This window comes from Perognathus longimembris, chromosome 13 (genome assembly GCF_023159225.1).
Source record: "Perognathus longimembris pacificus isolate PPM17 chromosome 13, ASM2315922v1, whole genome shotgun sequence".
Classification (NCBI taxonomy): domain Eukaryota; kingdom Metazoa; phylum Chordata; class Mammalia; order Rodentia; family Heteromyidae; genus Perognathus; species Perognathus longimembris.
In genome coordinates, this window is record NC_063173.1 from 51901327 (window position 1) to 51973415 (window position 72089).

At 37.6% G+C, this 72089-nt stretch overlaps 2 protein-coding genes across 2 annotated transcripts; both read left to right on the top strand.

Moving 5' to 3' along the window:
* Nucleotides 1-4250: 4250 nt before the first annotated feature.
* On the top strand, nt 4251-40254 carry LOC125362121 (fatty acid desaturase 2-like protein FADS2B). Its single transcript, XM_048360785.1, has 12 exons — nt 4251-4571; nt 13718-13828; nt 16681-16878; nt 17342-17443; nt 25344-25469; nt 28511-28571; nt 30267-30343; nt 30499-30596; nt 31950-32046; nt 36664-36743; nt 38036-38161; nt 40206-40254. Exons 1-12 carry the CDS (start codon nt 4251-4253, stop codon nt 40252-40254), a joined length of 1446 nt encoding a protein of 481 aa, XP_048216742.1.
* A 29134-nt stretch (nt 40255-69388) lies between these two features.
* On the top strand, nt 69389-70321 carry LOC125362571 (putative olfactory receptor 5AK3). The gene has a single exon (XM_048361391.1). The coding sequence runs from the start codon at nt 69389-69391 to the stop codon at nt 70319-70321; it is 933 nt and encodes a 310-aa protein (XP_048217348.1).
* Nucleotides 70322-72089: the final 1768 nt, after the last annotated feature.

Here is a 72089-nt window from a genome sequence, read left to right on the forward strand (position 1 = left end):
AGGATCATATTATAGAGATAGGCCTGAAAGACAACTCCATGAGACTCTTATCTCCAATTAATCAACAACAAAATAGAACCAGAGATGTAGAGCAAGTGGTAGAATACTTGTTAAATAGGCTCAAAGCCCTATAGTCTATCCTCAGTAAAACACACACACACACACACACACACACACACACACACACACACACACACACACGAAAGAAAGTAGAAATGGGGACTGTATGAGAAAAGCCACGGGACCAGAAGGAAGAATGTGAGGGGTAAGGGATAATGGTGAGTTGAATATAATCAAATGTATGCATGCCTGAAATGGCTTAATGAAGCCCATTGTTTTGTACAATTAATATGTGCTAAAGGAGGAAGAGACCAAGGACACAGAAAAGGGAGGATCTTGAATGAGATTCAAAATGGCAAGGTTGAATTCTTCCAGAAAAATCCAGCCCTTGTGAGTGAGAGAAGGAAAAAATATCGACCTGTTTCTATAGTCTGTGATTGACAGTTGATACTTTTTTCCTGATTTTATTCCCTTCATTACATTTACTTCTGATACACGTTTGTCCCTTATTTTTCCCCTGCCCATTGACTATCTACTATTGAACTTCCTTTAGAAAAACCAAATTATTGTAAAGACTCAGCATTTAACAGTAATTTCTTGTCAGTTGCTGTCATGGAACTATATGCTAGCTCAGAGATTACCAGAGCTAGCTAACTTGTGGAGATTGGAGAATTCCCACTGCTACTGGGAGTATAAATTTGTACAATCATTGTTGAAAACAGTCTGAGTGTTCCTCAAATAACTAAAAATAGAACTACTGAAGAATGTCCAAAAAATATATTTATTACAGTATCACCCTTACATTCACAATAAGCCAGAAGTAGAATCAACCAAGGTGTTTCACCACAAATTAATGAATAAATAAAATGTGATACACATATACACATGGGAATATTATACAACCCTATAAAAGAACAAAATTTTCTGTTTGAGGCTACATGGACAAAACTAGAAGACATTATGTTAAGTGAAACGAGACAAGAATGCAAAGGCAAACACTGAATGCTCTCACTTAGATGAGTAAATTAAAGATTAATCTCATAGACGTAAAAAGAAGACTGATTAGAGACTCCAGAGAGTAATGGGAAAAATGGATGGCTAACAGATAAAAGGATGAAACTGAATAAGAAAAATAACCTTTACTGACTTCTATTGTGAGTAGTACAGTAACTAAAGTTCTCTAAAATTACTTGTTTAGTTTTCAATATATCTATAGAGAATTCTCCCATCATAGAGAAGTGTTTGTAGTGATAGATATGCACATTATAGACCTGTATTGAAGTAACAAGCCATACCTCATAAACATATGTAATTGTTATGTAAATTTAAGAAGAATACTATTAGCTAATACTTACAGATAACTTCTAAATGTTATCGTAAGCACTGCAAATGAATTAATGTGGTTAATTGTCACCAAGGAAAATCTACATGGCATTTGTGCTAGTAGCTTTACAAGGACAGACCGAGGAGCTGAGAGGTTAGGGAGCTTGTCCAAATTCATAATTCTAGAAGTGTTAGTCCTGATTTTTGAACCCCACACATCTAGCTCTCCACAAAGAAAGTGGAAGCATAGGTAAGAGAAAGGGTTTTTTGAAGTTATCTTTATTACTTTTACAAAGGAGTTGCCACGCTTCTTTCAGTTTTGCTTTTAGTAGATCTCTGTAGAGAAAAAGGAACATTTTTGTCCATTTCTCATTTCGTTTATCTAGCACAGAAACAGAAAGCAATAGATTCTTGGGAAATCCTTAGTAAATTACTAAAGGAGGAGGCTGCAAATAACTTCTGTAATAACTCTGAACCATTTCAGGCTGACAGGCTGCGAGGCCAGCATTCTGAAAGCCTAACTCCTCTGGTTCAAGGATAGGGCAGGAGACTCCTAAGCCACTGGTCTTTGAGTCATGGTAACCCCTGTTCTAAGGTTCTGCTGAATGATGAAATCAAAAAGACTCAGTTGTTTCTAAAGATGGTGGAAATGCCGGGAGCCTCCATGCCAGCCCACAGAAGCCATTCAAAATGCACTCAATGAATGGATTTGTAAATGAAGGACAGGATGACTCACTCTCAACTGATAGATGTCAGTCCCAGAAAGAGCTCTTGTAAGATTATTGTGTCAGGATCTTATTCTTAAAAGAAATTCTGGATTAAGTATACTTTTCATGTTTGTCATCATAACCAGCTTGAGTATTAGTCCATCTGCATTAAGGCACTTACTTAACTGTCCCCAGTGAAGAATGAGAATGTTGTCAGGAAGCTAGGGACAGTACTGAGAAGGACCAACTCTTTATATATCTGGGATAGGCTCCTATAGGTTTTAGAAAGACCTGAACACAGTATATACATATATATGTGTGTTTGTGTGTACATATATACATATGCATATACACATATATCTACACACACATATAGGCACGTATATATATCACGTCTGTGCATATACATACGTATGTAGATACATATGTATGGATATATACATACAAATATATCCATGCATTTGTATGCATATATAGTTAGGACACACACACATATATTACTAACTTAGAGAAAATTTAAGAAGTACCTTAAACGTAGTTTTTAAACTTAATTTTGAATAGTTCAGCCATTGCTAACATTTTGACCTACTTTCTTCTCATCAGATGCCATTGATTTAATACAATCCACTGAATAACATATCCCCTGCCATGCAACATTCTACCAAAATCTTCTTTGAAAATATCTACACAATATTAAATGTACTCACCATCCAGGGAGCCTTCTTCCTCATAACTGAACAGTTAGGCAATTTTTGTTGTGGAAGGGAATTTGGTAAAAATACATATTTTATAAGTAATAGTGGGCTAAATCACTTCCTACAGAGAGTTTAGATTTAATTTTAAAGACGTAGTTCATCACATAGATCCCAATCATAAAAACGTTTGTATTTTTTCAAAGTTAGAATTCCCATTGTCTTCCTCACTTACCACTTATAAAATCTCTGCTTCTACTTTGTTTCTAAACCATAAAGCCATGTTATAATGTCTACTCTCTAGATGTGGGGAAACAAAGTCAAGAGCTTAGAATATGGAATGAGAACATATGGGTTCCCTTGTCGCTTTACTTCTCACTCACAGATTGAGAAGCTGGAATCTTACCTGAGGCATTCAGCTGTGTTTTCTCACCTGGAAAATGGAATACTGGAAGACTGATGGGAGGATTAGAAGAGATAAAGCATGTGACAAAGACTTAGTAAACCATCATGAGTTCTATCTAGCACATGTCAGTTGCTATTACCATTATATATGTTGACAGTGAAAAGGGATGGCTTGTGTTGATTCTCTTAAAATACAATGACGCTTTTATAAAAGAAATGCATATGTATCTATCACCCGATCTGGAAGGAATTGTTCTATCTTTAATAATCATAGAAGTAATAAGCATTGTAGACTAGATTGACAATGTTCATCAAGGGGAAGATTTTTCTAAAAACTGAAGAAGGCAAGGGGGGTTGGGGGAGAGAAGGAAGGAGAAAAATGAGGAAAGGGATAACAAGAATGACAAGAAATGTATGTGTATTCACTACCTTAAGTATGTAATTGTAACCCCTCTGTACATCATCTTGACAGTAAAAATATAAAACAAAAACAAAAACAAAAAAACACTTTTGAAATCCCTAGACTTGCTGTCAGAAGAATATTTCCCAAGTCCACCAAGCATCCTGTGTCATCCTGGAGATTTTGAAAGTTTTCTCTCAGAAGTTGAACTTGCCACATTCAATGTCTCTTCATAAGCACTTCAGGGAACAAACTGACCCAACCCAACCTTGATGAGCACAGTGCAGAGCCGCCTCCTCCTGGGGGCAGAGCTTACCATTCAGCTGGTCTGTGATTGGTCCAGACTCTTCACTGAGGGACATTTAATGATGAAGGAGGATGCTGCCAGGAGACCAGCCAGCCTGGAGAGACCTGAAGATTGAAAACAATGCACTGCCTTCCTCAGAGCAGGAGAGGTTAGTGACAGACCAGAATAGGGACCGGTGGGAAATTTGTTTCACTATCAGGTTTGTGACGAATCACCTGGACTAAAGAGTTTTTTTTCTGCTCAGGCATTGTACTTCAGTGTGGTATGAAGGGGCAGACAAGCAGTCATTTTATGGGCCAGTTAGAGCAATAGAAATCTCAGGAGTCAATCTAGATCATCCCTGGGATCCTGTGACCATGAAGCTTGAAGAAAAACATGAGGACAATGGGAGCTTTGTAGGAATGAGTCAGCCATACCTAGCTGAGATGCATCAGGCAAATGGGAAACCAAGAGCAAATGGGAAAGCTGAGAGCTACATAAAGCCAGAGACAAATGGCAACAGCAATGGGCACAGCAGGAGTCTCAACACTTACACCTGGCAGGAGATCCAGAAACACAATCAGGAGGCCGACCAATGGCTGGTGATCAACCGCAAGGTCTACAATGTTACTAAGTGGGCAGAGAGGCATCCAGGCGGGCACAAAGTCCTCAACCACTATGCTGGGGAAGATGCCACGGTAAGGACCTCCAGGCTTTCTCTCAGCCTCTTTCTCTCTTGTCCCCTCCCTCCCTTCCTCCCACCCTCCCTTCCTCCCACCCTCCCTCCCTCCCTCCCTCCCTCCCTCCCTCTCTCTCTCTCTTTCTCTCTCTCTCTCTCTCCCCACACCCTCCCCTTTTCTGTCTCTGCCAGCTTCTACATGGCTTAGTTCTTGGCTCTCTTCCCAAAAGCATTCGGGTACGTGCTCAGCTTCACCATCACTCATCTCCTCCCTCCCAAACCAATTTTTCAGGATTCCTATCTAAACAAGTCTAGTTAACATGCACACCCAGTTTGGAGCATATTCAGATGTTGAGAGTGGATACGGCTGGTGCATTCTGGGTTTGGTTCTGTTCTTGGTGTTGGTTTTGATTTGAATGGAAATGCAGTCACACTGTCTAATGAGAAGAAAGTCACACATAGATGAAGAAAATCTTGGAAAGGGAATACTCATGTAGAAATTTCTGACTCTTGTAATTGTAATCCCTATCCAGGGGGCATGACTCTTGTTAATAATGATGTTTTTAAAAAATGATTACCTGGAATTTGAGAGTCTGCAGAACTCTTCTGCACCTGGTAACTCATTTGGTAAGCCAGAAATGATGCAACCCACTTCTCTGGACATATTCAAATGTGATACCTTGCTTAAACCTCCCCTAAAGAAGCTGAAGATCATTTCCATATGACAGATGAGAAAGCTGATACTCAAAGTGGTGACCAATGTGTCACAAATCCAGCAATTGATAATGACAAATTTTATTCTTTTTTGTGTGCTAAGAATATAAATGCATATATATATATGCATATATGTCTAAACACATATGTACATATCTATGAATATGCTGGTGACAAACTTGAGTCTGAATTGATCAAGAAAATATTATATATACAGAGTGGGATTTTGCTCATCCAATAGAAAAACATGATACTGCATCATTTGCAAAGAAATAAGAGGATGGGGGGAGGGGCGGGCAATTGTGTTAATTGAAATAAGCCAGGCCCAGAGAAACAACATTTGCATGTTTTCTTTCATATGTGGAAGCTAGAATTCATTTATAAATACATAAGTAAACACATTGGGTGGTGTGCAAGTGTATATGAATGTATTAACTGAAATGTGGTAGATTTGGGTGAAAACAAAAATAGTGTAATCCCTTAGAAAGGCAAAATCAAAATTCAGCAAAATAAACATAGGTATACCAGAGAAAACATTTACCCTTTATCTTTCTGAGCTTAGCCTGACTTACTCCACTCAATATGATTTTTTCCAAAACCAACTGTTTCTCTGAAAATTGTGTCTTTACATAATTTCATTCTTCCAAATGGATGAATAAAATTCCTTTGTGCGCATTTGTACATACATATGTACGTGTGTGTGTTTACATATTTACATTTACACATATTTACATACATATATTTGCATATTTGTACATTTATATTTTCATATGTTTATATATAGACATGTATATATGTGTGCTTGTGTGAGTATGTAGATTATATTTTGTTGATCCACTTGCTAGTTATGGACCATTTCCATAACATTACTACAGTGAATATTTCAATAGTGTGGTTATGAACATATACAAGTGCCTTTATTATGTCTTATGCCTTTATTATATTCTTTTAGATAAATGCCCAAGGATCACTGATTCATAGCATAGTTCTATGTTTAAGTTTTTGACAAACTTCCACGCTGACTTCCTTAGTGTTTACAATAACTTGACATTCCAACAAATAACACACAAGGTCCCTCATACCTTTGCTAGCATTTGTTGTTGGTGCTTTTGATGATTGACATTCTGACTGGAGTGAGATGAAATCTCAATATTATTTTAATTTGCATATGGCCGGGAATGTAGAGCATTTGGGGGGTATTTATTGATCATTTGAATTTCATCTGATAAGTATCTGTTAGCTCCTTTGCCATTTATTGATTGGCTTACTGATTCCTTGGGATTTTCTTTAAAGCCCTCGTATATTCTAATTATTAGATCTTCATCAGATGTGTAGCTGGAAAAAAGCTCCTGCTCTGTACGGTGTCTTTTTAGTTTAGTGTAAATACATCCTTTGCTGTGTAGAATCTTTTTAGCTTGATGCAATCCTATTCGTCAGCCCTCTCTCCTTGTTTGTTGTCATACATGAGTTTACTCAGGAAATTCCTGCTTATAGTACTTCAAAAGGCTATGTATTTCCAATGCATGGAAAATTTTCATTTTCCACACATTGTATAGATAAAGAAATAGAGGTCTAAAGAAACAAAACAATAAGCTCAAGGCTAGAATGTTAGTATGACAGGGAAAAAATCGAAACCTAGGCTTTCTGCTGCTATTGTTGTACCTGTTGATTACACACACACACACACACACACACACACACACACACACACACACACACAACTTTTCCAGCTAGGCTTCCAGGAAAAGGACTGACAATATCACTTGACTAAGCAACTGTCTAAAAGGAGGGTGTTCTAGTAAGAAAATTTATAAATAAATGGTAGATTTACAAATAACTGTTAGATTTATAAAGCACAGAATACTGAATCTTCAATGCCATCAGCATCTGTTTCCACAAATGTTAGTTTTTCAGAGTGATCTCCCCTGACCCACCACTTTGCCATCTGCATTCTCTCATCTGGACGCACCTTGCTACATCCCCTGTTCTTCTGTCAGAATAATAATTTTTAAAATAAAGTTAACCTTTTCTTGGGAAAAGGAGCTTGTAGCAAGGTATGAAAGTATCCTGGATGTTGGAATGATACATGTCTAGAAATCCAGAGATCAGAGGTAGAGCAAAGAGGAGGAACATATCTGTATAAATAACAGGCAATTAACAATTATAAAAATGATTTGAAAGAGAAACGCTGATCTTTTTTTCTCCTGTCCCCTCATTCCTACAATTTAAGGACATCACAGATTAACACATCACAAATTTAGCTCAAAGATGTGCTAGCAAAGAAAGACATGAGCTTACAACCATGTTGAAAATCTCTGACATTATAAGCATGAATGTCAGCTATACAGAAAGTGTAGGTAGAAAAACTGCATTCCAATGTTAGTCTGGGGGGGGGGGGAGGGAGTGCGAGACCATATCTGAAAAATTAACCTAACTCACAAAAGCAAGAAAGAAACAAAACATCTACAAACATAGATCAAATTATGGAGTGCTTGCATAGCAAGAACACGTCGTCTCTGAATTCAAATCCCTGTACCAATAAAAACCTAGATAAAATAATAATGAGAAGGAAATAAGCCAGAAGGAAATAAGCCTCCAGTAGCCAGACAACAAATCTATAATTTGCCAATGATCATTATCTCTCAGAAGCCAAGGTATCATTATGCTTCTACTTCCTCCTCTAAACAATGAGGAAAATGATTAGTGTAATACCAGCAAATCCTTAGGAACAAAAAGTCATGCCACCCTAAAATACATACGTGTCAAGGAAGAAAATCGCATGCATGGTCAACTATGTATCACAGATTGTAGGAAAATAAATCTAAAGCTGTTCAGAGGAAAGATTTTTTTTTCCCAAGGAAAGTTGGTTCCAGATTACTAGGAACTTCCAGAAGGAGCCTCTGGTTACTCAGAGGGCTAGAAACTTGAGCCTCAGAACAAGTTTCTCACACCTAGGAAAGTCACTGAAATACTCGGAGAATCAACTTCATGATCTGCTAGGGAGGAATGGAATTACCATGGATTATAGTGAGTAGCATGTATACTTCATTACTATCTGATAGGACACCAGACATTAAATAAGTTTGTTGCATGGTAGCCATGAATGTTCATACCGCTAGAAGCCACAGCTCCCTAAAAAATGTGATTGTTAATTTATGCTAATTTATCACCCACTTAGATACTCTGATTATATTGTACACTCTCTAATTGGAACAGAATGGTATATGATGGGAAATGCGTTGTGTATCCTAGCTAAGAAGGGTGGAACATCAGTCAGAGCACCTGAAAGTGAACATTCTCCCTCTAACTTAAGGGCACTGAGTGCAAGTCTGTATATGCCAGCCCCGTACCTATGTCTGCAGCTGCCCAGTTCCTTCTACTCACACAGGAACTCTTCTCTAGGCCTCATAGAAAGAGGATAACGATCCCTTCCTACCTGCTCTAGCTGTCCCATGGGGTTATTAACCCTTCCCTTCATATGTTCTAAAATGCTTGCTGCATCCAGTAGGGTCTGATGCTTAAAGGCACAAGTTTTGGAATAAAACAGGTCTAGTAGGACCTCTGGACGCTGCACTTAGTAGTACAATCCAGCCTTCACACTTACTAGGCTGGTCCATAGAAAACTGTTCAAGCTTTTGGAATCTCTTTACCTCTAAAGGGAAAAACAACACCTTAACCCTAGTGTCATTGTAAACATCTGTGGAGCTGAAATGAAGTGCTGTTTATGGTGCTTGGCATAGATTAAATACTCAATAAGTGACGGCGACTTTGTGATTTTTGTTAATACTTCTTTCTTCCTGAGATGGACTTGAATGTTCTCTAGAGAACTCTACTTTCTCTAAGAAAATAAACATTAACTTTGCACATAATCTGCTGTTAACATATAAATGATTTCAGTGCTCTCTTTCAAATGATACAATTTTAAGCTAATGTTACAATACTAATTACTAGAGTTTTGGCCTAGGTCGTTTCACTAGTGTGAGCTCACCCAGGAAAAGCCAGATACAGCTTCTAAGTGCAACAGGGAGAATCAATTATAAAGATTGTCACATAATGACAACATAATTGACAGTGCTGCAATCTTTAAAATGATGATCACAAAGTACTTTAATAACAGGACACCCATGTGAATAAATAGCTATATATAAATTTTATATAAGGCAACATTGTTATAGGCTCCACCAAAAAATAAATGCTAGCTTGCATTCACAGATACGTTTGGCACAAAGACAGGAAATTTATGATCTTGTGCGCAGGGCAGCCTGCTTCTCCTCTCTCGACAACATCCCCCATAAAAGTCACAGAAAAATATTCTCGTGCCCTGGGAGTACCAGATAGATAAGACAAGGAAGGAATGATGCAAGCTTAGCATCTTCAACTATCTTGAAGATTCCTGTGTAGAAAAATGTAGCATAGTGTTTAACTCCAAAAGAGAATTCACTGCATGTGGCTTGTTCATTGCATGACCAGTCCCAACAAATGCAAGGCTGGGACAGAAGAAGCAAAGGAAACAGAGGTGGAGTGCACTATGATTCATGTAGTGAGTAATAGCAAACTCTTCCTCTGAAATATTAAGAGCCTTACTCTAGCCATTACCCTTGGAGCACAAAAGATCTGGAAGGAAAGCCAAAAAGGAATTACCCAATGGTGTGGGAATAGAAACCTCATCTTTGGCTGCATATAAAATATTCTTGTGAACTTTTGTTAGCAGTACTAGGGTATGAACTCAGAACCTCCTGTTCGATAGGCAGGTGCTTTACCACTTGAGCCACAGTCTCAGTTTATATGCCTTTTTAAGTAAATAAGGAAAAACCTATATTTTAGTTATTATTCATGTCATACATTCTCTCTGTTAGTACTTTTTAATGTATGTTTGTTTCTTCATACACTTCTGTGTGGAAATTGCAACTACTATCAGTGGAATTAAGTAATCATACTGGTAATCGTGTGCAATTACTTGGTGGTGTGTCGAATTCCAAAGCCTGTGATTTTAGCCACTAGGCTAGGTCATGGATAGGTTTGAGAATGAGTGAATAAATGAATGAAGGAATTAGTAAATCCATGTGATGGATTTGGTAACATTAACTACATTGAGAAAACAAGGCTGAGGCTTTGGGAATTGCAAAAGTGCCTAGTCCATCATTGCCCTCCAAGCAGCTTAGTCTGGATGGCAAAGGGCATATATTTTGTGGTTTTAGCTCCCTAGGCACAAGGTCTGACAATTGGAATATCTGGAGGATTTCAGGTCACACTTGCCCTCTTGGCTGGGCATCTCCCTGCAAGGAACAGCTTGTGTAATAGTGCTTAAATTATAAAAGCAGTGTTTGGCCTCAGGCCTCCTGACTTACATGTGTTTTTCTTTCACTAGGGATTATATTGCTATTATAGTAAAGCATATCATTTCCCTGTTAATAATAGCAAAAAATGCAGCATTTCCAAAGTGTTTGTGAAAGAAGCATAAGAATCACATCTTTCTTGTATTGATTGATCCGTTTCTAGCTGAATGGCAATATAAACTTGTGATTAAGTTCAGAAGGGGAGATGGTGATGGAGAAGAGAATTAGGAGGCTAGCAAGTGAAAAAGGAGAGAAGTGAGAGTAGTAAAATGTCATAAAATAGAGATGTGGGGGCAGTCAAAAAGCACATAGGCATTTAACACTGGCATCCATGAAATGCAATGCTTCAATAATGCAATTCTGTACATAAAGAAGTGCTCTCTCCATGTATCCGTGCAACTTTTATTCGTCAGACATGTGTTCATCACATAATATATAATGGGCACTGTAGTCGGTATTAGCCACACATTGATCTGTCTGTAACAATTAGTAGTTCTGGTCTTCAGAAAACTCACAAATCATAAAGTAGCCAGTATACGCTTTCATTGTAACCTACTACAACAAGCTCTAGGAACAAAGTGTCATAAGCAATTATGAATAACTTTAGGTAGAGGAGGAAAATTGGAATGTAGGTTTTAAAGGGCAAAGAGGAGCTTAGACATGTGGAAGAAGGAATCAAGTGAAGTGAATACATGAAGAGATACAGACTAGTTATTACATGTAAAAGATACAGAAGAAAGTCAGGCTGAAGGAGAGTGGAAGACATAGGCAAATGTCTATATAGACATACCAAAACCCTTGGCACAATTAACTGATGCTACCAAAGAATAGTAAACCTAAGATGGAGAAACAACATTACTCTCTTTCCAGTAGATGCAAACTGATTTTTAGCATCCTTTGAAAATGATCTTTCATTGATCTTAGAAAAACAATTATAATATCAAGAATGGAGTAGATGCTTATGACTCCATTGTTTTTGGCCCACATGGTTCTGAGTTTCAATCCTGGTTCTGCTATTGATGGGAGAATAGGAGAGCAAAACTTGGTATCTCTTCCTATGTAACAGAAGTTAGAGCTATAAGTTGGCCCACAGAACATCTTTCACACAGGACGCATGGGTTAATGCTAGCTCTCTCCCTTTCTCCTTCATTTTACTCACCCTCCTTCCTTCAGCAGGAATACACTTGCCCAAGAATGTAAGTAACTGAACCTGTTCTTGCAGGCTTTCTTCAGCAGATTTCACAACTTATTATCTGGGTTCTATTAGAAAATTGTTGAATTTTCTAAAACTTCTTCATTGTATTGCCCTGTTGATGCTCCACAAAGCAGATTAATACTTACTATTCTGGAAAACTCTATACCTCACTGGTATTTGTCATCACAGTGTGGAACTTCCTGGGGATCAGGAGAAACAATGAACTAAGAGTAGTATCATCAGCACATTGTAAACTGTAATTGCAATAGATTACATTTGTTTTTGCCTTGACATTGATCTTTCAATATCCCATCATTCTATCCTTCTCTGAAACAGCAAAGCAGGTGTAAGTTTTGTCAGGATGTATCATCTGGAGAGACATTCATCATTCTCTTGATCACTGACTCATTCTTTTCCTGGTCAGAACTAAATTGTAGCCCCATAGAATGCGGAATTTTTTTTAACATCTTTGAGATACTATAACACATCGTTTCCCAAGGAGAATGTAAGAAGTATACAGACTGAACAGTAGAGCCTGAAGTGGTTCTAGAAGACAAAGCCTGAAGTTCTTTTTTTTTAAGTCCTAGTTACATCTTTACATCTACAGATCCTTAGGTGAAAAGAATCCTAAGAGTTGATATTGCATCCTTTTCATTACTGTAACCATTGTATAAGCCCTTATTACAAGTAGGCATATATATACATATATATATATTTCTTGAATTTATTTAAAGTGGCTGCACCATTTGAAGATGTTGGATTTATTGTATTCACTGACATCTTCAGGACTGACTCTTCATTAGCATTAAAGGATAGGAAGAGCATTTCTGAATTCTTGTACTAAATGCTAGATAGATATTTAGTTATATCTCTAGAATTTTTAAGCAACCACAAGTGTTAATATCTATCATAAGCTTAGTACATGCCAGTCCACATTCCAACTTAATCCATTTGATCTTCATGATTACCCTATCAATTGAACAGCTACAATCACTTTCATTTAGGGATGTGAATACAGAACATCACACACAAGTCAACAGACTTGTCCAAGGTTACAGAGTTAGTAAGTAGCAACCTGAAAATTTAAGTGTTGGAAAACTGCATCCAAGGTTTAGTCTAGCTTCTATCTCTTTCAGAGTCTTCCTCCCCACCCCCACCCCCCAAAAGCCATGCAAATACTTGTGGAAAGAGAGTCTCTTACTTCCTCACAAAAGAGGACGTAAGATCCCCACTGCTCCTTCATGCACTATGGAGAGGGTAGATAATGTTGACAGGAAGTGGTAGCATTTTGTATAACATTGTAAAAGTCTTTCTATAACTTAATAAAGAGTGTACTACTTGAGACAACCAAGATGTCAAGGACTGAGCTCTCATGACTTCTCATGTCTTTGCTTTTAGCCACTGTCATCAAATTTCATCTGTCTTTCTCTGGAAAGAACTAATCAGGAAGTCTCATTCTCCTGCATCTTAACCAACCATGTAAAGGAGGCCCATTTTAGGAGATTTAATTATCATCATCAGTCTTAGTTTCTTGTGGCTCAGACAGTATAGACCACTGCCATGTGAAAATTTATGAGGACAAGATTCATCTAAATCAAGAAACTGTGCTCTGATGCTCAGTAAAATAAGCAGTGATGCTCTATTAAGTCTCCAGGAGACCCTGGCCATCTTGGTTGTGCCTCAAGAAACACCATTTAGGCTAGATGGGTCTCTTGCATTATTTTTTTATATGAGGGTCCCAAGTGTAGTTTTTGTTCATTAAGTCAAAGTTTCCACATGGAAGAATTAGAAGCAAACACTCTGTGCTGGGTTTTGTGCTGATCGCCAAGTTGGGCACAGGACAAGTAAGAAGAGGTAGAATGGTGTATAAGCAAACATGCTTTCTGTTGAAAACTTCCAACAAGTATCTCTGATTTCCAGGATGCTTTTACAGCCATGCACCTGGACCAGGACATCGTGAAGCGGTACCTGAAGCCACTGCTCATTGGAGAGCTTGCCCCAGGAGAACCCAGCCTGGAGAGAAACAAAAATGTAAGTAAAGGAACACAAAGGGAAGAATGATGGAGAAGGGGAACATTTCAAGGTCTATTACTATTGGAGGGGGGTGAGGGTGAGAAAGGAAATGGCATGCCTGTGTAGTACCACCAAACAGTACAGTAACCAGAGTTACATTTCATGACAGGTATCTTGATTACCTGGGTAACGTATCACTAGAAGGGCAATATGTAAAACATGCATATAATGGACATAGGGATAATTCATGCGCTGAATAGGAGGGAGGGTGAATAGGAGAATGGCAAGAAGGTTCCATCCTGAGACTCAAACAATGCACCATTTAAAACTGAAGAATTGCTTACTTCTGGAATATTCTACATAGTATTTTCAGAGGAGGGGTGATGGGGAGTAACTGAAAGACAGGGAAAGATAAGGTAGGAATAATCTGAATAGATTCTGCATATCTCTAAGCAATGTCATTTTTTTAGATCCTCAGAACACTTATATTACTGTTAAATGGAATTCACTAAGAGTGTAATTCTTAGCACTATACACTCAATAGTCATTCTGTGTCTCTAAGCACCTGTTTTATGTCAGGAAATTTACACATATTTCTTATTTCAGTGACTGCCTATAATTATGTGTTTGCTGTCTATGTCTACATTCCTTGTTACAATGTTTAGCACTCTTCAAAAGTAATTCTATGTCTCTAAGAAGCTCCTTTGTGTAAGGAAACTTACGCATATTTTTATTTCAGTTATTGCTTGTAATTATGTGTTTGCTGTCTGTGTTTCTCTTCCTTGCTACAGTGGATTTCATGAGAAGGGATGTGTTTATTTTCCTTTTCCCAATCTCCTTTGTGTCTGCCTGCACAAGACCAGACATGTACTAAGAAGCCCATAAAGCAATGCTGAATGAAAGCTTTAAATATGTCCCAACTCTTGCCTATTTTGTATGTGGGGAAACTGCCACATGTGGAGAATAAATGGCCTTCTAGAAATCCTACAGCTGGTGTAACAAAGAACGGGAATTCTAAATTACTCTCTGGCCCCAACTTCTGCAGTATTCTCAAGAATACATGCCATTCTCTCCTTAATATTTTCAGCCTATAAGATAATGTCATCTAAAGGATAGGGTTTCTACAAGACTAAATATTTATTCAGATGGTTTTATATAAAGCTTACAGGGACTATCCTTAATTGTAAATAGTTTAAATTTGTGATTTTTTTTAATGTGTGTGTAGATGTGGTACTGGCGCTTGACCTCAAGGTCTTGTGCTCTCCTCTGAACTTTTTCACTCAAGACTAGAGCTCTACTACTGGAGTCATACCTCCACTTCTGAATTTTGGGTGGCTAAGTAGATAAGAATTTCAAGCACCTTCCTGCCTGTGCTAGCTTCCAACTGTGATCCTCAGATCTCAGCCTTCTGAGTAGCTGGGCTTATAAATGGGGAAGCTGACCCCAGATTGGTGAGAAGAGATGGTACTAACTTAGCCAATACCTCCTAAAGACTTCATATAAGGAAAAGACAAATCTCAATAATGGCTGAGAGCTATAAGGTAATCATTATGTAAAACAATGCTCACCTCTGAGCAGTAAAGTCGGCCATAAATTTTCTTTAGGAAGTCTATGCAGGTCTTCCTACATAGAAAACTATGACACTGAGTGTCAGGAGTTGTAGGTTGAGATCTCGTATTGGTCCCGACTAATGATTATTTCAATCCAGTCACTCTTCTGGACTTTGATGACTCCTACTCCAATCAATCGATTGGAAAAGGTAATCAGCCTGGGGGCAACCTGAGAGGTGACTGATTGATATTAGTTATTCAATTTATAGATGTATGGACACTAGAATTGTAAGGTTGGTAGAGTACTGGAAGATGATCCCATACAGATTCTGGGCCAGTAATAGTTCCTTTAAAAGTTGTACCATTATCAGAAGATGGTTATTTCTCAGGAAGTAGAGACAGGAGGATCATATTCAATGCCAGCCCAGAAAGAAAGAAAACAAGTTAATTGGATCCTATGTCTAAAACAAGCCAAGCATGATGTCACCTTCGTGTGATCCCAGCTACATGGTGAAACAGAGAGAATATTATTCCAGTTCTAGACCCAGCCAGGGCAAAGTTAATTGGAGAGTCTTTCTGAAAAATTAAAACCCAAAAGGACTACAGGAATAGCTCAAATAGTAGAGTATTTTCCTACCAATTGCATGAGGCCTTGAGTTCTGTCCCTAGTAAAGAAAAATAAAAAATTAAGGTGACATCACTGTATTTTCAAATGAGATTTTTGGCATCTAGATTTATTTTCATAGTTGTTTGTTGTTTTTATTTGAAATTTCTCTCCTTTCTTCCATCTGCACAAACTTGATTTTTTTTTCAAATTCCAGTCACTTTCTCAACTGTTTTGGTTATAAATCCATTATAGCATCAAACCAGGTGGTATCTCTTTCAAACTCTTGCACATTTTCCCAGGGTGATATGGCAAGTATAATCTTGCAAAACAATATGTATCATACATAATCACGAATTACACACTCATACAATAGCATATATGACAATGGAAACCTTAACCTGTTCCTGAAAATCTGATGAAAAGCAGTTCTCATAAAGTTCATCCTTAGAGCTCATGTAAGTAAAATTAGGTTATTGTGTGTTCACCTCTTTCCATAAAAGAGTTCCTTGGACACATTCAAGGGCTAAAAAGAAGAAAGGCATCTTGTAAAGTTCACTAAATAACTATGGGAATATTCTCAAAATATAGATTCATACCCACAACCAAGTTCACCATTAGTAATTAATAAGAAGGCATTGTTACTTCTTTATATTCTCTTTTCCCTGTGGGGGTAGGAAAACTAATTCTTCTTCCCTTTAACATGTATTTTACAGCCACAGTTGGTGGAAGATTTCCAAAAACTGCGTAGGACACTGGAAAATATGAACATGTTCAATGGCAACCTGGCCTTCTTCTTCCTCCACTTTGCCCAGATCCTGGCTTTGGAAGTCCTAGCATGGCTAACCCTCTGTCACTTTGGTAGTGGCTGGACTGTCACAATATTCATTTCCTTCCTCCTCACAGTGTCTCAGGTAAGCTAGCATTCTAATTCTACGCAGTAGCCTGGGTGAGAAGCATGGAGACATTTCTTCCCTTTATAGATTGGTGTCAGCAACTGCTTGACACATCTTGACAGGCTATCATCAAGGTTAAACATTTATCCACATGTCACTAAGCTTCACTAAGCCCCAATTCTATCATCCATAGACTAAGAACAACATTGAATATTTTAAAAATAGCTTAAAAAGTAAGCTAATACATAAACTAATATATAACATATAATATATAAACTACCTAGCATATCAGACACCTACTAAAGGTTTAATACGTGACAGCTGCTATTTGCTCTTCATCTTGCTTTGGCCCCTCCTCCCCCCAAAATTTCAGTTACTAAACTCTTGTCCTTGGTCCCATAACATTCCTCTTGATCTTTCATGCATTAACTCACCAACATTTGATTCCCGATTTCTCTCACCTCGTTTTTTTCTCTCACAGGCTCAGAGTTCATTTTTGCAGCATGACATAGGACATCTTTCCCTATTTAAGAAGTCCAAGTGGAACCATCTGATGCACAAAATCGTGATGTGTCACCTCAAGGTACAGGATATCAGAGGGGGAGATGGGGATTCATCATTGCCATTCCCAAAAACAGGGTTTCCATGCCTAATTATGTATGCATACCAGCAAAAAAAAGGTTATCACCTCCCCCAAATATAAGTGTTATAATTATATAGCTTATGCATACTAATATGTAACATAACATCATACGTAGGTGATAAATTACAATTTTAATTTTTCATTAGGAAACTTTGTTTTTATTTAAGAAACACATATATTCATTAATCTGATAACAGATTATGTGGCACAATCTATGGCCTCTCATTGTCCTAAAAAAATAAATCTCACTGAAGGACACTTGTGCCTTTAAATTAAAAATCCTGCTGGCTGTTAGTGGCTCACATCTGTAATCCTAGTTGAGGAATTGAGATCTAAAGACTGAGACTTGAAGCCAGCCCAGGAAGAAACATCTATGATATTGCTATCTCCAATTAACCGTCAAAAATATAGAAGTGGAGATGTCGTTCAAGTGGGAGAGCAAAAAATCCTGGTGAGACTAAAAGCCGTGAGTTTAAGCCCCAGTAATGGCATGTAAAATAAAAGATTATCTATCATATATCACATATATATGTAGTTATCATATATTATATAATGTTTACAACAGCCCCATACATCAGTTATACCTATCTATCTATTGAGACAGAGGAAGAGAGAGAGATACTGTAAATGCATGAATAAAAATATTCACTTAGATGGGTGCCGGTGGCTCATGCCTGTAATCCTAGCTACTCAGGAGGCTGAGATCTGAATATTGCAGTTCAAATCCACCCAAGGGAATAAAGTCCATGAGAATCTTATCTCCAACAAATTATCCTTCCCCCAATAAATCCAGAAGTAGAGATTTGGTTCAAGTGGTAGGTTGCTGGCTTTGGGCAAAAATGCTCAGGGACAATACCCAGGCCCTGATCTCAAGCTACAGAACCAGCACACACACACACACACACACACACACACACACACACACACACAATATTTATATATTATATATATTTATATACACATATTATATATTAAATATAGTTATGTTAGAAGAAACATGATTTTTTTTGCTGGAAACCAGAGGGAATCTAGCAGGTCTAACTGATTCTGGAAAAGTATCACTAAGAAACAAAAGGAAAAGATGAAGGAGACCAGGTAAAAGTGAAGAGAAAGGGAAAGAGTGGTTAGTGAAAGCCTGGTTGGTTGCAAAACCCAAACCTATGGACAAATCAAGAGGATGACAGCTGGCCTCACCTCCCTAGTATAAGCTCCATAGAGCAGCTCCTCTATGCAGCACCTAACAGCTTGCAGGGCACACAGTCGGCCTTCAAATAAGCATTCGTTGAATGAATGATTGAAGAAACAACTGGAATGAGACGACAGTGCATCACTGTTCAGCATGACTTTTAGCCTTGGCTCTGAAATTACTCACAATATCTTCTTCCTCCTCCTCCTCCTCCTCCTCCTCCTCCTCCTCCTCCTCCTCCTCCTCCTCCTCCTCCTCCTCCTCCTCCTCCTCTTCTTCCTCCTCCTTCTCTTCCTCCTGCTCCTCTTCCTCCTCTTCCTCTTCCTCCTCTTCTTTAAGTACTTATACAATGAAGTTTCAATTCTGCCTGTCAATTTGTTAACGCATACACCTTCATCAATGTGATAGCATGCCTGTCTCTGTTCTTAAGTGTTCCCGTCTACAATATTAGCAGTGAGTCAAGATCTCTGCTCTGCTCCAGCTTTCCAGGATTTGTAGGCACTAATGTCTCCCATTTCCCCCACTAAACTAAATCCTTCAACCCTTGTAAGGAAAAATTCAGGGGGCACTAACTCAGAGCCTATGTGTTCTACTTTCACATAGTGATCCCTTGGTATTTTTTTAAACCTATTTTCCAGTTTACCAGCTGGCAGCCCCTTAGAAGCAGCCAGCTACTAAGGCGTCAAGGAGAATATTAGAGCCACAGATGGGAGAGAGCAATAGCCCTGGACAGCAAATGAAAGGGGAGGGCAGGTGGGAGATCACATTAGATGAAAACTTTCACCTTCAGCTATCATCTCCTGCAATTCTCACAAGGTGGGGGTTCTAGCACCCCTACTTCACAGTTGAGATGGATCTTCAAAGGGCTTAACTATTTAAACCGATGTCAACGCATTGGTAAGTACCCAAAATTGATAGCAGAGAGTTACATTGTACAGACTTCTAGGCAGTGTTTCTCAATTCTGTTTATCAGTTGGAGAATTATGTTTTAAAATGTTTATCCAGGCACAGCTGGCTCATATGTGTAATTCCCAGTACTCAGGAGGTTTGAGGACTGCTTTGAGGCCACCCTGAGCAAAAGCCAAAAAAATATGGGAACAGTTGAATGAATAAGCTGAGCCTGATGGTACATGCCTGTAATCTCCACACTGTGGGAAGCCAGGGTGGCAGAATCGTTGTATGGGCTCTATCCACTCAAACATGGAAGACCTTATCTGAAAATTGTAACTTAAAAAAAATCAAAGTATACAAAGATGGGAGGTATGGCTTAAGGGGCAGATTGGCAGTCTAGCAAACTCAAAGCACTGAGTTCAAACTCTGGTATTGTTTCCCCTCCCACCCTCCAAACACCATCTGCACGTTTTCAGATGTTCTAGTAAAATCCATTTGTGGGAAGGTCTATCAGCCCAATTTTGAGAGCCTCCCCCACCCCGCCCCAGTGATTCTAAACTGAAGCCAGGATGAAATACTACTGACCCAATGTCAGAGCTGCCTTCCATGCAAACTCGGATATTGATTAACTAGGACCACTTTGGACAAGATACTAAAGGTATATGAAGTTCACGTTCTGCCATGGTAAAATCTGAGTAGATGATGGCTTCAATATGGAGGGCTAGATTAAGGATTATATAAAGCTTCCCTATGCCAGATAATAGTACCTGAAAATGCTCAGCCATTGCTAGTTGTTGCTAATATTAGGGAAAATCTTCTCATAAAACAGTAACCCAGACTCATTAAGGAAAATATCATCATGTTATTATTAAGATAGGAAAGTAGACCTCAAATCTCAGACAATCTCACTGATTTGCAAAGAATCACCCCCTTCTTACCTTCCATCTAGCAGAGTATATTTTTCTTACTCTATAAATAAAGTAAAAAAAATCAGAGAGTTGGATTTTCAGTATTAAAGACATGACTGCCCCTCAAAATGGTCAGGAGGAGTAATAAATTGCCATTTGATGTGAGAAGTTGTATTGAATCATAAGATTCCAGTAGCATGCAATGCCAGCATCTATCCACCTATGCTAATATCCCTGGCGGGTGTTTCGGAATTCACTTAGAAATACCACAGAGTAAACACAGAGTTATTTTCTTGTCATTGTAAGACTCAGGTAAGAAAACTGGCGCAATTCCATTTGCTGTTTGAAGGAGCCTGAGAAAGGTGAAACTCGCCTGCCCCTCGGGTCATTGACAGTGGATTTGGTGCCAGTGTGTACAAAATTTTCCATCAGCCCCACCCTTGCTGGCACCTTTTAACATCCAGTGCTTTCTCACTGGTTCAAATGGATACACCACAGTTTTTTAGATCTTGTGTTCCCAGAAACCATTGGACACATGTTGAAATGACTATCACTGATGAACGTGTCAACAGAATGAGAAAATGGGAATGTACCCCAAAATCAAGCCAGGGTGAATTATGTTGGTCTTTATCCAGGCAGAGCTGGTGAATTCTGAACAAGATGAGTATAGGCCTTAATGACACGTAGACGAGAAAACCACCTGCGGCAAGGAAAGGTGGGCGGGAAAGAGGTGACAAAGAAAATTATGAACAGTAACATCCCCTCCTAGCATTTGCATCCCAATTTTTAATTTCAAAACTTGATCTTCAATTCCACCTCCCAATCCCAGGAAAGGAAGAGACACTGTTTATACACTTTAGGACTTCTCATTCTCACCTTCTATGCAAAGTTAAGTGTCTTCTGGTCTTTGTAGTATAGGCACAATAAAAGGATCCTCTAAAAGAAAGTCATAAAATGGCTATATATAGTTGGATTTTCATGAAATACAGGGGGGAGAGGTCCTTACTCTGATAATACAAAATTCAAAATGTTCCAAAATCCACAAGTTTTTGAGCTCTGACATGATGCCACAAGCAGAAAATTCCACACTATAAAACCTTGTTCCATTAATTTTTGTTTTAATTTGGTCAGGTGTCACTGGCTCATGCCTGTAATCGTAGCTATTCAGGAGGCTGAGATCTGATGATGGCCACTCAAAGCCAGCCTAGACAGGAAAGTACATGAGACTCTGGTCTCCAATGAACCACCAAAAATATAGAAGTGGCGCTGTGGCTCAAGTGGTAGAGCACCAGCCTTGAGCACAAAGGCACAGGAACAGTGCCCCAGCCCTGAGTTCAAATCCCAAGACCAACATAAAAATAAACAAATAATTTTTGTTTGTTTATCTACCTATTAGTTTATTTTTTTTCTGTGGTCCTGAAGCTGGAACTCTGGGCCTGGACACTGTCCCTGAGCTTCTTTTACTTAAGGCTGGTGTTCTGGCACTGTAGTCACAGTGCCACTTCTTGCTCTTTGATTAGTTTATTGGGGATAAGAGTCTCACAGCCTTTCTTGCCCTTCAAATAACAATCCTCAGATCTCAGCCTCTTGAGTAGCTAGGATTACAGATGTGAGCCACCAGCACCCAGCATGATTTTAAATTTTTAAATTATCCTTAAGTAGTTGTAGAAAGAGAATTCAATTTAACACAGCAGTTTGTGTGAGTACAATGCAACTTGATCCATGTTGCCCCTTTCCTCATGCTCTTCTCTCCCTTCATTTACCTGTTTCCATTTTCCCATATTCACATTGAATATTATTACAACATTCCTTCTCTTCCCTCCTTTCTCTATGAAAATAACTTTTTAAATGTGACATAAATTACCTCCAGACTATATGGATGAGGCACAGATGAAAGATAATGGATTTCATATTTAAGTTTGGGTCTTATCTCTAACATATCTCATTGTATATATGCAACTATTTCAAAATCCTAAACACTGTACAATCCAAAATACTTCTAATCCCAAGCATTTCAAAACGAGAGCTGGCGCCAGAGTGGACCTCTTGAGATGTATCTTTCAGTCCTTGCCAGTAGGCACATTTTGAAAGCAATACAAAACAAATGTCATTATAGGGACCATGGAGAAGAATATTTGAAATGGAGACCTTCCTACAATATCAAACCTAAGCTGTCTTTCATGACTACAATCTAAAACCTTTAGTGGCTGGAAGAGGGAGTGTCAAGTATGTTGCTTCCTGGAATTTACCCAGGAAATTGTCAAGGCACATACCTCATAGATGACCAAAGAGGCCTTCAAATCCAGCTTGGTTCACTGCAAAGCCTGGATTCTTTCTCCTGTACTGAAAAAGGACCTAACACAGAAATGAGGAAGGATTCAGGGTGTGTCATATGACTGTGTCAGGAGTAGCCATAACGTTCATTTGCTCATGAAGGACTCTCTCGCTCTCTCCTGTCTCTGGGTAAACTTGGCTTCCAGATAGAGCAGCCCAGGTAGAACCAGTTGTTTAGATCACACCCATCATTACCGTGGCCACTGTTCTAAGCTTCAGGGCTTTATGCTGTTAAGATCTGTTCCCTGACCTATTGTGAATCACAACCTGTCTCACAGGTAGTGGTTAGCTAGAAGATACAGTCACCTGATAGAAGAGGGTCTGGAGAAACTTAATTAAAAAGGGGAATTGGCTCTTATCACACTTGCTCTTGTTTAGTTGCCTGCTGTTCCCACTGGATTACATGTTTGCTAATATGGGAGTTCCATGAGACCAGGTTTCCTTTCGCATTTCAGATGGGTGGCTCAACATCTGACACTTGGAAAAAACATCAAAATAAATAATGAGTGAATGAGCGAATAATTATAAATGAGTGCATGTACAGTTTTGGGAGTGATTGGGTCCTATACAATTTGACAAAAGTCCAGGGTGCAAGGGGTCCCCCAAGGTGGGCTAGATTAATCCAATTGGGGATATGAGTCTGAGATATCAAAATGATAGCCAAATAGAAACAGATGGAAAGTGATTTCACAGGCTGTCATGAGATTCAGGAGAGAGCTGGGGACTAGAAGGAGGCATTCCACAGTATAGGAGTGAGAGTGCTGGGGTGAGAAGAGATTTACACATTCTACCCCTTATGTGTGGAAGTGTGTAGGGGTCTCCTCAGTCTCTTCGCAGAGCCACTAAGAAGACTGACAAGACAGAGCTAACTAACACTCACAGGTTTTCAGACATCCTCTACTTCTAGACGTATCCAGACCAGCTTTCTACAACAGAAACAAAATGCAAGTCACATGAAAATAACCTATCACTTTAAACTTTCTAATGGTTACATTTAAAAGGTGTATTTTTTCATTCCATATATATTCAAAATACACTCTACTGACTGAGGGTGAAAAGAAACACACACACACACTACAAAACATCAAAAAATGGACCAGAACAAGGATAAGAAGGAATAGTAGGTTGGATTGAAACTCCTTTGTAGACCTAAAGATAATTTTAAAAAATAAAAATTAAAGCCAAGATTGAATGTTAGGAATTGAAGATAAAGTCAAAGAAATATTACATTCTGACAGCAATAAGGAAAATATTATGTTGCCAACATGTAAAAGAAATATTTCTGCAATATTTGGCTTTGCTTTTCCTTAATGAATATTGAGTCTTCAGAATGTTGTCTCTTTTATGATACCTAATTCAACTGGCCACAGATAGTAAATAGTGAATGTATTGGGTAGCACAGATTTAGGACTACTTAAGAAATGCAAGGGGCTGGTAATATGGCCTAGTGGCAAGAATGCTTGACTCATATACATGAAGCCCTGGGTTCAATTCCCCAGCACCACATATATAGAAAATGGCCAGAAGTGGCACTGTGGCTCAAGTGGCAAAGTGCTAGCCTTGAGCAAAAAGAAGCCAGGGACAGTGCTCAGGCCCTGAGTCCAGGCCCCAGGACTGGCAAAAACAACAACAACAAAAAACAAATAAACAAAAAAAAATTGCAAGTTGTATTGAGAGTTGTGCTATTGCCACTTGTTCTTCAGCAAATAATAAGCATCAATAAGAAGGGATGGACTATGGCAGTGTGCCAACATTATACATAAAGCATCTAGTAGCTCCCTGGGCTGCCCATAGAGGTAAATGCCTATAAGTGCATTTAGTGAGAGTAGGATAGGGATTCAAAAACCATGAGTACCTTACCAGAACCACACAGCAGCATTTATGCACCCAACATATGAGACTAGGTTGGCATGCCTCCAAATCTTCTACTTGAAGAAAATCTCTAAAACTTTTAGTAAGAGAGAAAATTATCAACAACCTCATCAGAGAGGATTCAAGCTTGGATTTATTTTTATATGAGAGCATTGAAGCTGGGATATATAATAATCAGAGCCAAGTCTCCCATAGAGATCACTTCAGATCTATGATTCTTTGAAATATTCATTGAAGTAGGCTATGTGGAGCCACTCTTTAATTCCCAGAACTAATTAAAGTCCTGACAAAATAGAAATAATATTCTCTTCCATACTTACCTTCAGGAATTTTTTAAAGAGATGAGAATCAAATAAAAGAAGATAAAAACATGTCCTTTCAGTAAGTTGTTCTCTATTTTCATTTTTAGGAGTTGTCTTAGCTTCAAGATTTGTTTCTGAATCAAGAGAATTGACTTCATAAGCACTGGGAATTTTTTTCCCATGAGTCATTCTGTGGCCCAGCCTTGCAATGGGGCTATAGAAACACAACTATCTAGTTTGGACTTTGAGGATACATTTTAATACACCAATGATGGAGTGTTCATTAATTAGTTATAGTTAATTAGCCAATACATTAATTTATTAATTAATATGCTTTCTTTTCTCAGGGACTGTCAACAAGATGGTGGAATCACCGACACTTCCAGCATCATGTCAAACCAAACATCTATCCGAAAGACCCAGATATTGATGTGGGCCCACTTTTTCTGCTTGGAGATTTGCAACCTATCAAGGTATGTATTTCTCTACCCTGGAAAACCACAGAGGCATCCCTGGAAGTGGTTTCTGGAAAGGCTTTCATCCTTATGTTTGGAAAGACTAAGAGCCTTTCTCCTTTTAAGTCTAAAATACAAATTTCAAATAACAAAAAAAAAAAATGGGCTTCTAAGAACAGAAGAATATTTGAGGTCATGACTCTATGACCATCAAGGTCATTCAGTCCAAACTCCCACACCAGGAGATACGATAAGCCGTTATCACCTGACTTGGGCAATCCCAGGACCTACCACTACCTTTGAGTTAATATAAACCAATATTACCAAGTGGAACCGATGAGGTGAGCTGGCATGACTTTCCAAACCTAAACATATGGAAAGGAAGTTGGGTGCTAATGGCTCACACCTATAATCCTAGTTACTCAGGAGCCTGAGATCTGAGCATCATGGTTCAAAGCCAGCCTAGTCAGGAAAGGTTGTGAGACTCTTATCTCTAGTTAACCACCAGAAAACCAAAAGTGGTAGAGTGCTAACATTGAACAAAAGAACTCAGGGACACAGCCCAGGCCCTAAGTTCAAGCCCCATGACTGACAAAAAAAAAAAACGAAAAATTTGTAGTTGCTCATGTTCCTCACATAAAATAATGTCATATTTACATATAAGCTAGACATATCCTTTCTTATACTTTAAGTCCTCTGGATTACTTACAACACCAGGAAAAAAAAGTATGGAAAGATTTTCACTGAGAGAAGATAAATCAGTGCATTCAATAAGCACTAATCATAAACATCTAAAAATCTAGTAATCTCAACTAACTGTAGCCCAGTTAAAAGAGAGTATGCTCTTAGATTTAGCTTATATTCATTTGGTATATTTGATTTATATCATTCACACTGCCCAAATGCCTTGTAAAAGACAGGTTTCGCCTCTGAACTCTACTACTTGAGCCACAGCTCCACTTCCAACTTTTGAAAGTTAATTGGAGATAAGAGTCCCACGAACTTTCCTACCAGATTTGGATTCAAACCACAATCCTCAGAACTCAGCCGCAAGAGTGGCTAGGATTACAGGTGTGAGCCACCAGGACCTAGCCAGAGTTTCTGAAACAGAAGTAGTATAATGATGACCACAAAAAAACAATCTCTCCACAAAGGATGGTGTTGGATTATGGTCATCAAATGCTTAAGAAATTGTGCTCTTCTAGAAAAACTTAAGAGTGTTAAACAACAAAAGAGTTCAAATATAAAACAAATAAACAAATATACATAAATATAAAATAAAATATCTCTGTCAGTTGTTATCTGGATCTCTCTGATAAGTACAAAAAACAAAATATTGTGTAAATCTTGAAAATAGTGTTTCTCAGTTTGAGGAAACTTCGCCATTATATACGTCAGCTACAAAGGAAGCAGACTTTTGCTTATGTATCTTTTGAATTATTTTTGACTCTTACCTTAAACCAATGAGTGACCATGACTCCACAAGCCACCTGGGCACTCCTGATGCGCTCTGGGCTTCTGTGTCTGTCATTAGAATTGTGAAATTTTGTGAAATGTGAAAACTGTGAAAAAATTGTGAAATGTGGATTCCTCTCATGGTTCTCCCATGAGAAGCCAGACATATCCAAGGAAGCTGTCAGACTCTCCAGATATGCTCCTACCGTCATAATCAGTACCACTACGCAGGCCACTTCTGCAACTTGTGCAGCTACCCTTGAGTAGGACACAAGTTTCTCAGCTTGGATCCACAGCACTCTACATATGATGGTTTTGAAGCCATTGTAATCAATATATTACATAAAAAGACTTCAACTCTAAAATTCAGTAGTTGAACATCAAAAACATTTCTGATGAGTTCTGAGCATGTCTTCTTTCTTTTTTGATGGTCTTTCTACTACTTTATTAAACATCTGTTTCTTAATATGTGTCAATTCAGTCTTTTATCTCCTTTACTCATATCAAGCAAGATTTTGTATCTTTCTTCAGGGTAATACCTGTCCAGGCCACTGAGGTTTGTCAACTCCAAAGTATTTTCTATCCACTTTCTTTCTTTTTTTCTGTTTCTTACTGCTTAAATGTTTGGAAGCTTGATAGCACTTGTCAATAGTTCTTATTATCTCTGCCACATGTTATTTATTTGTGACAATAAAGGTAGTAAGGACTAACTATATTATCTAAATAAATGAAGAAGTATTTATCTAAGAGGGTAGATAGAAAATGGGAAAAACAAGAAGCTAACTCTGCCAGTACTGTTGTAACTGAATGTACACAGGGAAATGTATAGAGTGAGTGAATGACCATTCATTCATTCCATCCTTGAATAAACACTTGTTGAGTGTCTGCTAGGGAATAGAGAAATGTAGGTGTTCTTTCTGTTCTTCCTCTCAGAGCATTTTCTGTCATTGTGCCTAGGCCACAGGCCATATTAACCAAGGAAAAAACCTAGGGAGTCAACTGAATTCAAAGTAGTGAATGGAATATTATAGCATATATGATGAATATTGATACATAATAAACAGTATACATGTACATGTTACTATCACTTCTTAGAAACAGGAGGGAATCACCACATGATCATAAAAGAAGAAAAACTGGACAGACAGGACGTTTTATGTCTATATCTTCTATTACATGACCACAAAATAAACATCTATTCTATAATAGCAAAGCTGGAAGCTGAGTTTGCATCTGAATCCTAAATACTACAACTGAAGAAAGCTTACAATAGTGTCCCTTTTCAGTAAGTGAACATAAGGAGGGGGAATGAGTCTCAACATGATTTCCATGAAAATTTTTAAGTGATCAAAATCCCCTTAACAAACAAAGAAATCAATCTATGCTACAATTATCTCTATTTAACTAGCATGTGATATTTATTCCCATCCCTGTTTTGTTTTTTTCTTGTGCCAAAGGTTTGCCAACCATTGCACATGGACCAAAAGCTCTTTGATACATGTGATTGCACACACACACACACACACACACACACACACACAATGTCCTTGAGTGTGATAACCAGAAGTGTTGTCTCTTATTTTTGTTCTATTCTTTCTCTTCAGTATGGTAAGAAGAAAATCAAATACATCGACTACGAAAAGCAACATCTGTATTTCTATATGGGTGAGTCTCTTGAAGCCACTTTCCTTATCTTCCCATTTCTTTCATGCATGCACCTGCCAAGCCAGAAGGCATGATTAGAATCCTCTCAAAGAGATCAGCCCAGATCTTTTCCTTATTGAGAAAAGCAGCATGTCTTATTTCAGACTCATTGGTGTGAAAATCTGAGAAGGAAAATGGAAGATAAAGCAGACATTTTAAGCATTCATCTCATCACACGAGGGCACACACACACACACACACACACACACACACACACACACTGGGGGCTGGGTAGGGGAGAATAGAGACAACCAAGATGTTCAAAAGGCAGAATATCAACCCAGGGGTCATGTATCTTGAACTGTCATGTTAAGAAAACTCAATCATATCAACGCAAAGAGTGGTATTTATATAGGGAGAGAAGAGAGAAAGAAATGTAATAATGAATCAAAAACTCAGAACAAAATTCAGCAACATGTGGAAGAAGCTTGATATTCCCATGACCTACTTATAGCTACAGAGTGCATGAAATATTCTCCCTCCCCCACCCCCTCTCTCTTTCTCTGTCTTTCACAGACACATGCACACATACATGCATGCATTTCTATATGGGGATGGTAGCCAGAAGGAAAATCTGTTTAGCTGAGTAATTTTTATACCAATAAAAGAACATTATAGCAAAGAGCTTTTCCTCTTCACCAAATCAACCTCTGGCAGCGTACAAGGGAAGTTTTCAAATAACTTGCAAATTTGCTCTTCTAAAACATAATTGTGCATTTGGTCACTTAAAAAACAAACAAGCAAATAAATAAATTTAAGAAGGGAACCAAATATTGCTTGTAGACAAATGGTTCTCAACCAGTGGCAAATTTTCTTCCTTAGAGACAATAGAAAAAGTCTAAAAACGCTTGAAAGGGGGGGAGAATGATGATAGAGGCTATCATCCAAAGGCTAAAGGATCTTCCTCAAGTCTTTATGATGCTCTCAGAAGCTTTGTTGACATGGGAGTGAAGCAAATAAACAGGTCTCTAGCCAGGAAATAGAAGAATCTTCCTCATTCCTGCCTCACAACCATACTGTGACACAAGCATCTGAGGGCAACTAAAAGACTCTAGGACCTGATTTGAAAAAACAAACAGCAACCAAAAAAACTTGCAAACTCACAGCAAAGTTTTGGAAATTCACCCACCAAAAATGACTTGAGGGGCTGGGAGTATGGCCTAGTTGTAGAGTGTTTGCATCATATACATGAAGCACTTTATTCAATTCCCTAGCACCATATATATATAGAAAAAGCCAGAAGGGGCGCTGTGGCTCAAGTGGTAGAGTGCTAGCATTGAGTAAAAAGAAGCAAGGGACAGTGTGCTCAGGTCCTGAGTTCAAGCCCCAGGACTAGCAAAAAAAAAAAAAAAAAAAAAAAAAAAGACTTGAATCTTCAAAATTTCACTAACCACTTTGAGGGAACTTGAACCTGGAGTTACTGATGAAACTCTTCAGCTTCTGAGAGTTGGAAAGGCTAATGGAGTCTAAGATACAGTTGTGTATCTCTGTACTAAGGGGCCAGTGTTCTGGAAAAGGAATGGAGAGAGAAAGAGGCAGACAGACAGGAAAGAGAAGAGAGGGGGGAAATAAACAGACTGACAGACAAGTTTGCTGGCTTGTTTAGGAGTCAAATTTATATGTCATCTCTTTTTATTTTTGTTGTTTTTTTTTCAGTTGCTCTCCCCCTCCTCATGCCCGTGTATTTTAACCTGCAATCTATGCAAGTGATGTACCTTCGAAAGTATTGGTGGGTGAGTGACTTGCCTTATTACCTGAAATTAAACCAAGTAGAAGAGGGGGGAATGAAAATGTTTATTTCCCTTGTGTCACAGGACATAGACTTAGCCAAGGTATGAAGAAGCAATGAAATAATATCCACTGGTTGCTGTTGTTGTTTCCTCTACAGGACATTGCCTGGGTCAGCACCTTTTACATCCGACACTTCATCACATTTGGCCCTTTCTATGGAATTTTCGGAACTGTGTTGCTCATATTTTTGGTCAAGTAAGTATGCTTTTATTTACACAACTCACATGGTTTGGTACTTTCTTTTCAGAGATATTTGTGGTTAGTAGAAGATTATAATACCATGCTCCATTCACTGGAACTGAGGTATGTGTTGTTTTTTTAAGTAAATGTGAAAAGGCAATGGCACAATTACTTGGACAAGATCTGTTCCTTACAAGAATGATTTGCCCAGTTGCCATTTTTCAGCACTTGCTCAGATTTCCAATATAGAATTTCAGTTGAGCTGGGTGCTGGTAGCTTATGCCTGTAATCCTATTCACTCACGGGCTTGAGATCTGAGGATCATGGTTCAAAGGTAGCCTGGACAGGAAAGTCCATGAGATTCTTATCTCCTACTAACCACCAGAAAACTAGAAGAAGATCTGTGGCTCAAAGTGGTAGAGTGCTAGCCTTGAGCAAGAAGCTCAGGGACAGCACCCAGGCCTTGAGTTCAAGCTCCATGACTGGGGGGGGGGGGCGGGAAGAATATCACTTGAGATTCAGAACAGGCTCTACCACTTGAGCCACACCCCAAGTACTTTTTTTAGTTGTTTTTTAGATAGGGTCTCATGCTTTAGCTCAGATAAGCCAGACTGTGATCCACCTACCCTTGCCTCTCAAATAGCTGAAATTATAAGCATCTACCATCATATCCTACCCAAGATGGGATATTTCTGAAAATTTTTTCTACATAGAGATTCTTCCCAAGGCCCAAATGACTTCAAATTATTGTTTTTGTGTGTGAGTAACCATGTCCTATTTTTCATTTTATTCCTTCTTCATTCTACTGCATTATGTTAAATCCTAACTAATTGTAAGTATATGGACAGTTATTATGAGTTGAATACTTCATTGAAGGATTTCCATGCATTATCTTTTTGATGTAATCTTCCTACAACTCTACAAGGTAGATGATATCATCTTCATTTTTCTGCTAGTAGAACTGCATCTCATAGAGATTAAATCACTTCTCTGTGGCAATAGAACCGGTAAGGGCCAAGGCTAATGCCAAGACAGAACTTGAACTCAACTCTCTCTGATGACTAAGCAGACTATCAAACACTTTGCACATGTCCTTTGAAAACCTGGTATATTTGACCCTTGCACTAGAAATAATTGAAGGTACTACCCTCCTGGCTTAGGTAAACAGAATGGCCAAATGTCTATGTGTCAACTCTATTCAAAGAGCATGTGAGGAAGAAATGGAATGAAGACCATTTTTACTGAAACATTGGAATCTCTTAAATTCCATCCAGTCTTTGGCTACCTCCACCAACTGCTCTGCACAGCCAGTGTTTGCAACTGAAAACACACTAAGGAGACATCACCCTCTTTTTGTTTTCCTGAAAGGTTTCTTGAAAGCCCCTGGATTGCCTATGTCACTCAGATGAGCCACATACCGATGAAAATGAGCCCAGAGGAGAACCGGGACTGGCTCAGCACTCAGGTAATTCCAACCAGATCGCCTTAGAGTCTTAGTACCTCAAATAGGAATCACTTAACCTTCATAAAATGCTTCCAGAAGCCATGCACTGTGCAGCATTTCACACATAACTTCACAAGGTTAAACACAAAGATTATTCTCATTTGACCAGATCATAAAATTAAAATTGTAGGATGCATATAGAATTTTTGAAAATGTTTGGTAACTTGGGCCTAGCCACACAAGTAATAAATGATAGCAGCAGGCACTTTGTAGAACTTTCCCACTAAACCTGGTATCAGTCTACCAGACCGGGACTTCTTCTTGCTGACTTCTGTCACTGTATTGTGATACATCCAACTACTTACTATTTACGACTGCTTTCATGATGCAGGAGAATTGAGTAACTGTGAGTGAGAACTAAAATATTTGTTATCTGATACTTACAGAACAAGTTTTCTCTCCCTGTTCTAATCTCCTGTGTGATACAGCCTTCCAAGTGAATCTGAGACTCATAAAGTTATAGAAAAAAAGGTATACCTGTAAGAACCTTGAAAAAAATGCCTAACTATATTATCTGGATAGAGTATCCCAAAGAGGAGACATAGCATGGTCTCCAAAATTATTGTTAGGACTGAACAAAGTTATTTCAAATGCAGAACCACCCTGCTTCCTACACCATATGCCCCTCTAGTGGCTGTACTGTGCTAATGAAGGAACCAGTAATTACCCTATTTCTTCTGCAAATTTGTATGCAAACCTGAATAACTCTCTTCCTGATACTAAGGAGACATCTTAAACTTTTTGTCCATAGAACCACTTTTTTTTCTTTTTTCTCAAATTTTTATTATCAAACTGACGTACAGAGAGGTTACAGTATCATACGTTGGGCATTGGATACATTTCTTGTACTGTTTGTTGCCTTGTCCCTCATGCCCCCCTCCCTCCCCCCCTTTCCCTCCCCCCTCCCAGTTGTTCAGTTCACTTACACCAAACAGTTTTGCAAGTATTGCTTTTGTAGTTATTTCTCTTTTTTTACCCTGTGTCTCTCGAATTTGGTATTCCCTTTGAATTTCCTACTTCCAATACCAGTAAACACGGTTTCCAATATACTCAGATAAGATTACAGAGATAGTGTAGGTGCAAACATAGGAAGGTGATACAAAACATCATCAATAATAGAAACTACACATAGACATAAGACGTTGAAAGTAGTTATAACTGTGATATATCACTTGTTTCCATATCATGGAGTTCATTTCATTTAGCATCATCTTATGTGTTTCTAAGGGTATAGCTATTGGGCCTTGTGATGCTCTGCTATGGCTTGCCTAAACCTGTACTAATTATTCCCAATAAGGGAGGCCATAGAGTCCATGTTTCTTTGGGTCTGGCTCACTTCACTTAGTATAACTATTTCCAAGTCCTTCCATTTCCTTACAAATGGAACAATGTCATTCTTTCTGATAGAGGCATAAAATTCCATTGTGTAAATGTACCACATTTTCCTGATCCATTCATCTATGGAGGGGCATCTGGGTTGGTTCCAGCTTCTCGCTATGACAAATTGTGCTGCGATGAACATTGTTGTGCTGGTGGCATTACTGTGATTATGTTTGTGGGCTTTTGGATAGATACCCAACAGTGGGGCTGCTGGGTCATAGGGGAGTTCTATATTGAGCCTTCTGAGGAATCTCCATACTGCTTGCCAGAGTGGCTGAACCTGTTTACATTCCCACCAACAATGAAGTAGGGTTCCCTTTTGGCCACATCCCCTCCAACAATTGTTATTATTAGTTTTCTTGATATATGACATTCTTGCTGGGGTGAGATGGAATCTCAATGTTGTTTTGATTTGCATTTCCTTTATGGCCAGTGATGTAGAGCATATTTTCATATGTCTATTGGCCATTCTCATTTCCTCATCAGAGAAGTTTCTTTGTAAGTCTTTAGCCCACTTGATGAGGGGGCTATTGGTTCTTTGCAGTTTTGTTTTGGAAGAAGGTAATTTTTTTAGTTCTGCATATATTTTAGAGATGAGGCCTTTGTCTGTTGAATGTCCGGTAAAGATTTTCTCCCAGTCTGTGGGCTTTCTGTTTATCTTGAGAGCTATGTCCTTTGCCGTGCAGAAGCTCTGGAGTTTGATGCAATCCCATTTGTCCAACCTTTCTTTGATTTGTAGCCTTTCAGGGTCTTTGTTAAGGAAGTTCTGTCCTGTGCCAAGGAGCCCAAGTGTTTCTCCTACTCCTTCCTTTAGTGTCTTCAGGGTGCCTGTTTTGATTTCAAGGTCTTTAATCCATTTGGAATTGATTTTGGTGCAGGGTGATATATAAGGATCTAGTTTTAGTTTGTTGCATGTGTTGAGCCAGTTTTGCCAGCACCACTTGTTAAAGAGGCTATCTTTCTTCCATACTACTGTTTTAGCTCCTTTATCAAAGATTAAGTAGGCATAGTTCTGTGGGTTTAATTCTGGGTCTTCAATTCTGTTCCATTGGTCTTCAGGCCTGTTCCGGTGCCAATACCAAGCTGTTTTTATTACTATAGCTTTATAATACAGCTTGAAGTTGGGTATTGTAATTCCTCCAGCACTGTAGAACCACTTTTTTTATCTTTTGGGTTTTCACTCATTTATTTACTTACTAGTTAAGATAAATCATCTTCAAATATTTATTTGCTCTTCCTATTTCTTTTCCTGTGAACTGTTTAATATGTTGTTCAAGCTAGATATTTGTGTATTTCTTATTGAGCTTCAATAACTTTGTAAAGATAGTAGCATATTGTAATATATGCTATGTATATTTTCTTATTTTCTTCTCAGGCCTATAATTTGACAGTAAGAAAAAATATTAATATTTCAACTTGTCTCACATTCACTCTTCTTTATCCACTCATCATACCTTGTAGTGATTGTGGCACATAATTTGTAGTGAGAAATTTATTTAAACGAATACACTTACACATCATGTATACAGCACAAGAAAAGAATAAAATATTCCCTCTAACTTTCCATATTTCTGGTTTTTTAATACCCCCGCTCTCTTATAATAATGAAAGACAACAAAAATACCTTGCAATTTTAAAAATTATTGAAAACCTCAAGGAACTTTTATGTAGGTTCTATTGTTGTTATCTATCATATTTGAAAGTGAAACAAAAAATTTTAAAGTATTTATGAATTTTAAAATAAGAATATTCCAGTTCATGTTAACATCAAGGCCATGATGCTATTCCATATTTGTACTCTCTAGTTCTAAATTTCACCATGTACCTTGAGAAAATGAGAATTAAAAGGTAATGTGTTAGAAGTAATATGAAATATTTTGTAAATACAGGGTATTAGGTACCTCAAAATGATCAGAATTACACTTTGAAAAATGCTAACATAGAACAACCATAGATTTATATTCAAGGGAAGTATCCAGCTAAAATTACATTTTTTAAAGACATTGAAGATAGCTGAGAACTGGTGCCTTAAAACTGTAATCCCAGCTACTCAGGAGGCTGAGATCTGAGGATCACAGTTCAAAGCCAGCCCTGTTACGCAAGTCTATGAGAGTCTTATCTCCAATTAATCACAGAAAAAGCCAGACTTGTTGCTCAAGCTCAAGTGGTAGAGTGCTAGCCTTGGGCAAAAGGAGCTTAGGGACAGCATCCAGGCCCAGAGTTCAAGGTCCGAAACAGCAGAAAAGTAAGACATTGGAGACAATGGCTATATATGGATTCTTAATCTTGGCACTCTGAAACAATGTCTCTTAAATTCCTCTTGCAACCATGATATTTTTAATCTTTTATTGTCATTATAGTGATGATGTACTGAGGGATTATAGTTACATAAATCAGGTAAAGAGCTCATTTCCTTTGGAACAATGTCACCCCTTCCCTCGCATTCTCTCGCATTTTTTTCCTCTCATCCCCACCCACAAATTGTAGAGTTCATTTTCAACATAGTGTCTAGTGAGTACCACTGCTGCATTTCTTCATCCTTTGTCACTTCATTTCTGTGACCCCTTTACCCTCCCAAAGACAGATAAATCAGCAAACAAGACAAAAATGAATGAAAACCAAAACAGCAACAAAGAAAAAAAGTTCCCTGGAGTTCATTTTGATAAATATTATTTTATTGTGCCTTTATTCCTTTCCCAAGAGTGACCTCCTTTGAGACTATGACTTTTTAATCCATAAAATAAAATGTAACATTAAGATATGCCTTTCTCCATACTTACAAATCCATGAAATCTACTCTTTGAATGGTAATCTATTCCTATGATCTCTATCATAATTCTACAATCTCACTTCCTCCTGCCAAAATCCTTATTCATGACCCCATAGTTTTGTGTATCTAAGAGTCAATAGTCACCATTTCTCTGGAAATCCCACATTCTCTTTTACATCTATTGCCTTGTATATGCTTCTTGACAAAAAATATCTCATTGTCTTTTTAAAGGTCTTTTTCACGTCTCAGCATCTTTTGAAGCTTCTTAAGACCTGGGACTGTGTTATCTTTTATATCCTCCATAACTCTTGCACACAGGAAAGTACTCATTAGCACCTGTTGGTGGTTGGCTGAATAAAATAACTAAGCATTTGTTTTTACTTGATGTTGAAGTTTATTTATATCTGATGTAAACTTTTCCTTTGCAGGTTTTGGCTACTTGCAATATTGAACAGTCCTTTTTCAATGATTGGTTCACGGGGCATCTGAACTTCCAAATTGAGCACCAGTGAGTGATGGAGATAATCCTTTCTAGAACAAGGGGAGTCACAAATAACAGCCCCAGACACAGTCCCCAGTGTTGTCCTTCCACTTAGAAGCTCAGAAGGGATAAAACAAACTAGGATTCTCTCAGCCTACTAACTTCCTGTCAGGGTTTGTGGTTGGGGGAGGGCAAAAAGAACGGAAGAAGGTCCAGTTGTGAGAAAATGAAGTGGAAGAGTACAAATGAAATGTACCAGTGACTTTTTCTGGATACACTGAATCTTAGAAATTGGTGAGCGTGTGTTTGTGTGTGTGTGTGTGTGTGTGTGTGTGTGTGTGTTGACACGTGTACATGAACATTTGGTCAGTTGGTAAATCCCAAGAGGGTAAAAAAAATTCATATAACTTGAGTTACAAAGTTTTATTGAAAATTAACCACAAATTAAATGTATTTTTAGAGCCAAAATTATGAACTATGCAGCCATCAAATCTAATTCCTATCCAATTCCCAAATAATGTCTGGAAATACTTTACCAATAGGTCAGTTTATTGAACATAAAATAAATAATAAATGATAGTAAATTGGATAGCCAGTCTCTCCAGAAAATTCAGAGACAATTTTCTCATCTCTTTGAACTATATCTGGGAGGAATGCAGTGAAGGAAAGACATCTTATGCCTGTCTGTTCATGGGATTTTTTTCCCCATCTTCTCTTTTATATTAGTCTTTAAAATGCTCAGAAAAAAATATATATATATATAAAAGGGTTGTTACTCATGTTTTATCAAGGAGGAGATTAAAAAACAAAGATGTCACCTGATGGATTGTGGCATGACCGTAAATACAATCTGTACCTCCTCAGTTCTTATTTCTGTCCTTGAGCTCTTCCCCATATGCCATAACTAGATCTTAGTAGATGAATATTCACCTCTTCAATGGGATGAAAGTTAGTTATATAGAGAGAGTTAGAGACAAAGGAGGTAGGAGCCAAGAGCAGTCTCCAGCTCCCCAAGGTAATTCACCATGATACATCCACCCATACTTTTCACCTGACTTGTCCAAAAGTAAATATATTCTGTAGAGTAAAACTTTTCCTGTTACCATTTCTCAAACATTTGCCACCTACATGGCTCACAGACATGTTAAGAAATAGGATAAGAATGTTTTGGCAAGAGGTTTGAACTTCCAAGAAGGATTGTGTAAATTCAACATTGGGTTTGCATTGATGATGTAATTTATTTAGTAATACAGGAACAACACTACCCCTGGGTTTTTTTCCTTAGGTCTAACTTTTGTATTCCCTGTTTGTTTCACTAGTCTATTCCCCACGATGCCGCGTCATAATTACCACAAAGTGGCCCCTTTGGTGAAGTCACTGTGTGCCAAGCACGGATTGCAGTATGTGAACAAACCCATGTTGAAGGCGTTTGGAGATATTGTCAGGTGCGGACGTAACTTCTCTTGGCTGACAACTCTCATGTCTCCCTCGCTGACAGTCCCCACCAAATTCACTGGCTTGTGAATCATACTTCCCACAACTGTTTGTTATGTCAGCTACCTGGGAGCACAGCATAAGCATGGGACTCTGCAGAGAACAATTCCAACAACAATAATCTGATAACTTAGATACCTACCATTAGGCTGGGAGCATGATTCCAGTGGAAAAGCACTACCTAGTACACACAAAGACTTGAGTTCAAACTCCATTTCTGCTAGGGAGAAGAAGAATAAGGAATAGTCCCTGGATACTGGTGGCTCACACTTGTAATCCTATCTACTCAGGAGGCTGAGATCTGAGGATCACAGTTCAAAGCCAGCCCGGGCAGAAAGTCTGTTGGGACTCTTATCTCTAATAAACTATTCAGAAAAATTCAGAAGGGACACTGTGGGCTCAAGTGGTAGAGTACTAGCCTTGAGGTTCAGGGACAGAGCCCAGGCTCTAAGTTCAAACCCCAGGACCAGCAAACACATGCAAGAAAAGGTTATCATTTACCTATCACTTTCTATGACTAAGTGAAAATCCCTTAATATTCTTCTAATTTTTTGTATTTGTGCCAGTATTGGGGCTTTTTTATCATAAATGTGATATGTAGAGGGGTTAAAATTACATAAGTAAGGTCATCAGTACATTTCTTTTTGAAGTGTTACCCACTCCCTCATTTTCTCCTGAGGTACTAGGGCTTAAACTCAGGGATTTGTGCTTTTACTTGGCTTTTTTGTTCAAGGATGACACTCTACTGCCTGAGCCATTCTTTCATTTCTGGCAATTTGCTGGTTAATTGAAAATAAGAGTCTCACATACCAGCTAGCTTCAAACCATAATCCTCAGTTCTCAGCCTCCTGAGTAGCTAGGGTTACAGGCATAACCCACGGGCATCAATCTCATATTTCAAATTTCTTGAAATAAAAGTTATATATCATTTATCTCTGTATCCCCTATAGACTCTCTACATGCTTCAGAATTAAAGTGGTGAATAGGAATATCAAGTATTCGGGTCCACTGTTGTTGCTAGTCTAGGGAACACAATGAGCAAATCCAACTGGGGTGACTGGATCTCAAGGATGAGGGCTATAAAAACTGAAAATCCATACTCATCCTGTGGCATTCACAGACACTTTCTAGAAGACATTGTGCAGTCCCTGCACGTTGATCCAGGTTTTATAATTTTCTCTTTATTTTAGAAAGTACAGGGAAAGCACTATCCGGAAAAAAAGATCAACAGGACCAGGCCTGACCTTCTCAGATCCTTGTCCAGTGGCCCCAGCTTTGTGCCTACTGCACTTCCATTTCTCCTTTCAGTTGCTACCAATCGCTTTCCCTGGTCCTGCCCTCTCATTCCTTTACCACTTTCTCTTCATCAGAGTCCTTCCAATTTGTAACATCTTTTCAATGTCACCTTGACTATTCCCATTCACTCACCAAGGCTCCTCTCAGATTCCTCTTCCTCAGATTGATCTTCACTGATTTCTAAGACCAAATTCATAACACACTCTCACGGCACCTGCTTCTCTTAACTGATGACTTTTGTCACAGCCATACTGAAGTAATTTATTATTTGTTCATAATGAACTATTAAGTTTAAATAAATTACTACTTGAGCATGCTATAAACTGTTTATTACATGTCTCTAAAACTAAACCAGGAACTCTACATAGACCAGACTCACATCTGTTTCCTTCATCACTGTATACCCAGAGCATAGAAAAACACCTTCAATATAAAATATGGCAGTTAAATGGATATAGGACAGGCTGATCTATAAATATATAAGTGCAGAGAGAGCCAAAAATGAAAACTAAACTCAAATCTTCCAAAAAAGATGGGGGGAATTATTTTCCAAATCAATTTGATATATTTAACCAATTTATCAAATATAGCTGGAAGTCATATTGTCCCGAAACCAGGCAGAGGAGCAAATATTTAGAAACTCCTTTCCATTCAATTCAGAGTCTCACCTCCTGATGCTTTCATTTGCTCTTCCCACAGGGCATTGAAGAAGTCTGCAGCCCTCTGGATGGATGCTTATTATGAATGATGCAGATCGTACAGTTAATTGTATCTCTGAGGGGGGCTGGTGGCTGTGTGTGGGCTTTCTCCTGCTTAACTGGGAATCTGCTCGTGGCACCATTGGCATCCTTGAGTGTGGCAGGAATGTGAATCCCAGACACACATGAACACCCTTCCCTAGAGGTCTTCTCTGCCTATTAGAAGCAGAAGAAATGTCAGGTACTTCTGGCCAGGGTGACAAAAAAGGAAATGAGAGTTCATTGTTTTGATTTTTTTCATAGAATCATGAACTTAGTGGTATCCTAATAGATAGAATGATAGACCTCATAAGATCATCAGTGCAGGAACCAGGGAAAAGTTTACAGGTGAAGCTGACATAGGAAGAAGTGAGCCACCCAAGGAGAGATCTCCAATAGAGTATTTCGGTAAACAGGGCAACTGATCTTGAAAGAAAGTATCTTGACTTAAGAGGTCCCTTAGAAAGTACAAATTTTTGCTTATTTCTTCTCAAATGTGTGAGTTCTTTCTCTTAAAAAATTAATTCTGAATAATATTAAAGTATCTTCAAAGATTTCAGTATATTGCTTCAGACTTTCATTTCTGGACCTACATGTTTGTGATTTGTGTGTGTGTGTGTGTGTGTGTATAGTGTTTCCACAAGAAGAAGTTAGAATTTCAGCAACTAAAACTTCAATCTGTCCCAACAGCAACTGACTGAACAGTTCTGTATTTGAAGGTATCTTGTGCTCAGCTAAAAATAAAATCAACTTGAGTATAAATTTGGTTGCCTAATTCCCTACCCACCAGGGCAGAATGATTGGAGATCCTTTCTCAGTCCCATGGACCAAAGGAAGACTTTCGTTTTTCTAGAATGGAGACTGTAAGTTAGGTCAAAGAATTTTCTCAGGTTTAGTTTCATCAAATTAAACAAATTCAGAGTAAGCTCCCCTCTCTTCCTCCTCACAAAGGTTTCAGTGCTAGAATAAAGTAGACATGGTTTGTCATACCATACTGATCTGTGCTTCTGTTTAGTCATTGTTGGGGAGGGGGTGTCTATCATGAAACCTGATCTTAGCTACAAGAGGAAAACTATAACAGCTCCACGTAAATCCACATTATTGATTTCTCTGTTGTCTGAAATTTTACCCATAAGCAATCATTCTCTCCACACTCTGCGAAGCACTCCTTGGTTTGTTTGTTTCTGAATAGAATCCCTGGTGAAGAACAGAATGTTAAGCAACTCTTAGCTCACAGAAAATTAAAAATGCATTTCAAATATAAAAGAAAAGTGGCTATCTGGGAGTAAGAGATAGCAAGTTAGTATGGAATATAGTAATATCAAGTAGAATGAGAAAGATAGAAAGTGCTGCAGACTCCATGATAGGAGTAAGGGTTGTGTGAGGATCGCCATCTCTCCTGCTGATGCACCCTCTATAGCCTCTCCTACCTGAAGTCAGGGTGGCCCACAGGAAGATGGCACAGTGATTGGCTTTCTCTGTGTCACTTGGTCCAACTCTCAGAAATTCTCAAGCAGCGTTCATTCTCTTAGTGACTGAAAATAGCAACTGGATCTCTCCCTGGGCAAAACTAATTATCTCAAAGTTATTTGTCTGCTTTGTAGTTCCCCAATCACAGTTGTTTACTGTGCAAATTTCAAAGGAATTAGGATATGCCCATAGATTATAGAGGGAAACTCTGAACTTAGTTCAAAAAAGCTGCTAGTCATCTGGTCCTATGCTTTTCTTTGTTGGGGAGATCTTTTTTAATTTTATTTTTTTATTTGTAGATAGTTGTACAAACAAGAGGGGGTCAGCTCAACATGTCCATTTATGTGTACAATGCATCTTGAACAGTGTCATTGATTACTGCTTTGATCTCATTACCATTTCTTCATTGGTTCAGATGTTCTACTCTTCATGATTCAGTCTTTGTAGATCACATGTTTCTAGGAATTCATTCTTACAATTGATCTGATTTGTAGGTTCATAATTGTAGTGATCCTTTCTATTTCTATAGTATTCAAAAGGGTGTACATGAAGTGATTTCTTGTCTATGGATTCACAGATGTGATCATTGTAAAGTGAAGTAAGAAAATAATGAACACAAAATTGGAGGTCATGGTGGGAGAGGGGGTACATGAGGTCAGAACAAAGGTGAGGGGCAGGCTGACCTACTGGCCAGATAACATAAATTCTAACAGAATGCTCAGTGGCTTAGGAGTCATGAGAACAGCAGGCTCTCATACCTTACCTCATTGGATGATACGAAACAAAAATATAAACATAGTATACTTTGCTTCCCCACCCCTCCCTGTCCCGCAAGTACAAATACCAGTCAACACGCGAGGAGTAAAGGATAAAATTAGTCAAGACTGTGAACCCTGAAAAATGGTCTTATGCATTAGCAACTGGTGGAGCAAATTAAAATTTACTAAGTAGCGAAACCCTGTAAGTTTTTCTTACATCAAGATTTTTCTGATTGCAAAAAAATGCATTCATGTAATTTCTTCCAATCTGATAGGAATAATTTTTTCCAATGAACATGAAGCATTTGTGCACCCTTCTTATTCACTTAGTGTGATGTCTTCAAGGTCAAGTTGTGCTGTTTATTGCAGAGTTTTTTGCTTTCCTGAGGTTGAATAATATTCCTTGGGATGCACATGTCACAATGTTTATTCATTCATATCCTGATGAGCAGCTCAGTTGTTTACATATCTTGGCTATGGTAAATACTGTTGCAATTAAGATGAGAGTGCTACTATGTCTGACTTCAGTTCTTTTAAATAAGTATACAGAAGTAGATTTGTTATGTGAAACTCTTTGCAATAATTAATGAGCACATTCTTTGTTTTATTTAAGCCTATCATAACCCCATGGGGCAGGTACTATAGTTAATCTCATCATAAAGATGAAAACCCCCATCTTAAGGGAAGCCGAGCCATGTGCCTTGTTTCACTGGTAGAAATTAGTAACGTTTCAGATCTAGGAATATTTGATATCGCAACAATGTTCATTCATTTCCACAGTAGGAAATTCAAAGCAAGGTGTCATTACATAGCATTCAAATACATGGGCAGTTGACTTCTTTGAAATATTTCTGAGAACTTCTCTGGAGCTAATGGAGTAGGCTAATGGAGGATGGCTATTAGCCATGAGTACTTGTGCATTCTTCCAGGATAAATGTCTGTGGACCATGTTACAGATAAAATGAAACCAAGCAAAGGTCCTTCATGGCCAACTTCTATTCGCCATTCTAAAAAAGAAAAAAGCATTCAGATCAGGGCAATCTGAATTTCTCCCGTTGGAGAGACCCAAGAGTGAACCTTTCAGAATGTCAGATGCCACATTACATATAGTAAACAGGATAGCAAAATTATTTAAGATTCTGCAATACCACAGTATAAAGTCAATCCATGAAAAATTCATGTTACCCATGGTTATATTTATATGGTTTCCCTAATACTTACTTTCTTTTCTCTGAGGCTTCACCTTTCTTCGTATAATACCAAAATAAAGATTTACCCAAGTTTCATTGGGTATTAAGTAGAGAGAAGAAGTTGTGAAACTAGATTCTAATTTAGCAAGTGACCTTAGCCAGTTTACTTATGTTATTCCCACCTCAGTTTTTACATTTATAAAACAGGTGGAGTGCATAATATCAACATGCTTATATGCATCATAGTATGATTGTAATAATCAAATGCAGTGAGGCCAATAGAAGGCCTTCATTAGTGAAGAACACCCATTTAGATGGTGGTGGCTGTTATTATAAGGAAGGTTTCTCACAACTGAGACCTACCAACATTGAAAAAGATGATTTCAAGTCACACAGACCCACAAGATGGAGACACTGAATCCTTTGATTGATAATGAGGGCACTTCCCCCAAATGAGAGGATATGAGTCACAAATGAGAAATAATATTTGTCTTGTTACAATAAGTCACCCTCCACTTGTGCTCACACCAAAAATCCTCTGAAAGCAGCATATGAGTCTCAGGCTGTAGAGATAGGAGACAATGATCGTTCTTGTTACCCAAACTTCTCCTTAACTGTGAGTGTACAATTCTTACAGTAGGAAGTCCTACCAAATATAAGAGTATTGTCTGTTGCTTATTCTACATCTAATAAAGGACTTTGGTTACTCTTTTTGTCCTAACCACCACTCTCCTGGTGTAATTTTAGAAGTGCAGAAAGTGGAAGCTTGAAGTTAAATTCAATTGAGTGTAAATATACTTGAGCACCATTACTTTTCAAGCACTGTTCATGGGAGTCTGCAAGCAGCAATATTGAGAGAATTTTACAGTGAGCCTCTGTGTAACTGTTGTTCAGTTTCACCATATTTTTAAACAACTGTTTTATTATTTATTTTGTTTATGTGGTACCAAGGAATTGAACCTGGGACCTCAGAGTGCTAGGCAAGACCTCTACTCACCAAGCCACATTCCTAGTCTCATCATAAATATTTTGATAATATTTCTTCTTCCCACATTTATTTATACATCCGCTTCCCAATCTACCCATTAATCCATTGTTGTTTTTTTCTTGTTGCACTTCTGAGTAAATTTCAAAGACTTTTTAAAATAAACTTTAGTTTACACAAAAAAACAGTGTGTATTTCTTCTCCATAATAACAAAAATTTCAAATAAAGGAATATAAATAACCAATAAATACATGAAAAAAGTCCAGCATCCTTAACCATTGAGGAAAGAAAATTCAAGCTAAACAAATCAAACCACTTAAATGCCTTATGATCAAAGAAACAGATGCTGGCAAAGGTTGAAGGGAAAAGAAAATCTTACATCCTGCTGGCAGAAATATGAATCACTCCACCACTGTGGAAATCAGTATGGAGGTTCCTCAAGAAATTAAAATAGAACCCTCCTGTGATTTAGCCACACAACTTGTAAGTGCATATTAATAAGAATCAGTTAACTTATGATACAGATGTCTACATGCCTATGTTTAATCATGGCACTATTCACCATAGTTATGGAATTAGCCTAGATGTCCATTGATAGGTGAATGGATAAAGAAAATATGGAAAATATATACAATGGAGCTTTTACTTAGTCATTAAAAAGAATGGAGGGCTGGGAATGTGGCTTAGTGGTAGAGAGCTTGCCTAGCATGCACGGAGCCCTGGGTTCGATTCCTCAGCACCACATAAACAGAAAAAACTGTAAGTGGCATTGTGGCCCAAGAGGTAGAGTGCTAGCCTTGAGCAAAAAGAAGCCAGGGACAGTGCTCAGGCCCTGAGTCCAAGCCCCAGCACTGGAGAAAACAAACAAAAAAATGGAGTTACATTGTTTGCTGAAAAGTGGATGAAACTGGAGCTCATTATGTTAACCAAAATAAGCCAATCTAACCAAACTAAGTTTCTCTCATTTGTACCAATTAAAGGGAAATAAAACATACACAAAGGACTGGGAATATGGCCTAGTGGCAAGAGTGCTTGCCACATATACATGAAACCATGGGTCCAATTCCCCAGCACCACATATACAGAAAACAGCCAGAAGAAGTGCTGTGGCTCAAGTGGCAGAGTGCTAGCCATGAGCAAAAAGGAAAAAGGAATGCATAAGATAATTCTAAGTGAAATGAACTCCATGTTATGGAAACAATTGTTATATCACAGTTGTAACTACTTTCAACATGCCATATGTAACTGTAGCCTCTATTATTGATGATCTTCTTGTATCACCTTCCTGTGGTTGTACCTACACTTTCTCTGTATCTTATCTGAGTATATTGGAAACCGGGTATACTGGTATTAGAACTAGGAAATTGGAAGCGAATACCAAAATCGAGAGACACAGGGTAAAAAAAGACAAACAACTACAAAAGCAATACTTGCAAAACTGTTTGGTGTAAATGAACTGAATAACTCATGGAGGGGGGAGGGAAAGGGGGAAGGGGGAGGGGGGAATGAGGGACGAGGTAACAAACAGTACAAAAAATGTATTCAATGCCTAATGTATGAAACTGTAACCTCTCTGTAATCCAGTTTGATAATAAAAATTTATATATATATATACATATATATATATATATATAATAAAAGCAGTTTAAGTTTTGGGAAAAAAAAAGGAAACACACACAAAATGATCCACCAAGCTCAAGGGACTATGAAAGAGGTAGAATGGGAAGGGATAAAAGGAAGATAAAAAAAAAGAGTAATAGAAGGGATGGGTGTAATAGATTCTGAAGGGATAAAAATACATTATGTGCATGAACGAAAATGCCACGATGAATCCCCTGATTATGTACAATTTCATATATTCCACTTAAATGAATGGAATGGTGAAAAATTTTTAGCAGACCTACCTCTAAGTAAACATAATTACAGTTTCTGAAACGTTAGTGAACTTAATGCAGAACTTCCATATGTACTTTCATATTCACATATATACATGTATATATATATACATGTGCATGTGCCTATCATTCCATTTCACTTATTCACATGTCTTTCATTATAGTCATCACTCTCATTTGGCCATCTTAGTTGAACATTTACCATGTGTCTGTCATTGAGTGAGTTGATGTAAACAAGAGAGAGTTCTGAAAGTTCTGGTGGAGAAGGCAGTCAATTAACAAGGGAAGAAAATCCAAAATGGTTGCACATAAAGAAAACAAATAGTGATGAGGTTGAAGACGATCAGAGAGGTAGATTGGTGGAAAAGATTAACTAAAGGTGAATCTGAGAAAAATAACGAAGGTTCCTACCACGAGATCCTGAAACACAGAATGATCAGAGGCAAAAAGCAAAGGTCCTGAGGTAGAATCTTGTTCAAATAACAGAGTGGCAGACTCCATACCTGGAACACCATGCAAGGTTGTAACTTCAAATATTTAAACTTCATTTAATACATGAGGTTCAGTGTATCTGAGCTGCTAGACAATATTTAAAGTAATCTCTGTGATTTGTACTAGCCGAGTTTTCTCTGGGAATTCTTTTGAGCTTCTACATCCTGTGCCTGCCTATACCACCCACAAGCCTGAAAACCCCACAGACGCAGTGACCTTGCAAGCTCTTACTCATCATTTCATCTCCACCTCCAGCCCATTGTCTGTGGATTGTTTACATAAAAGTTGTCATGAATAATTCATGTATGAGAGCCACGGTAAGCAGATAGGCCCGATAGGTAATGGAACTCAGAGTGAAAGACAATCTGCAATGCTAAATTGGAAAGTACAGACTTGGCTCCGTTGACTGATCTTCAGGGCATGTCGTGGTATCTGCCAGGAGATCTGTGGGATGGTAATTTCAAAAGCAAGAACAAAGCCTTTGAGATACATATAAATGGATGGACCCAAGTCTGAAGCCCCAAGAGTGCGGTATAACTATGAAATGTAATAGAATAAACAGAGACAATGTATAGAACCTTAATCCATGCAGCCTGGAGAACTGTGGCTCTTCAGTTTACCTGACCAACTTGGAAGAGCAATATCTCAGCCTCTCAGGCTGACTCCAACCCACAGGTTGCGAAGTTCTGTGTTATATCACACAAAAAAGCACATACAGGATATCACTGGCACTTTTATACATACCAGGAGTTCACTAGTATCTGTTACTATAATATTGAGATACTATTATGTTAGTAAATAGTTTCTACTCTACCTTCCACAAATCCCTTCTAACTTTTCCTTCTTCCAGGATGTTCCTCTGCCTTCACCAGCCTACCTCAGAATCTGGGTGGGTGATGGTTTTTCCATGCCTTTTGTATTCTATTTAATGAACTGAGAAAGAAAATTCTTGACAAAAGACAAATATCCTGTCCCAAATTCAAATTTAAAGGATAGGTCTCAGATGATTTGAGCTTTAGTGTCTCAACCAGGGCTACAACGTCTCCTAATTAATAGCAGTGACTGAAGCTGTGAGAGGTCAAAGCCTAGGAAGAAAAATAATAAACATTCTTTCTCTTCATTTGGATGAATTTCAAAAGTGTCCAGTTATTGCATCCTAGAATCCAACTCTGTGTTATATAAGTTTAACAAAATCAAAAAACAAAAATGCAATGCCTATGTGGATGGGATTTTTTTAAGGCTTATAGTTTGGATGCTTGGTCAATTGAGAAAGTTTTCACAAAAGTGACCTGAGCCTTTTACTTGTTTCTAGACAGACATAAACACTGAAGTTATGTCTCAGTCTGTGCTTCCTTGGTGAGGAACAGGCAGAGTAGAAGAGATAAGAAATCAAGGCAATGTGCATATGATCATATAAAATGATGCTTATCAAATTGTGCGCCAAGAAATGGAAGCAAGAGGATTTTTTATGGTTGTTAATCTAATTGTAATTTTTTAAATTTTTATTATCAAACTGATGTACAGAGAGGTTACAGTTTCATACATTAGGCATTGGATACATTTCTTGTACTGTTTGTTACCTCGTCCCCTATTCCCCCCTCCCCCCTCCCCCTTACCCTTTCCCCCCCATGAAGCAAGAGGATATTTATTGTACTGTTTGCTATTCTTTTTCTTTTTTTCTTCTTTCTTCTTTCTTTTTTTCCCTTTGATTTATTCCCTTCTGTCGCTATTTTTTATTTCTGTACTCTTTATCTTGTATATGTTTATCTGATTTGAGGAGGGGAAGGGGAATTACAGAAACGGTGGGACAAAGGCCAAACCATTTCAGCAGTGAAACCCACTTGACACTATGTTGGAAATGAACTATACAACTTGAGGGGGGAGGGGAATTAGGAATGGAAAAACTAGTAGAAAATGAGGGAGAGGGTAACATTTCAAAAGGAAATGCCCTTGACGAATGTAACTCTAGCCTCTCTGTACATCACCTTTACAAAAAAATTATTTAAAAATGAAGGAAAACTCTGGCAAGCAGTATGGAGATTCCTCAGAAGACTAAATATAGAACTCCCCTATGACCCAGCAGCCCCACTTTTGGGTATCTATCCAAAAGACCACAAACAAAATCACAATAATGCCACCAGCACAACAATGTTCATTGCAGCACAATTTGTCATAGCGAGAATCTGGAACCAACCCAGATGCCCTTCAGTAGACGAATGGATCAGGAAAATGTGGTACATATACACAATGGAATTTTATGCCTCTATCAGAAAGAATGACATTGTCCCATTTGTAAGGAAATGGAAGGACTTGGAAAAAGTTATACTAAGTGAAGTGAGCCAGACCCAAAGAAACATGGACTCTATGGTCTCCCTTACTGGGAATAATTAGTACAGGTTTAGGCAAGTCAGAGCAGAGCATCACAAGGCCCAATAGCTATACCCTTATGAACACATAAGATGATGCTAAGTGAAATGAACTCCATGTTATGGAAACAATTGTTATATCACAGTTGTAACTACTTTCAATGTTCCATGTGTATCTGTAGCTTCTATTATTGATGATGTTCTTGTATCACCTTCCTGTGGTTATACCTACACTATCTCTGTAATCATATCTGAGTATATTGGAAACCGTGTATACTGGTATTGGATGCAGGAAATTGAAAGGGAATACCAAATTTGAGAGACACAGGGTAAAAAAAGACAAACAACTACAAAAGCAATACTTGCAAAACTGTTTGGTGTAAGTGAACTGAACACCTCCGGGGGGGGGAGGGAAAGGGGGAGGAGGGAGGGAGGTATGAGGGACAAGGTAACAAACAGTACAAGAAATGTATCCAATGCCTAACGTATGAAACTGTAACCTCTCTGTACATCAGTTTGATAATAAAAATTTGGAAAAATAATGAAGGAAAGTGGGGTCACCCTGTACCTCTTAGGCAGTTTCTCACCATGAGTGATCAGATACTCAACACAGCCTCCTTTATAGTGATATTAACTAAAGCTCCTCACTCATTGTGTAGTGATGAACTTATTGCCTTCACTCTAGAGATTACCACTTTTATCCAAAGATGAAAAATGAAACACAAGGGATTATTCTGAGTTTTAATGAGACAATGCATGTGAAAGTACCCAGTACAATATCTGGGAGCTGCACTGTTCCCTAGCTGTGTCTTTGCTGGCCTCTTTGTCCCTGGTCAGCACCTCTGAACTTGATCTTGCATCTGTCTGAACTGACCCACATATTGCATAAAGTACTCCTTTTTATTACATAGGTGACCTCCTATAAAAGGTTATATAATGCTCATTCTCATGTGAGGACAAAGACAATATCCCCCCAAATGCATGTGTTATAAATGCAATCCCTCCTCGGTCTCCAAAACAATAGTGCGGGAAGGTGGATAGGTCAGGTGACCCCCTCACAAGTGAATCAATGTCATTATGAAATGAAGCTGTAGGAGTGGGTTCATTCTTCCACTCTTTCACCATGAAGGAACTAGTGGCTCCTCAGGTGGAATATGAGCACACTATTATTCTTTCCCCAAAGGTGTAGGTTGAAAACCTTTAAAACTAATACAGAGTAATAAAGAAGGATTAAATTAAAAGTCCTCAAGGCTGTGTCAAAACTAATGTCAACAGCTGTTAGCATTCCAAAGATTTCAAGGAAAGAGGCGCTATGGTTTTACAGCGTGAAAGCGCATTGTGCTTTTCTGAAGCACATTTTCTAAAGCACTAAATTAAATACAGGATTTAGACATGATAGTATCTTAAGTTCTCATCCAGCTCTAATATTGAAGCACATCCCATTGCCAGACAGAGTTTATGCCTATCAATCTGGGATGTGTAGGATGGTTTCTTCCTGGGAAATAAATTCTCCAAGTGGTGAATGCTGTCCATCTGATTCTCGGAAAGTGAGCAAGCGGTCTACACAATTCAGTTTGCCTTTGCTCAGTCTCAACTTGATCCTCAGTGCCTCTGTGTCTCAATTCTGTCTTCATGCCAACAACTTGCATAGCTTTTTCCCCCTTTTACAAGAGTTTAGATTGTGTCTCATTCCCAGCCTTGCTCCTCCCCCTCCTCCCCTCCCCATGAGTCCCTCACTTTCAGTTCAGTAGCTATTGTTTTGGTGATTTTAGTCTTTGGCTCTTTGGCTTTGTATCTGAGCTCCTATGGGCAATTTGTACTCTGCACAGATTCTGTTGGTGAATTTGCAGCCAGGTCATTCTCTTAAGGAAGTGGAGGGAGGGAACCTTTGAGGTTTGGATATATGTTTAAAATGAGACTAAAAAAAAAAAAAAAATTGGGATTCTTCGTATGTGTGTGCTGTGTGCCTGTGTGTGTGTGTGTGTGTGTGTGTGTGTGTGTGTATGTTATGTAGATCTTTCATCTTGGATTTTAATGCACTTAATATTCCTGAGACCTGGTTTTTGTCCTTTCTGATAGCCCCCTGTTGGTAATTCTCCTGCTTCCCATCATTTTACTCAGCACGCCAGGCTGCAATTTGCTGTTTCTTTCACAAATCCAAAGTTCAAAATGTCTAGATTCCATCTAGATTCTATCTGTTATTTGCTGTTGCTTACCCTTGCTTTTCCTGGCCACTTTTCCTGTCTCTGTCTCTGTCTCTGTCTCTGTCTCTGTCTGTCTCTGTCTCTCTCTCTGTCTCTCTCTGTCTCTCTCTCTCTCTCTCTGCACCATGGACTAGAATGATTTATTTCAAGTCAGTAAATATGCAAGAAAGTACTGACTGCCTCTAATAGATCCCCCCAAGGCTTTCCCTAAGGAGTGTTTTTATGTGTTTTTGTTTGTCCATTTGTTTTGTAATAACTTAACTGATTTTGTTGTATGTTATATAAATCCATGTCTTCCATCTTCTCCATCATGGTAAAATAACATTCATATTCACATGATTGATCATAGCAAGAGCATAGTGTTCAGAATTCACTTCTCTCATTTTCTAAATTCAATCCAAAAGCAATTACCATATGTACTATCTTCTCAAAGTTGTAAATTTAAGCATTTTTCTCCCCATCTCCCATACACGGAACTACCTGAGTTATAGCTGCTGTACCTCTCAATTGGATGACTTCATGAACCTCAAAACTGATCACCTGCCTTGCTACCATTCTTTTTTTTTTTTTTTTTTTTTTTTTTTGGCCTGTCCTGGGGCTTGGACTCAGGGGCTGAGCACTGTCCCTGGCTTCTTTTTTGCTCAAGGCTAGCACTCTGCCACTTGAGCCACATCGCCACTTCTGGCCATTTTCTGTATATGTGGTGCTGGGGAATTGAACCCAGGGCCTTATGTACACAAGGCAAGCACTCTTGCCACTAGGCCATATCCCCAGCCCCCATTGCTACCATTCTTGCTTTTATGTCTATACTCCAATAATTCACAATGACCAGCCTAGCACAATGATTTGCTGGATGCCACTTCCTCTACTTCTCCTGCAATGGCTTCTTAGAAAATTAGAATAACATTCACCCTTCTCAGGATGCCTCATACCTGGATCGCTGATCTAACACGTGTTATGTTCCACTTCAATCTACCTAGCCTACTTTCTTGACCTCAAAAAACAAAAAGCTCAGCCAAGTGGTGCTGGCTCAGGCCTGTAATCCTAGCTACTCTGGATGCCAAGATCTGAGGATTGTGGTTTCAAGCCAGTCTAGGCAGGAAAGTCCATGAGACTCTTCTCTCCAACTAACAACCAAAAAGCCAGAAGTGTGCTGTGGCTCAAGTGGTGGAACACTAGCCTTGAGCAAAAAAGATCAGGGACAGTGCTCAGGCCCTGAGTTCAGGCCCCAGGACACTCTCTCTCTTTCTCTCTCTCTCTCTCTCTCTCTCTCTCCACACACACACACACACACACACACACACACACACACACACACACACACACACACACACCTCATACCAATTCTTTCTTCTTCAGAGTTCTAGAGTTCTGTGCCATCTTCCCCTCAGTTGTATTTGCTCTTTCCACTCTGAAACTGCTATGACTTCCTCTTCTGACTGAGATCATGCCTTCCCTCTTCATTTCTCCATAGTATTTAATTTTTCTTATAACATTTACCATTCCCAGAAATTACCTAACCCAGCAGTGGGTTCCTTTGCTAAAAATGCACTTCACTAGACATATAGAAGGCAAACTCCTTGAGAATCTTATGTATGTTTCTGTTTCTTAGCTGTTCTCAATAGCACCTATCTTGTCACTAGTGATAATCATATCTGCTGTATTAACATAGAACATTGTTGAATTAACACTGAGCATTGACTATGAAGCCTAGTAATTTCATTTATGTTTTTCCTTAGGCACATTGGAGAATTAACCTTCTTTCCTCTTAACAAATTCAAGTACTAATGACTAGTTTCTGAAATTCTAGACTCAAACTTAATTATTTAAATTCTAACTTCAATTTGTGTCATCAGTTATTAGTATATGTACAGTTAAGTTCATTCATGGGAGGAGACATAGAAAGTGCTGAAAGAGAAAAGAAGTTCTAATTAATATTTTACCTGGTAAACCTGTCTTTGTTCAAAACCAAAAAGATAAAAACTTTCCCAGACCTGTAGAAGATGATAAAGTTCATCACTACTAGACTTGTCTTACAAGAAAAGTCAAAGAGATTTATTCAAGCAGGAAAGAATGTTAATTACTGGCAACAAATATGCGTAAGTATAAAACACAGTGGTAAAAATAAGGGTATTTCCATGCTCTATTTTAGTATATTTAGAATACTCTGTTGATATAACTGTGGTTTATCAATCACTTTTGACATTTGTATAAATGTTAAAATAACTAAAGCTACAATAAGTTATTAATAGAGTCTTACAATATAAAGAAGTGAAATGTAGAGGCTTTGTATGAAGTTAAAATTATGTTATTGTCAACTAAGACTGTTCAAATATAAAGCTTTATGTAAGCCAATACCTACAATCAGTGCACAAAAGGGAAGGAATTGAATCATGTGACAATAGGAAAAAAAATCATCAAATCAAGTCGCAAGGGAAAAACATAAGGAGGAAAAAGGAACAAAGAACTACAAAGCCATCCAGAATTTAATAACAAGTCCTTACATACTAATAATTCATGTGAATTGACTAAATTCTCCAAGCAAAAACATGGAATAAATAGCTGAAATACAAAAATCAAAGAACTGAGAAAGGTTTCTCAGGACATACATAGAGCTGAGGCTGGAGGGATGGATAAAGGTATTTCATGCAAAGGAAACTCAACCACAAAAGTGACTGCATTTATCAGACAACACAGATTTTAAATCAAAAAATACCATAAGAGGTCAAAAGTTCATTATTCAATAATAAAGAGGTTAATTCAAGAGTCTCTACTGGTTATGTGCATTAGCTCTTTCTAAGCAAGAGCATAATTTCAAAAACAAAGCAATGATCCAGCAGAGAACCATGAATGTATTTCAGAAAATACTGACAACTCTTGAGGATGATGCTCAGGTGATCAGAAGGTCAGGGTTTCCACAGTAGATGATGGCTCCATGTGTGTCTCTGCTCCTAAAGGCCTTCCATGGGGCAAAATGTGGAAATGGAAGGGAGAGACCGTGATGATCAGAGCTCTGTGCAAGCCTAGGCATGTATGTATGTATGAGTATGTATATACAGGTATGTGTTCACTCTTAAACCCCCCAAAATGTTTTAAAGGCAAAAAAAAAATCTGAAAAGGAAATACTACAAAGAAAATAGTTTTGTGTTTTAGGCTAATTTCACATTTTTAAGTTTACATAAGTAAAAAAGAGCAAGTATAGGTAAATTTGTTCGTAAAGAAATAAAAATTATTTTAGCCAGGTGCTGACAGCTCATGCCTGCAACCCTAGCTACGGAGGAAGCTGAGAAGTGAGAATCCTGATTCAAAGCCACCCAGGGCAGGAAAGTCCATGAGACTCTTACCTCCAATTAACCACCACTAGAAAATCAGAAGTAGAGCTGTGCTCAAAGTGGTAGAGCAGTAGCCTTGAACAAAAAGAGTTCGAGGACAGTTCCCAGGCCTCAAGTTCAAGCCCCACAACAGACAAAAATATATATTTGTAATAAATTTTGTGTAGCCCAAGTATCCATTATTTACAAAGTCAGTAGTAGTGGACAGCAATATCCCAGATTTCCATATTCACTCATCTTTTATTCAGTGACTCACCCAAAGTAACTCTCTGTTTTGGAAGTACCTATGCATGGTAAATAACTTGTTCTTCTATACTGGATTTGCACATACCTTTTCTATATTTGGATATGGTATATATATATGGTATATAGTGCATATATGGTATATATAATGTGTGTGCATATGCATGCACACACATATGTTATGTTACAGTTCCCTACAGTACTCAGTATATTAACATGATGTACAGGTTGTAGCAATAGACTACACCACTGTAGTCTAAGTTTACAGCAGGCTAGTAACAACTGATGAAAGTGCACTGTGATATTTATACAACAGTAAAATCAGCTAATGACACATCTGTCCATGCTCCCTCAATATTAAGTGATATATGACTATAGTTAATATTTGATAGATTCACTGTATATTGTAATCTCTAATGTTAGCAAGAGAAAGGAAAGGAGGGAAGGGGAGAAGGAAGGAAGAAGGGAGGGAGGGAGGAAGGGAGGGAGGGAACAGGGGATTCAATAATACAGTATAAGGACACAAATTTTTTTAAGGTATTAATGGGAAATTTAGGAACAAAAATGCATATGACATACAAAATTAAATATCAAAGCTGCAGAAGCATGTCATTTTGTATCAGTTGTCAGAAATGGAAATGGATTGAATTTTCCTATTTTAAGGACTAAGATTGACAGAAAGAATCTTGCTTAGCTTTTTGCTTATGGCTGACACTCTGCCACTTGAACCATGCCTCTAGTTCTAGCTTTTTGCTGGTTAATTGGAGATATGGGTTAAGTATATATTTGTTTTCACCAGTCTTGCTTCAAACTGTGATACTCAGATCTCAACTCTCTAAGTAGTTAAGTTAAAATTTTGGGGGTTTGTTATCCAACTTCCATTAACTTAAAAGCAAAGTTCAATTTCTAACCATCCACAAGGGACACACTTTAGAGTTAACAACACCATAAACTATAAACTAAAATAATGGGAAGCTATTCCATGTTTGAAAAACAAAACTTCAGTGGCAAATTTATATCAGAAAATGTACAAAATAAGTCAAATATTGGTGTAGGATGCCCAGAAGAATTATATAGATATAATTAAAGGGGCCTATCATTATTAAGATATATCAATTATAAATATAAATCTACCTAACAGCACTTCAAAATTCATCAAATGACAGGCAGAATAGAAGAGATGAGTGAACAGTTCTACACCCCATTTTCAACAGTAGACAGTAAAACCGAAAGGAGATAAATAAAACTGTAAAGGAGACAGAAGCCTTGAAAATCCCACCTACAACTACATCTAAGAGACATTCACAGTACATTTCCACCCAACAGTAACAGAAATCCATTCTTCTGAAGTTCCCATGGGCCATTCTCCAGAATAAACCCTATGTTCGGCTGCCATACTGATCTTAATTTTAAAAGATGGGCATCATGCCAAGTCTGGTGGCCTACATCTGTAATCCTCAAACACAGGCAGAAAAGACAGGAGGAGAATGAGTTCTAGGCCAACTTGGGATACATAGTGAAACCTTGATTTAAAAACAAATCAGGAAAGAAAACGAAAATGAAAAATCTGACATTTTTACCTCTGACCACAATAGGAAAAAAACTAGAAAATCCACCAATATATGAAAATGAAGTCACTCATTCTCAGCTAAGGGCTCAATGATGAAAACATAAGGGAAATTAGAAAATTCTTTGATGAATTAAAATGAAGAGATAATGTACCAAAGACATAGGATGCAATGGAAACAATGCTAGACATAGGATATGTGTAGCAGTATACTTTCACATTTAAAAAGGGGGGAAAATCCTCAAATCAGGAACTTAATATTGTACCTTACCAACATATAAGCAGTAAATGAAAGCCAAGGTCAGTATAAGGAGCTGATAACATGTAGAAATAATAGAGAATCGAGAAATATTTGAGAAAATATACAAAATAAAGTGGTTGTCCTTTGAAAAGATAACATTTGGCTGAAATAACTACAGAAACAGAGAACACTCAAGTAACTCAAAGCAAAACTGAAAACAGGGCATTACTATTATCCTAAAGAAAGAAAAGTGATTATAAAATACTAAGAGCAATTGAATACCAACAACTAGGTAAAAGAAGTGATTTCTAAGCAAAATAGGTACTAACCAACCTGACTCAAGAAGAAACAGAAAATCTGAATAGCATACAAGCATAAAGAAACTGAATCAGTCCCCAAAACTTCCAAGCAAATCCTCACTATTAAATTGTATCAAACTTATTCAGAAGAAATAACACAATCCTTTCCAAAAAGAACAAAAAAATTAAGTCTGGGGAACTGCTTCTAACTCATTCAAATGAGGCAAACTAACATTAATTCTGATAACAGACCTAGACCTAGATATCACAAGACTGATATTGCTAACCACAGACTGGTATTCCTACGAATTGAGGAACAAAATCTCAAACTATCTCCCAACTAAACTCATACTTTATTGAAGGTATCATTTATCATGACTAAAAGAGAATCATCCAGAAATGCTAAGAGGTTCAACACAAACCAACTACGCAATACAAAGATACAACACAATACAATAAAGGTTTAAAAAAATGATTATTGGGCTGGGAATATGGCCTAGTGGTAGAGTGCTTGCCTAGCATACATGAAGCCCTGAGTTCGATTCCTCAGCTCCACATATACAGAAAAGGCCAGAAGTGGCACTGTGGCTCAAGTGGTAGAGTGCTAACCACCAGGTACAGTGCTCAGGCCTGAGCTCAAGCCCCAGGTCTGGCAAAAAAAAAAAAAAGATGGAAAAAAAAATGATTATCTTGGGCTTGGAATGGGCTTAGTAGTAGAGTGCTTGCCTAGTATGCAGAAAGCCCTGGGTTTGATTCCTCAGTTCCACAAAAACAGAAAAAGCCAGAAGTGGTGCTGTGGCTCAAGTGGTAAAGCATGAGCCTTGAGCACAGAGAGGCTCAAGGACAGAGCCCAGGCCTTGACTTCAAGCCCAAGGACTGGCAAAACAAAAACAAACAAAAAAATGACTATCTCAACTGATGAAGAAAAAGTATCTATGTGACGTAGGAGAACTGTTTAGAGAATGGGACCAGTGAACCACTGGGCAGGGAAGGGAGAAAATAGTTTGATCTGAGTGTGACTATTATTGGAGAACTTGAAATGCATGTATGAACATATGATAATGAAATCCATTAAAGCTGCAAAAAAATGAAAAGGTTAGGGGGAAGTTAGACAGAGAATGCAAGAGTAATAGTAAAGGTACAGTACATATGGAAACATCACAGTGAAATGCCTTCATATAATTAATATATTTTTGTGAAAAAGGCTCTTCTTTATGTACAGATCAAACAGAAATATTCAGTGAAATACAAATGTGAAGGACTCACTGACCTTTGTAGAGAGGGGACTGGTAGAATAAAGAATCTAAATATTAGTATGTTCTTAAACACAATGCAAAACTTACAGCTGGAAAAATAAAAGGACTTATTTATAGCAAAGGAAGAACTCCAAAGAAGGAAACTTGAGTCTGGAAATCTAGGGATAAAATGGGATATGATTATTATGTGTACTTTTGTCCTACTACAGAAGTGACTTGTTAGTCAATAAATAAATAAAGGTGGGATTGTAGGAAAGAGATGCAGAAATGGAGACAGGAAGGGTGTCAGGAAGGAAAGAAGGGGGAAAGGAAGGATAGAAGGGAAGGAGAAAAAAAAAAGAGGGAGGAAAGAAGGAATTTAAAATAGGGAGGATGATGAAAACCCAGGGCAGCTCTCAAGATTGCCTAATGGCAGTAACAGAAAAATAAGTGCTATCCCTGGGGAAAGCTCAAGTATTATCAACAGGGAATTCTAAATAAACATTGTTTTATCCAATTCCATCTCAACCTCAGAACCATAGATTCTCGAGGGAGTGAGTGTGACTCAAGAATCCCTTAGGACCCAGTTCTAAACTCCTTTGATGAGAGGAAACACAGAGAGTTCTGGGGTGGGGGAGCAGTCCGTGTGTACCAGAGAATCATCAGTCAATGCTGGCGTAAGTAGAACCAAGCAGATCTCATTGCACCGTTAACTCTGCACAGCTGCAGGGTGTGCAGGAAGCAGCAAGGAAAGGCAAGAGCTCTTGCACATTTCACCCAAGACCGCGTCTCACCCACTCCGTCCCCAGTGATGGAATGCAATGGAGTGAGGGGCTTGAATCTGGCTGTTGCCAAAGAAAGAACAGAAAGAACTACACACATGAACCAATCATACTGATCAGCCAAATGATATCATAGGCTTAATGTAATATTTATGTTTGGTATTAGGATGGCCAATCTGGGGAACATTCATTCATTCAAGGCTATGCTGGGAAGATTTCACAGATTTGCTTATTTCTTCTTCCTAGCACTGGCAAACAGCCATTGCCTTTCAATCCTTCCTCTCTTCTTTTTTCCTTTATTATTTCTTTCTTGTGTTATGGTTTTGTGTGTTTGTTTTTATGTACCCGTCCTAGGACCTGATCTCAAGATCTGGGTATTGTCCCTGAGCTTTAAAAAAAAAACAAAACAAACAAACAAACAAAAAAAAAACCTCATTTACTTTACTGTTATTATAGAGGTGAGGTACAGAGGGATTTCAATGACGTGAGTCAGGTAATGAGTACATTTCCTTTCCCCCAGTGTCTTCTGTTCCCTCTCTCTCTCCCAGTCCCTCCCTCCTGTCTGCACCCACGAGTTGTATAGTTCTCTTTCATCAGTGTCCAGTGAGTGAGCTCCACCGCTGCCCATTTTCACCTGCCCTGCCCCACCAGTACCTTTTTTTTTTAACCTTGGATATGGTATATTCACGTGTCCTTAAGCTTCCCCCCACCACACACACACCCCTCAGGGCTAGTGCTTTGCCACTTGAGCTACAGTTCTACTTCCATCTTTTTGGTATTTTATTGGAGATAAGAGCCTTGTGGATTTTCCTGCTGACTGTCAAGTATGTCCTCAGCTCTCAGCCTCCTCAGTAAGCTAGGATTACAGGCATAAGCTACCAGTTCCCTTTCTTTGTTTAATTTCTCATTTTGAAATTTTTGCAGATTCATTGCCAAGATAGTATACAGTTCCTGTGGCCCTTTCACTCAGTTATTTCTCTCACTAATGATATTTTTTTATTATAGTATGCCAGCAAAACTGGGCTTTTGATATTGGCACAATCTGTGTATCTGTGCAACTCTATCCCATTGAATCCTGTGTTCGTTTGTTTGTTTTTTCCCAAGCACCATAATAATCAAGAAGTGGATATTTCCACTCCACATCTCTTATTCCATGCAGATGTCTCTCTCATCACCAATTATGAACCTCCTACCTCCCTCCACCTACCTCCTTGGTAAGCCCTGGCAGTCACTAATCTGTTCTAAATCTCTACATCTTTATCATTTGGACACAGTTAGGTAACTGAGCTTATGCAATATGTACACTTTAGAGATAAGGGTTTTTTTTTTCTTGTCTCAGCAAAATGACATTGGCTTTCATCCAAGTTGTGGCATTATCATTAAGTTTGTTCCTTTTATTTCTAAATATTACTTCTCACCACTGTTGTGCCACATTACTTAAGAAATTCATTTTTGTGTTCTTCTTTAGGGATGGGACTTGTGGAAGCATAATTATTTAAGAGAGTACAAACTAGGCTGCCTGGTAAGTATGTGATGTATTAAGAAACCAGTAATTCCCAGAGCAATGTTACCATTTTATTTTCTTTATTTTATATTACTATTTTCTTTTTTCTTTTTAAACATACTGTATTGTTATTGTAAAGAGGATTACAGAGGGGTTAGGGTTATATAAGACAGGTAAAGAGTGCATTTCTTTTTTAACCATGCCACCCCTTCCCTTGCTCTCTCCCAGTTTTTCCCTCTCATCCCCACCTACAAGGTGTATAGTTCCTTTTCAATACAGTGTCTAGTGAGTACCACTGTTGTGTTTATTTTCCCTTTGTTCCACCTTTTCTGTGCCCTCCCTCATGCTCCCAAAGACAAATAAGCTAACAAAAAGACAAAAGGAAAAGACAACAAAAACAGCAACAACAACAACAACAAACGCTCAGTTCCATTTCTTGGAGTTCGTTTTGACAAAAATATATGTATATATGTATATATATATGTATGTATGTATTTTTTTTGGGGGGGGGGCCAGTCCTGGGCCTTGGATTCAGGGCCTGAGCACTGTCCCTGGCTTCTTTTTGCTCAAGGATAACACTGCCATTTGAGCCACAGCGCCACTTCTGGCCGTTTTCTATATATGTGGTGCTGGGGAATCGAACCCAGGGCTTCATGTATACGAGGCAAGCACTCTTGCCTCTAGGCCATATTCCCAGCCCCTTGAGAAATATTTTATACTATGATAGCCTTTATGATCCACTCTTATGAACACCCTCCTTTTGTCTCACTGTGTGAATGTTTAGTCCTGTATAATTTATCTTTTTTTTAACTATCCAATGTGTTTAGCTATAGATTTATAGGCACATTTTAGTTACCATGAATGAGGGAAACCATGCAACTTATGTTTCTTTGGGTCTGGCTTGCTTAGCTTAATATAAATTTTTCCAAGTCTTTCTACTTCCTTATGGATAGTAAAATATCATTCTGTTTATCTGTGACCCATAAAGTACTTTTTGATGACTGTTTATGCCATTTCCTAACTTGGTCTTAATTTTTAGTTTAATAGTTTGGACTTTTTTTTTTTTTTTTTTTTTTGCCAGTCCTGGGCCTTGGACTCAAGGCCTGAGCACTGTCCCTGGCTTCTCTTTGCTCAAGGCTAGCACTCTGCCACTTGAGCCACAGCACCACTTCTGGCCATTTTCTATATATGTGATGCTGGGGAATTGAACCCTGGGCTTCATGTATATGAAGCAAGCACTCTTGCCTCGAGGCCATATTCCCAGCCCTTAGTTTGGACTTTTCAAGCTAAAACTCCAATGTTAGATAGTGTCCACATATTTGCTTACACTCTCACAAGCTTTTGCATTGTCTTATCAAGTCTTTAACCCAACAAAAGTTTTAAATTTTATAAGATTATTTATATTTTTCCTTGTCTATTAGGCTTTGGGTATCATGTCAAAGAACTCCTCAGTAGGCACTTGGACCAAAAAGTTTTGTCCTAAATTAACATCTGAAGATGGACTCACATTTTGTATTTAAATATATAAATTATTTTGAATTGATTCTTGTATAACATGTACATTTACAGTGAGTTCCTCTGGCTACCAACAGATAACCGAAAGCTCCTGCATCATTTACTAAAAGGGCAACCTATTGAATAATTTCTGTGTCTTTATGAAAAGCAATAAGTTGTACCTCTTGGTATGTATAAGTATTTTTTTAGTTCTATAATCTTATTGGCTCATCTTTGCCTTTACCAACATCATATATTCCTTATCATGTCTATATGATGAATCTATATGTCAAGACTAACATACTTTATAATTTTCAGAATTGATTTAAACATTTGAAGAATCTTTTCCTTATATAAAATTTTATAATAAGTTAATCTATATCTGGAATATATATGTACACACACATATATATATACATACATATATATTTCAGATCAATAGTAATTTTGGTACATGTTACAACCATTATAGAAAGGTTGATTTTAATACTACTGAATCTTTCTATCCATGAACATGGTTTGTCTATTATATCTTCAGTTTCTTTCATGAGTACAGTATTTTCAGAGTACTTACCTATACCAAATTTGTTGGATCTATATGCATTTTGTATATTATACATTTTTGTTTTTCATGTGACTATAAAGAAGGGATTGAATATCAGTTCCTACCCATTCATTGTTTGTGTGGAAATTCTCTTGGCTTCCTCATAGTAATCCTATATGCTTCAACTTCACTGAACTTACTTATTAGCTCTAAAAAGTTTGAGTGTGAGTTCTTCAACATAGGCCACCATATTGTCTACACATAACAATATTGGCATTTTATTCCTTTCTAAAGTGCATGACTTTTACTCCTTTTCTCTCCTTATTTGACTGACTGAAACTTCCAGAGCCATGATAAATAACAGTGATGTGGGTATATTTACCTTTTTTTTTTTTTTATCTTGGGATGCAAGTGTTAAACCTCTAACCATTAACAATGACTTTGATAGAACTTGCTTCTATTACTCATTTTCTAGGCACTTTTTTACAAGTAAATGTTGAATTTTAACAAGCTTTTGTCTATAAACTTACATGCTGTAGGGATTCATTTCTACACTATAAATGTGATTGATACATTCCTTTTTACAGATTTCATTTCTATGTAATCTCTCTTGGATCGTGGTTTACAACCGTGTTTGTAAATATGCAGTATTCTTTCTAATATTTTATGAGATAATACTTCTATATTCATAAAAGGTATAGACAAGAGGTTTCCTTTAGACTACTACCTTAATCTAGTCTTATCAGAGTAATCCTAGATTCTTGGTACAAGTTAGGAAATGTTTTTATATATATGGTGTTTACTCCTCCCCTCAATTTTGGTGAATTGTGTAGTGATTTTGATGGGAAATTTTTTTAATTATAATTTAACTTTTAAATTATAATTTAACTTTCCTCATGACTGTCTAGCTTATTCAAACTACTCAGTCTGTATTGAATTAGTCATGGTAGATTTTGTTTTACAAGGAATGTGTCCCCTTCCTCTAATATCAAGACTTGTTCTTAGATTTGTTGTGCCTTTATCTGTAGAACCTGAAATGATAACCTGTTTAACTCATTATTTAATACTTTAATCCTCTCTCTCTGTTTCTGTGTCTGTGTGTATGTTTTCTATTTAAGCAGTTGTACAAAAGAGTTGTTGTTTAGCAAAGTCATTTATAAATACAATACTTCTTGATCAATGTCACCCCTTTCAACATTCTCACCCATTCCTCTTAACTCACCTTTTGCCTCACTTTTCTTAATTTTGTAGGATAGCCATTGAATTCTTGACTGTGTTTTCCTCCCTTTCTATTCTTCAATCTACGTATGCATTTGTCTCTCTTTGGTTCTGAGGTTTGTTTGTTTTTTTGTCAGACATGCTACATTTTACCAGTTTTTACAATTATTTTAAGGAAATAGCTTTTTGCTACATTAATATTTTCCTATGGTTTTACTATTTTTAATTTAATTTCTTCTCATAAATTCATTATTTTCCTTCCCTGTGCTTTCTTTAGAACTAAGTTATTCTATTCCTAGTTCTTTTATAAATGAGATTAAATACTGAATGAAAGCTTTTTCTAATGTAAGCATCAATTACTGTGCATTGTCCTCTTAACATGATTTTAGTTTTACCTCCAAAATTTTATATACTGTGTTTTTCATTTTTTATTTCTTATTTTAGTTTTATTATTTTATTATTTTTATTTTATTCCTTTATCTCCCTTGAGCTTCCTTTATTGATCCATGTATAAGTTCTTTCATTAGTTGATGGAGAAGTTCATATTATCTTTCTGTCACTTATTGATGATGTCATTTCATTCTATTTATGGGACATCCAATGAATGACAGAAATAACTTAAATTGATACAAGCCTTTATGGTCTAGTTTATGATCTACATCCACAAATATCTATGCATGCTGAAAAAATACACAAATTATATTTGTGTAAGGTGGATTGTTCTATAAATATCAAGAAAACCTACTGTCTGAGGTCCAGTTTTATGTCTTGATGCATTTCTGTCCACTTGTTCTATAATGACTAGTAGAGAAAGAGAGGATTCATCTACTCAATAAGAGTAGATTCTCTTTTCCTAGTTCAGTTTTATCTACTTTTTATTTGTCTATAATTTGGCTTTCTGATTTGCTGCCCACACATTTAGTATTGCTATTTCATCAGAGTAGCTTAAGCCTTTTGCCATTATGTAATAATGTCACAATCTGATGCTGGTAATTTTCTTTATAATTAAATTTTCTTTGTCTGATATTATTTTAGCCTACTTTCAATGTTTTGGCTAATATCTATATGGTATATTTTTTTCTTCCTTTTTAATTTGGCCTACAAATGACATTACATTTGAAGTTGTTTCTTATTTACAGAATTTAATAGCATGAAGTTTTCCTTTATAACCTCTGTGAAAAACTTACTGTTATTTGATAATAAAGGAAGAACTCTTGAAGCATCCAGAACATGAAAGAACATGCAAACAGTAAAAAAAAATGCATATAAATTAACTATATTTACATTGTCCAGTCCATTTTTTCTTTTTCACAAATAATTTTAACAGCAATGTGGCTCTCAGTGGACATGGATGAAATATTTAAGATAATTATATTATATATGGGAGACAACAAGAAATAAAAATGGAATTTCTGAATCTGTACCATTTCAACAAGGCAAATGTAATATCAATTATGTATCCATAATGTAATACCTAGAGCAGTTATTTAAAAAGATATAGAAAGATCTTTACTGAAATAAAATAGATATCAAAATGCAATTTTAAGAAAAATGGAAGTACTAGACAAAAATAAATCAGAAAAAACTGCAAAAAAAAAAAAGCATACAACAAACCACCATCAATGAAAACAATTTCAGCCTTATCATTAAAAATGACAGAAAAGGAGGTAAATAGTCTTCATTTTTAAATGATAATAGTTGGGAATTCTAGTGTAAAAATTAAAAAGCAGGTTTACAAAGGCAGCATGACTGTCCCTTCTCAATCTAAACCATACATACCAGTGATGTAGTTTAAAGGTCTCTTGACCTATTCAACTCCCTCTGGCAATTGTTTTTACATACCAGGTAGAAGCTGCCTCGAAAGGTCAGAATTTTCATTTATTTTCCAGCAAATTTACCTGAGGAAAGAGCATGCTAGAATTTATTTCCACTCCATTCTCACTACTCTGCATAAATTCACTGACACAGTTGTGAAGAAGTACTTGCTTTATTCATGTAGGAGAAGATAATTTTTCATTCAGTGAGCAATTTCTTGGTGATGTAAACTGTTACAGGTCCAAAAATGTGTGAAAGTTTGTGAACCCAAACTCAACCACATGTTTAAGCTATGATATAATTCAAAATGAAAGTGATAGCTAATTTTTAATATCCTTGGTCTGGTGAAGCTGAAAAGTACTGGATGGGTACAAGGCCCTGGGTTTAATGCATATTGCTTCCCTCACTTGATTTTTTTAATACCTTATAGATACACTTCCACAATTACTTTCCAATTTACACTCTGTGAAAATTACCTATAAAAATATTGTTGTTTTTAAACTGGGTTGTTTGTGAATTTCAAAGATGATCCTTCTGTCCTATAGTATTCTTCAGGTATCACATATGCTTTTCTTGAGTATTCATACTAATAAGCCAATGAGGCTCTGATATCTTCAGTAAGCTTCTGGACTACAAGTTGTAATTCGAATTTATAGTCTACAAATTAAAATGTAAACCAATAAAAGAATCCTCATTGCCAGGTGCTGGTGGCCCACTCCTGTAATCCTAGCTTCTCAGGAGGCTGAGATATGAGGATCGTGGTTCAAAGCCGGCCCAAGCAGAAAAGTCTCCCATGAGACTCTTATCTCCAATTCACCACCAGAAAACAGGAAGTGAATCTGTGACTCAAAGTGGTAGAAAGCTAGTCTTGAGCAAAAATTGCTCAGGGACAACGTTCAGACCCTGAGTTCAAGCCTCTTATTGTTTTATACTCCCTTCAGACCTTTCATACTGCTTTTGTGAACATCAGTACACAGAGGACTGAGGGGGTTAAATCTAGTCAGTTCTAAAAATTCCCTATTACTGGTTCAGTGTTGGGTTGTGTTAGGTTTGCTAAATCAGTAATCAGCCACTAATCTACTTTCTAGCTAGAAACTTGTACTATTGTTATATGTACATTCACTCGTGCCCTTTGGAACTTTAAAAACCTTCCTGTCACTTTATAACTGAAATAACAGTTGTTGTTGTTTTTTAATCTAAGCAACATATAACAAATTCCAAATATCCACTGGCAAAAGTGTGTTGTTCGCAGGCAATTGCTGTGAGCTGAATGTGTTCTCCAATGTTCACCTGTTAGAAACATATACATTAGGTCAACATTGTTAGGACAGGAAGCTATACACACATGTATGAATTAATGTCCTCATAGTGGGCAAGGGTCAACTATCTCCAATACTGACCATCTCTTCCTTGCTCTCTCTCTCGCTCTCTCTCTCTCTCTCTTCCCCTTTCACTTTTTGCCACGGAATGATGAAGTATGAAAACCCTCGCCAGTTTCAGTCTCTTCAATGTGGACTTCCCAACCTCTAAAAAATGTAAGTCAAATAATATACATGCATGTATCTAGTTAATTTTACATCTTAGATTAAACAGTAAGCAGTATTTGGTTGTTTAATTTTCCCATGCAAAACTTAGGTCATGTTTCAACTGCTAATTGTTATATACTAATAATTATTCTATAACAATTTTGCTGACATATAAACAGTGCTCATCAATGCAGAAGGGTATAAAAAAACTAAAGACACACAAAAAAATCAAGTTAAGGGCTTAAACCTCATGAACCCCTGCACCGTGTATGTCCACTAAGTACTTGACAAGTACAGAGGCAATATACTCAGAGGAGGAAAAGGAAGGTATTTAACAATCTAAAAGAAGCTATCTAATTTTCATATGATTTTGTTCAAGCAAGCCATAAGTTGAAAAGAAAAGCAATGTCTAGGAAAATACCATTTAATTATTTCCCTAGGTGACTTTGATTATCTAATTATCTGAAGCCAAAACAGGTCTTAGATGAGAGATGCCAAAAGAAAGCATTTAAATGCACTTCAAATCCATCAGTTGGATGGATCAATAATGTTTCTCAGAACAATTTCCTTACTCAGACTATTTCTATATATTTCAAAAACCTTTGGCTAAGACTTAATGATTAAAATAATACTAGTTGTGATATTAAAATGAGTTAAATGATATCACATTAAATGAAGTAAGGTAGACCCAGGGATACACAGGTTGCGTGGTTCCCCCATTTGTGAGCACTAGAAAGTGCCTATAAATCTGGAAATAAACACTGGGTGACCCCCAGGAATTATAAAGGAATTAGTTGAAGTATAATAGACTCTATGGAGAGCAAAAAGAGCATAATTCTTCAGAAAGACTAAGTCAAAGCCCCCCAAAAAGGGCAAATACCAGGAAATGAGGACTTTCAAGGGGTAGGGGCCACAAAGACAGGGGTAAAAGAATGAACATGGAAAATGAGTAGAATGCAGGCAAGAAAGCATTGTATATGCCACAGAACTGAGAAAAATAAGGGAACAGGCAGATACAGAAGGGATGAAGATGTTGAAGGGATGACACAAATCAAGATGTATTGTATACATAAATTGCTTTGTTAAATGGCCAAAAATCCAATAAATATCTTAAAAATTCAGAAAAGTGAGGGAAAGGGTGGGATGGGAGAGGTAGATGAGAATGTTGAAAAGAGTGACATTGATCAAGAGGCACGGCATTCATAAACTGCTCTGTCGAATGGCAACTCCTTTGTACAACTACTTAAAGAAAATAAAAATATATTCTAAATGAAATAAAATAACAGATGGTTATGTAAACTGCAGAGAAAGGCTGCTGAGAATGTTCAAAATCAAATCTTAACGCATTGCCTTGTGTAGATTTAGAAAATTACTTACTGTAAAAGGAACTATGCTAATCTGTGTTTCTTAGTGGACACATTGAAAGTCAGTATCGCCCTGCTGAGCTATATGAGCAATCATTGATTTTTAAAAGGAATTCAGCCAGGTGCCAGTGGCTCACACCTGCAATCCAACCTATTCAAGAGACTGAAATCTGAAGATCATGCCTCAAAGCCAGGCCCAGGAAGGAAAATCGATGAGACTCTTACCTCCAATTAACCACCAAAAAAGGAAGAATAGCGCTATGTCTCAAGTGGTGGAGCACTAGCCTTGAACAACAAACATTCAGGGACAGTGCCCAGTCCCTGAATTCAAGCCCCAGGACTGGCACAAATAAATGAGCAAACTAAATAATAATAATAATATTTGTTAATAAATTCGTAACTCAGACAAGGCTAATGCACTGGTATCTTATTGAGAATACAGGGGAAGAACACTTGGAAAGCAATTAGCCTTCTTGTGAATCTTTGTTATAGAAATCGAAGTTGTTGTTTTTTAAAGTGACACAGAATGCAAAAAGAAAAATCTTTCCATCTGGGCAATTATCTTCGATTTCCCTTCTCTGCTTGACCCTTTGCTTGATCTTCTCCAGACTTGGGTAGCAATGACGAGAGGAAATGGTACTGAAGTCACTGGTTTCTATCTTCTGGGGTTCAGCGTCCAGCAAGACTTGCAGTACATCCTCTTCGTGTTATTCCTCGCCATCTACCTGACGTCCATGGTGGGTAATGCTGGAATGATCCTACTCATCAACACGGACGCCAGACTTCAGACACCCATGTACTTTTTCTTACAGCATTTGGCGTTCGTGGACATCTGCTACACATCTGCCATCACTCCCAAGATGCTGCAAAGTTTTGTCGTAGAGAACAAATCCATATCCTTTGGAGGGTGCGTCATGCAATTGTTGGTCTATGCAGCCTTCGCCACCGCTGACTGTTACCTCCTAGCAGTGATGGCGGTGGACCGCTACGTAGCCATCTGTAAGCCACTCCGTTACCCTACCATCATGTCCCGAAAAGTCTGCCTCCTGTTGGTGGCTGGCTCCTATCTCGTGGGGTCAATTAATTCCTCTGTGCACACGGGTTTTACCTTTTCGCGGTCATACTGTAAGTCCAACCACATCAACCACTTTTTCTGTGATGTGCCCCCAATTATCAGCCTTTCGTGCTCCAGCATTCGTATCAACGTCATGCTGCTTCTCACCTTTGTGGGGTTTAACCTGATGTTCACTGTGTCTGTGGTGGTCGTCTCCTATGTGTACATCATGGCCACCATCGTGAAGATGGCTTCTACTGCAGGGAGGAAGAAAACCTTTTCCACCTGTGCCTCCCACCTCACAGCCGTGACCATTTTCTATGGGACCCTCTGTTACATGTACTTGCAGCCCCACTCCGCTCAGTCCCAGGAGAACATGAAAGTGGCCTCTACGTTTTATGGCATTGTGATTCCTATGCTGAACCCTCTCATCTACAGCTTGAGAAATAAAGAGGTAAAAGAAGCATTTAGGACAATAGGCAAAAGGTTTTCTAGGTGAAATCAAAACCCTTAATTAAAAATATTTTTTAAAAAGAAGCACATCAGTAGAATCCTGGTCAAGTTTTGTTACCATGATTTTAAAAATTTAATAAATTCAGAAAAAATATTTAGTTCTTAAATCAGGGTTATCCTTAACAATATAAAAAACATAAAATGGAAATTGGGAAGCCTGACCTGTTGCATTTTTCATGCTTATCATTTGCAAAACATCTTATATTCCTCATGGACTATTGTTTGTAGACATTATTGAAAATGTGAAGCAGCATATGCAAATATTTATGAAGTATTACTTCAAATATTTTTTCAGATATACTTTATATGAATAGAAAAATAACATATATATATAATACCTTACATATGTGGCCAATATTTTAAAAATATTAAAATAGGGCTGGAAATGTGGCCTAGTGGCTTCCTTCATATACGTGAAGCCCTGGGTTCGATTACTCAGCACCACATATATAGAAAAAGCCAGAGGTAGGACCATGGCTCAAATATTAGAGTGCTAGCCTTGAGCAAAAAGAAGCCAGGGACAGTGCTCAGGCCCTGAGTTCAGGCCCCAAGACTGGCAAAAAATTAAAATATTACTATGTTATTATTAATTATATTAAAACAAACCTGTTTGTTGTTAAACAACTTTACCCAACTGTGTGTAATGACGTCCTCTGTGAATTCTGTTCAAAATCATTGCACAAATCTGAAAGTAAAATAAATGTCTTCATTTAAAAAGCACTTCATATAAAAAATAGTATTTGTAGCAGGTATAATCATCAAAGAATCTTGTTTAAAATATATGTACATATGCATGTGTATGTAATATGTATACATATGTACAGCTATATACTTATATATGCATGTAGGTATATATATTCTTGATATGTGTATATTATATATAGTACATATATGTATGAACAACTATTATAATACAATAAAATAATATGATCAATACCAAAGAAAATGGTCAATAGCCATCATCAAACATTTCAGAAATGAAGGTAACATGATATACATCTAAGATACCCAATATTACAATAAAAGAATACACTTTAAATATTTTAATATTCTACATGTGAACAAAAGTTTGGAAGCCTGATACTAAGTTGATGTTGCTTCTTTTATATTACCGTGGGTACAATTGTGTTACAAAACAGTTACAATACTCCTTTTTTTACAGTTTCACATGGGATGTTGAAAATAATTACAACAGTGGTATAACTTGTTTCTGTAACGTGGAGTTCATTTCACTTGGCATCATCTTATGTGATCATATGGGTGTAGCTATTGGGATATTTTTATCTTCTACCATGACTAGCCTAATCATGTACTAGCTATTCCCTATAAGGGACACCATAGGGTTTCTGTTTCTTTGGGTCCGGGTCACTTCACTTAATGTGATTTTTATTTGGGGGTGGGGCAGAGAATAAGGCAATGGGTAATTAAATATGTAACATTGTATATAAATATACCTTATTATATTAACAATTTTAAGAACTTTTTCATCTTTAAAATGAAAGGGAATTCTGATGTATGCTACAACATGAATGAACCATGATAGCAAGTAGAATAAACTAGTCATAGAAAAGGCAGATAATATATGATTTCATTAACAAGAGTAGGACTAGTCAAATTCATAGAGATAAACAATAGAAGGTTTGTTAGCATGTGTTAAGGAAAGAGGGAAATGTGTATAGAGTTCCATTTTTACAAGTTGAAAGAATTTATGAAGATAAATTATGAATACCACTGATATACACATCTATAAATGG

Coding starts and splice junctions, on each gene's coding strand:
- LOC125362121 (XM_048360785.1), top strand. CDS start 4,251: ATGAAGCTTGAAGAAAAACATGAGGACAATGGGAGCTTTGTAGGAATG. Junction 13,829..16,680: donor GCCTGGAGAGAAACAAAAAT/GTAAGTAAAGGA, acceptor TGTATTTTACAG/CCACAGTTGGTGGAAGATTT. Junction 25,470..28,510: donor GAGATTTGCAACCTATCAAG/GTATGTATTTCT, acceptor CTTTCTCTTCAG/TATGGTAAGAAGAAAATCAA.
- LOC125362571 (XM_048361391.1), top strand. CDS start 69,389: ATGACGAGAGGAAATGGTACTGAAGTCACTGGTTTCTATCTTCTGGGG.